This window comes from Papaver somniferum, chromosome 7 (genome assembly GCF_003573695.1).
Source record: "Papaver somniferum cultivar HN1 chromosome 7, ASM357369v1, whole genome shotgun sequence".
Lineage (NCBI taxonomy): Eukaryota > Viridiplantae > Streptophyta > Magnoliopsida > Ranunculales > Papaveraceae > Papaver > Papaver somniferum.
In genome coordinates this window covers 198,381,719-198,453,807 of record NC_039364.1, presented here as the reverse complement: position 1 = coordinate 198,453,807, position 72,089 = coordinate 198,381,719, and the positions used below count along the sequence as shown (strand labels likewise).

Sequence of the window (72,089 nt, the reverse complement as noted above, 5' to 3'; positions counted from 1 at the left end):
GTCGAAGACTTGATAAACCAATCTGTCTCACACAGAAAATTCTATTGAATAGATAAATCTGTCTCCCAGAGATAAACCTATGAGTTTTGTTCCGTCTTTTGATAAATCAAAGTGAACAGAAACCAATTGATATACCGCACTTATATTCTCGAAGAACAACCTAGAAATATTAATCACCCCACAATAATCTTAATCGTATGGTAGCGAAACAAGATATTGTGGAGTCACAAAAGATGAGACGAAGATGTTTGTGACTACTTTTTATCTTGCCTATCGGAGATTAAATCTCGAGCAAATCTTAGAGAAGATAGTACTCAATCACGATAGAAAACAAAAAGATCAGAACACGTAACTACAGAGAAAATAGTTGGGTCTGGCTTCACAATCCCAATGAAGTTTTCAAGTCGTTAACCTACAGGGTTTTGGAAAAACCTAAGGTTAAAGGAGAATCGACTCTAGTCGCAACTAGTATCACACAAGAGGTGTGGGGATTAGGTTTCCCAGTTGTTAGAGTTCTCCTTTATATAGTCTTCAAATCAGGGTTTGTAATCAATGTTACCTTGGTAACAAAGCATTCAATATTCAATGTTAGATGAAAACCTAATTAGACTGAAGCTAATATCTTTCAACCGTTAGATCGAACTTATCTTATTACACACAATTGAAAAGTGACTTCATTTAGATATGGGTAACTGTACCTAAACATGTTCACCTTGTTGGCTCAACAATAGTTAACTGAAGTTAGCCATATGAACATTTTCATATCAACCATATTCATCTTAACCATAAATAGTTCAAATGACTCAAATGAAACTAGTTCTAGAGTTGTTCAATTGTTTATATTCTCATAGAAGTATACAAGACACAATTGAAGCAAAATCGGTTTTGATTCACTCAAATCAAGTCGTGAACATTTATCCACGGTTTGCAAAAGATTGCATTCCTTATTATATAAATGTATTAGTTCATGAACAAACCGATTTTCAAACTTAACTTACTCAAGTATGCATACGGGTACGCATACCTAAGTAGCCGAACTAAGTTTGGGTTCACCAGTATGCGAACGGGTACACATACCTCCAAACTCATGTGAAAATAATTTGAAAATCGGTTTTAACTTCGGTATGCATACCCGTTTGCATACAGGCGAACCCCAAACTAAGTCCGACCACTTAGGTATGCGTACATGTTTGCATACTTGAGTAGGTTATGTTCTAAAATCGGTTTGTTCATGAATTAATATATTTATATAGTAAGGAATGCAATCTTTTGCAAACCGTGGCTATAATGTTCATGAATTGATTCGAGTGAATCAAAATCGATTTTGCATCAATTGTATCTTGTATAATTTTATGAGAATATAAACAATTGAACAACTCTAGAACTAGTCTCATTTGAGTCATTTGAACTAGTTATGGTTAATATGAATAAGGTTGATATGAAATTTTTCATATGGCTAACTTCGGTTAACTATTGTTGAGCCAACAAGGTGTACACATTTAGGTACGGTTACTCATATCTAAATGAAGTCACTTTTCATTTGTGTATAACAAGCTAAGTTCGATCCAACGGTTGAAAGATATTATCTTGAGTCTAATCAAGTTTTCATTTAACGGTGAATATTGAATGCTTTGTTATCAAGTTAACATTGATTGCAAACCCTGATTTGAATACTATATAAGGGAGAACTCTAGCAACTGGGAAACCTAATCCCCACACTGATGGTTTTTCAAATGATGTTGTAGTTGTGGTAAAAACTGGGTTCTTTTCAGACTTGTGAAGGAAATAATTTTTAGACTTAATAAAAAATTAAAGATAAAACAAATTAAATTCAAAGGTGATGTAAATATTATGGAAAGACCAGGGGTTAGGATTTCACCATTCACCAAAATTCATGTGATTCAATAATAATTATTATCATGCAATTCTAGACGTTATAATTCAAATCAAAAACAATTGTGATTCTAATCATTGCCTAAATCAGATTTTCAAAACATCCATTGTTAATCGCAAGCATGAAATATCAAAAGCAATAAACCAAGCATATTTCATCAAGAGAAAACACAATTAATTAATAAAAATCATTTATTCAATTTTCATTCGGTGCAATTAATCATAAAAGGATTGCATAAATAAATTTAAATGAATTTTACCACATAACTTTTGGAAGAATGGCTTCCTCCATCACCCCTGGGATTGGGTTTAGCTCCTCATCCCAAAAACACACTCACAAGATGTATTCATGGCTAAAATAGGTGTTTTTATTGATGTATATAAGATGAAACAGGAATTAGCAACGCTGTAGAAGTGTTACAACGTCACTGTTACAAAGGGGTAAGTGCTTTTGAGACTGCTGTAAACGATAAGCCTTTACTGTTGTATAAGAACAATACTTGTTATGCTTTTAAGACTGTCGAAGAACGACGGACTCTGCGAGTCTGTTCTTCGTCTTCTTCTTCCTCCTCGAGCAGCAGCAGCAACAATACCTCCTGTAACTTCTTCTTCTCGTCTCTCGTGAACTCCCAACTCTCTCCTAAGGGTTTCTAAAACTTTCTCACCCTCTTTATAACTTGAACCAACTCTTATATAGTCCTCTAATCCCGAAAAATCTTTACTGAATCCGCGACTTTTTTTTTTCTTCTCTGCGTTGTTGAGAGAATATCTCTCTTGTGATCTCCCTGTACGCGTTTGTTAGCTATAAACTTGCCACCAAACTCTTATCAAGACTTGAATAGGACCAAGTACAACAATCACTAGCGTGAAACTCTCCCAAATATTCCTCGCAAAATCTTCAAACTCAACAGAAGCGTACGTGTCCTGTTTGGACTTTGATCACTTCTCCCAGCCATTCCAGCCCAATTGGTTGGGTCCAATCGATTGTAACAGACCTGTTGAGTCTTGTAGAGTCCATACGTACCAAATACATCCATTGAATCTCCTAAAATCACGTAGAAATTCGATCTCCAAATCTGCTCCTCGCTGCATGCATTTTCCCGCCAAAACTTGTATTTGAATTATGAAGATGACCTCCCCTTATCCAGTTCCGGTCTCCCTTTAGCAGATGCCTGGAAATGGGTCACCCCTTAGTAAGTAGGTTACCCCTTATCCAAAGTGAGAGTCTGTATAGTAGTTTTCTCCCACGGACGCAAAAACCATTTTTTTAGCCAATTTCGCCGCAAAAGCTTATTTCTCCAAGAATACCTACAGGGACATAAAAAGCCATAATAAATATAAAATCGAGCACTAATAATATATACAATTGAGATTATATAAGACACAAAAATGTGCCTATCAAATACCCCCAAACTTATTATTTGCTAGTCCTCGAGCAAACCAAATAGAAAATAAAATCCTAACTCACTGTCGCAGGCATCGTCGATTGCATTTAGCGTATGAAATAAGCCTTTAAACCCCTAGATGGACCTAGTGGCCGAGTTAAAGTCTCGGGAGGGCTTACCAGAGATATACCCACAAAACCTTTACTCCTAATTGGTCACAAGTATCCAAAGAGCTATGAGGACATACATATTCTCAACTTATCTCCAAGTAACTAGAATGCCAGAGAAATTAAAGGTGTCAGCTCTAAAGCTAACTGAAGAAAAGGGGAGACACATCCACACGACTGCTAGATAAAGAGATATCCGCTATACATCTAGATAAACATTGTAAGATGCGTCCGCTGCTTTACAGCTGGATAAGATTAGGAGAGAGATAAAAATGAGAGGGACATCTGCTATACAGCTGGACTAATTACGTGTGATGAGTTAAAACAGTGCTAGAAAGATCTTGTGCCAGATTGAAAGCAGACTAACAAAGCAACCAAAATGCATCTTTCTTCGACTCTCTCACAGTGCCCAGTAGAAACAACGCCTTCTTCGGTCTTCAACTGTTGATGATAAACTCTCGAACCTCATAGAACCTTGAAAATTAACTCTTCTCTTCGATTTCTTGCTTGACTTATAAATTTCTTCTTCCCTATGGCCTTATTGAACAAAAAGAACGCAATGATGTTTCATCATTATTATTTTTTTTTTCATTTTTTTTTTCATTCTTTTTTTTTCATTCTTTTTTTTTCATGGCTAAAATAAAAAAAATTACAAGACAAAAATTTACATGGCCATGAGAGAAGGACTTTCAAAACTTGGATCTTCGCAACTTGTGATGTCTTGGTATCATGGATTCTAACAACTTATATCATTTGCTCTTATAACTTCAACTTTGATTTTTGAATTATTCTCTTCTATTGTTGCTTCTAAACCTAAAACGTCTTCACTTTCTTCATAGATTTTGATGTCGCTCCGCTTGTTGATGATGATAAGTTTCTACTGAGAGAGAGTCGCAATCCAGTAACTAAGACTACATTGTGAGGTTGCTTTGTCTTTCTGGCATTTCCTGACCTACTTGCCTTTCCATCATGTATGGTTAGGTCCATCACGGTTACCCTCTAAAAAGAACAAGTTCTCTCCTAAATTTCAAGGATCTCAATGTCTTTTTCTCTAATGTCTCAATAAGTTGTTATCTGTAGCATTCCAATTTCTATCTTTTCGGTGAGAAACAATATGTAAACTTAGCTAACCGGATACCATGTGACGCTAGAAGTTTCAAAAGTGCAACTAAAAAGTTTCTCCCATACCCCCAAACTTAAATCTAACATTGTCCTCAATGTTCTAAAGATGAAAAAAAAGCATGAACAAGGAGAAACTGTTACCATTTGAAGCAAAAGAGATAAGGAAAGATATTACCGTGTCGCATGAATATTGGGTTACCTCCCAAGAAGTGCTAAGTTTAAAGTCTTCAGCCAGACTAAGCAAGGATTAGTCAACTCGAACCGTATAACAGTAGCCGGAATAACTGTGGGTCTTTAAAACCAAAAAAAGCTGACAAAAGGAAACTGCAGTGAACCAAGAAAATGTACAAGACTAGCATGCCCTTACCTAGTTTCTGGATAACTATCGCTAATTGCGGTTCAGGTTCAGGTTCTAATGAAGGGGTCTAAATAGACTATTTTCCTCGGATGCATTTCCTCATAGGTAGGATCCAAATTATTAGGTCCTAGAGTCTGGAAAAACTCAGATAAGAACCTGGAATCACAAAATAACCTAAATAATTTAGGATCCTCTAAGTCAATTAGGTATGACTTACATAGTTGACCACAGTCAGAGTAGTGGTCATTCTGAAGCAAATGTGTCGATTCTAATTTCCTAAAGTACTTAGGCTTAGTCTCATAACGTAATAAGTGACACATTGGAAATCTATACGTTCCCACAATTGGAAGAAAACTATTTGGTGGGAAAACAAAGTCAATCTGGGTATCATATCCTGGGCAAACCACATCAACCAGAGGATGGGTTTCTAACGACTGAACTTTTTTCAGGACATCATTAGGTTCGGGAAACCTAGTATGAAGATAATCTTGTAAGATGGTTGAGGCATGGATATCAAGTCCTATGTGAGGGGACTTTCTGAGAGTTAAAGGTAAAGCACTAGGAAAGTGATAATCACCCCCAAACTTAGAGTTTTCAGTGTCTCTAGATAGACCTCTAATTATTTCTTGAATTTTCGTATCTTCAGAGTCCTTAAAATATTCAAGAGATTCTTCTAAGTTATTATCAAGTAGTGCATCTTTACTCATCTCTACGGGTCTATCTTCTTCTTCCAAGACTATTGTTTCTAAGTCGCTAGACTCTAAAACAACATTTTCAGAATAAACCCGTTCCTCTAAACCACTATCGGCTTCGTAATCAAAAGGAAATACTACATCGTCTAAAACGGTGGTATTCCTAATCAAATCCTCGTCCTCTTGAATAGGTGAATAATCATAAAAATTATTTGGATTTGAAGTAGAAATAATATAATCACTATAAAGCTCAATTGGATTACTAGATTCCTGATCACTATGCCTACATATTTCAGATTCTTCATCACTACTATCCTCATCATCATAATAGTACGAAGATGATTGAACCTTATCTAAATAAGTAGTTTTACCAATTATAACCTCGTTATCTTGATTATGTGAAAAACTATCTTCATTCTCAAGGGTATTATTGGATACACTATATTGGCAATTCAAGTTATTTCGAGCAATACTTTCGTTCGTCTCTAACTCAAGTCTACATGTCGACTCAGCTATCCTCTCAAGGGTCTCTTCCAAAGAAAGTTCCCTTAGTGTAGGATCTAAGTTTTGAGTTAATCTATTGAGGATATCTTCTACAGATTCAGTTGTTGTTGCAGTTCTTTCGTCCATAACTACATTATTCACCTCATCTAATTTATACGTCGATTCAGCTAACTGACGTGATGACTCAGCTAAATTCCTGAGAGTCTCTTCTAGAGAAGGAATAGGAACTGAAGGATCATAATAAGGACTACTTTTCAATAGTTTGATTGTATCCTCTAGAAACGAAGAACTAGTACTATAATCTTCTTGCTCGTATGACTGATGCACGTGTGGATAGTAATTGGGCTCACCATGGTATGAACCATAACCTTGAAAAGGTTGGCGTCCCCAGCCACTATTCTCACTATGGTCATAATACTGATGATGTCCATATTCAAATTCAGGTCGATATTCATTGTATTGGCTTCTATCATACCAGTTCGACATTCTTAATTGCAAGGGAATTCTACACAATCACAAACAAGGCTGACTCGGCCAAATCAAACCTATAGAATCTAGCAAACAAAAAGCATGATGGCTCCACTTAGATTGTTTCTAGACTAGCTTCTATCTCTCGAAGGGGAATTCGTTACAGTTTAAGCAAACCCCTCTGGAATAAATCCGAATCAAAGTAAGTTGAATTGAGGCGAGGGAAGCTCAGTGGAGCTTAGATACCCAAGGCCTCACCGCTATCACAAGGCGGCGCAGTCACGCATTCAACTCACAGAAACCATTATGAACTTCGATATTGCTTAAAAGGTAACCAATATCCTTCGAAATTTTTCCTAACAAGCTCGATACCCTATAGGTCTCTTTCTAATCAGATTTTAAAGCTTGGGTTCGCGTTAGGTTTCGTTTTCCTAAGGCGGGCAAGAAGGGAGCGGTGATGAAATCCGAACCCTTATCTTGTATTGGCCAGGCCTTTCCCTTTACTAGGAATTTAAAAACAGTCTGGTTCGTCCTCAAACAATTATCACCTTAAGGAATACAGTAACTCGCTTACAGGAGATTCGCGAGTGTTTCGATTGGACTTACCTCCCGTACCAGACGGGGGATGAACCGTTGTAGTCGACTCGGGCCACGACTCCTATGTCATGTACGAACCCGAGGGGCCGAGACGATATTGTAATCGCCGTCCTTCCCTGCAAACAGTTTGTATTTAAGGATCCCTTCCATAGGGTATAAAAATAAAAATAAAAATGTCCAAAGTTTAAAGTCCACAGTCCACAAAAATAAAGTGCAAAAGAAAAAGTAAATTACAAAATATTTCCTAATACAATTCTAAAAAAATAAATAAATAAATAATAAAACTAAATCCTAAAACAAAAATTGTCTTCTTTTTCTTCTCTTTTAGCTTTAAGCTTTGTTCCAAGTCCTTAGTATCCAACTTCAAACCTGCAAATCAAAGACACACCCAAAGAAACGTAAAGAAGAACAAATAAAAATAATAAAAAAATAAAAAATAAATCAAAAAAAAAAAAATGCTACCTAAACACAAATCCTCGTCGGCGGCGCCAAAAATTTGATGGTTTTTCAAATGATGTTGTAGTTGTGGTAAAAACTGGGTTCTTTTCAGACTTGTGAAGGAAATAATTTTTAGACTTAATAAAAAATTAAAGATAAAACAAATTAAATTCAAAGATGATGTAAATATTATGGAAAGACCAGGGGTTAGGATTTCACCATTCACCAAAATTCATGTGATTCAATAATAATTATTATCATGCAATTCTAGACGTTATAATTCAAATCAAAAACAATTGTGATTCTAATCATTGCCTAAATCAGATTTTCAAAACATCCATTGTTAATCGCAAGCATGAAATATCAAAAGCAATAAACCAAGCATATTTCATCAAGAGAAAACACAATTAATTAATAAAAATCATTTATTCAATTTTCATTCGGTGCAATTAATCATAAAAGGATTGCATAAATAAATTTAAATGAATTTTACCACATAAATTTTGGAAGAATGGATTCCTCCATCACCCCTGGGATTGGGTTTAGCTCCTCATCCCAAAAACACACTCACAAGATGTATTCATGGCTAAAATAGGTGTTTTTATTGATGTATATAAGATGAAACAGGAATTAGCAACGCTGTAGAAGTGTTACAGCGTCACTGTTACAAAGGGGTAAGTGTTTTTGAGACTGCTGTAAACGATAAGCCTTTACTGCTGTATAAGAACGATACTTGTTCTGATTTTAAGACCGTCGAAGAACGACGGACTCTGAGAGTCTGTTCTTCGTCTTCTTCTTCCTCCTCGAGCAGCAGCAGCAGCAACAATAATACCTCATGTAACTTCTTCTTCTCGTCTCTCGTGAACTCCCAACTCTCTCCTAAGGGTTTCTAAAACTTTCTCACCCTCTTTATGACTTGAACCAACTCTTATATAGTCCTCTAATCCCAACTCTTATATTTTCATCCCCGAACTCCTTGTCGTCAACAGCCATTGGGACATATGGTTCATGGAGGAAGGAGTCAATACCAATGAACCTTCTTGGCTGAAGTTGTCGAACCAGGGCCTTCTGAATTTCCAGTGATCTTAAAACACAAGCCTTTATTTGATGAATCTCTTTCTTTGTCTGCTTCAACTCTTCAAGAACATCAGAGAACTTATGAGAGTTTGAAGGAACAACTCTTGGCTTTCTCACATTCCTTCTTTTTCTTTTCAAAGTTGGAGACAATGGAGATATCTGTTTTTCCTTAGTGATTGATGGCTTAACAATCATATTGACATCTTTTCCATCAGAAGACATGATGCTTGGAGTATCCATATACGCACGGTTTTGTGAGAGGAAATCACAATCAAAACTCAACAAGCAGTCTTAAGATATAAAGAGTGTTAGAGAAGGAAAAAGGAATGTAGGGTTTATAAACCTTTAAAAAGGTTTGTGTACGCACAACTCACAACTCTATAAAGAGTGGAATTGTCGATAATAACCCTTTCTTTTTGATTAAACAGGAAAATTCTTTCCAACATGAAAGAATTCCATACTCAAAAACAAAAACTAAGAAAAACAAAACAAATTTTTATTTAAGCCTGAGGTGTGCATAATCTTGTCTCTTTTAATCAGGCACATAAGACGAGATGCACAAGAACAACACAATTAAGTTGTGCTGGGGTGAACAACGATTTGTCCACCATAACCTTTTTGAGAGGAATTCATGATTCCCTGTCTATCAACTGGTTTAGACCAAACCCTTTCCTTTAGTGGTCTATACTTCTCTTTGGAAACTAGCTTCTTTGAAGATGATAAAATCATACATACCTCAGCGGTTTTCTGCGCGAGTTTAAGCTTGTTTGCTAGACGATCCGCTCTTCGTTGAAGCTTGTTGACATATCTCATCTTGTGTTTGTACTTGAAACACTTTGAGAGTTCATTACCCTTGAGAGAACAATAAGACCATGTCAACGCATAAGCTGATTCAGGTGCTTGTGATATGCAAGCTGCTAGGCATATGGTAGATCCTGAAACATTAGACAAAGAGTTTCTAATAGAGGGGTCAATTGATTCTTCCATCTTGATTTGGTTCTCTTCTAAAAGATTATCAAGATTGATGTATGTATTGTTACAATTATCAAAATAAATATTTTCACATAGAAGAGCAACACTTGATTTTTTTGTCTTCATCAGAATCATAATTGTCAGACATCTCATCAAGCGTTGCAGCAAGACCTTTGTTCCCAGTGTATTTTCTGCGATTTGGACACTCGTTTGCAAAATGACCAAAACCCTTACACTTAAAGCACTGAGGCATATCCTCGTCATCAATTTCATCTGTGTCCCTGTTTTTAGGAGGAATACGATTATGGGGTTTTACTGATGTTTTTGGCTTATCTCTGGAGAACCGTTTACTTCTCTTCAAAAGAAGATCTCTAAACTGTCTTGTGATCATCGAGACTGATTTGTCAAGATCTTTATCTGATGAATCAGTCTCAGAGTGATCATCTTCAGAGATATACACATTTTTACTTTTATCAAGTAATTTTGTGTCTTTTTGTGCTTTGAACGCAACATCCTTGCTAGATTTGGATGTATGCTCATGATCAAAGATCTTTAGCTTCCAAACCAAAGTATTTATGGAGAGGGTATCAAGGTTATTTCCCTCAACGATGGCATGCTTCTTAGAATCGTATCTAGACGGCAGCGATCTGAGAATTTTCATCACAATGTCCTTTTCAGGAATAGTTTTACCCAATGCAAATGCATTAACAATTTCAGACACTTTGTGATTAAACTCATCAAATGAATCTTCATCTGCCATACGAAGGTTTTCCAAATCGGAATTTATGTTTTGAATCCTGGCTTCCTTTTCACTGGTATTCCCTTCAAATACGGTTTCTAAGATATCCCAAGCATCTTTAGACCGAGTGCAATTAGACACATGGTGTTGAAGATTCGGGATGATAGCATGTATGATGGCATTCGAACCGTCGGAGTTTTGCTTTGCAGCAAGTATCTCTGTAGCATCGTATTCGCCAATATTCTTTGGAACAATAGCGTTACCTATTGCCACAACGGGAGCATCATAGTCATTAACTACATATACCCATGATTGAAAATCACGCGATTGAAGAAAAGCTCGCATAGAAATTTTCCACCATAAGTAGTTTGAGCCATCGAAGACTGGTGGTACGTTAATTGAGATAAAACTTTTTTCCATAGAGTCAGACCACTACAAACACAGACTTTTGAGGTCTTAAACGTGTTTGCCTGCTCTGATACCAATTGAAAATGCGGGGGTCTAACAACCTCGCCCAATATTTCGAATAGCAATCTGTATGGACTAATTCTAATATACTTTTAAGAGAATCACCTAGACAGTCAGACTCAATCTTAATAAAAAGTATATCAAGAAGTTAATATCTCGATCTCTTGATTTAATCTATACTCAAGCAAATAGAAATCTGCGAGTCTTTATTAAATACAAGAGATATAAACTTGGATGGTACCAAAGACCAATATCCAAGGATCAATCAATTTACAATCAACAACCAAAGGTTGGATTTCACAATTGATCGATACAACGCACAACCTGTGATATTTCAATTATATAACAAAATATAATGCGGAATAGAAATAACACAGACACCAGAAGTTTTGTTAACGAGGAAACCGCAAATGCATAAAAACCCCAGGACCTTGTCCAGATTGAACACCACACTGTATTAAGATGCTACACACACTAGCCTACTACAAACTAACTTCTGTCTGGACTGTAGTTGAACCCCAATTAATCACACGCTGATTCAAGGTACAGTTGCGCTCCTTACGTCTGTGATCCCAACAGGATGCTACGCACTAGATTCCCTTAGCTGATCTCACCCACAACCAAGAGTTGCTACGACCCGAAGTCGAACACTTGAATAAACAAATCTGTATCACACAGAAAAGTCTATGATGATAGATAAATCTGTCTCCCACAGATAAACCTACAAATTTTGTTCCGTCTTTTGATAAAATCAAGGTAAACAAGAACTAATCGATAACCCATACTTATATTCCCGAAAAACATCCTAGAATTATCAGTCACCTCACAATAATCTTAATCGTATGGTGACGAAACAAGATATTGTGGAATCACAAACGATGAGCGAAGATGTTTGTGATTTCTTTTTATCTTTCCCTATCGGAGATATAATCTCAAGTCAATTCTTTCAATGGAACTCGTACGATAGAAAATGGCAAGATCAGATCGCTCAACTACAAGAGAAGTAGTTTCGCCTGGCTTCACAATCCCAATGAATTCTTTAAGTCGTTAACCTACAGGCTCTCGAGAAGAAACCTAAGGTTAAAAGAGAATCGACTCTAGATAAACCAACTAGTATCACACATGTGGTGTGGGGATTAGTTTTTCTAGTTGCTAGAGTTCTCCTTTATAAAGTTTTCAAATCAGGGTTTGCAATCAGTGTTATCTTAGTAACAAAGCATTCAATATTCACCGTTAGATGAAATCCTGATTAGATACAAGCTAATATCTTTCAATCGTTGGATCGAAACTTAGCTTGTCATACACAAATGAAACTTCATTTAGGTTTGAGTAACCGTACCTAAACGTGTACACTTAGTTGGTTCACAAATAGTTAACCAATGGTTATCCATATGAGCACTTTCATATTAACCGTATTCATCTTCTTCATAACTAGTTCAAATGACTTCAAAAGAACTAGTTGAAGAGTTGTTCAATTGCTTAGGTCTTTATACATAGACACAATTGAAACAAAATTGGTTTAATTCATTTGAATCAATTCATGAACAGTATAGCCACGGTTTGCAAAGATTGCCTTCCTTATAATTTATTGTTTAAGTTCATGAACTACCGATTTGAGAAAATAACCAGCTTGGGTACGCGTACGGGTAACGCACCTTAGCAACCGGATTGAGTTGGTTTTGGTTTCCAAACTCAGCATAATTTTTCGGATAGAAAAGTTCCGCCAGTACGTGTACCTAAGGTGAATGGTTTACTAGTTTGTAACTACGAACTCAACAGAATTTTCCGGGAGGAAAAGTTCCGCCAGTACGCGTACGGGTATGCGTACCCAACCTGTCTCCTTTACCAATTCGTATGCACACATATGCACACACTTGGTTTCCGGTACATAGACTTATACACTAATGTGCGAAGACACTATATATGTTTATATCCATAGATGGTTACATAATCTCAAATCTACATTTCAATCATTGAAACATTCTTCTATAATGTTATAATAGTCGTTATTCACAACTATCTTCATCAAAGAAATTTTCAAGAGATTGAAATGTCATCTTGACTTTCGTCGCGGGTAAAGATGAAAATGGTTAAAGCGAAATCTTACCAACATGTATTTTGAGAAATAGATAGGCGAGATAAACTCAGCTCGAAATGACAAATGTGTATGTATGAAAACTATCATACTTATACGACTTTTGTCTCAAGAGTAGGAGATAGAGTAGATAGACTTTTGAGTGATAGATAAGTTCAAGTCTCCACATACTTTTTAGTCGGATGAAGTTCCACTGGTTCCTTGAGTAGTTCTTCATTTTCGTAAGATGATCGCGGTGGAGTCTGGAGCTCATCTACACTTAACTATCCTAGTCCGAGACTTAGCTACAAGTAGACTAGAAATCAAGACATATAGTTTTGACAACTAAATTTGAAAAACAAGCTTTAGATAGCAACGCTTGCGACTTTGACCGAGCAATGCTTTAAAAAATCAGGCTCGCAGATTTCTATCTCTTTGATTTGTTGATTACATTGTGAAACAGAGATATAGCTCTTGGATATATTTCTTGATTGAGCTCGCTTTATTAGTTGGTGCTCTCAGAATTATATTGGATTTAGTCCATATAGATTGCCTAAACGAAATATTGGGTGTGGTTGTTAGACCCCCGCTTTTTCAATTGGTTTCAGAGTACGCAAACACATTTTAAGACCTTATAATCCTGTGTTTGTAGCTATCTGACTTTATGGACAGTAGTGCTATCTTTGATAAACGCATCACCAGAGACAATAGTTCTGTTTTGATGAAATCTATTAAAAAAAGACTTGTCGATCTCACATATAGATGAACATTCTGTTCCGACGAAACAGACAAGTATTGATATGTGTTACCCTGATATTCTTATTGACGAATCTGATTCTGAAGTAAAAAAGGGAAGCAGCCCGATAGAGTGCAACGATTCTAAATCTTGTTGGAATCCAGGTAGTTGAAATCAATAGGCTGAAACACAAGGTTAATACAATGGTTGGTATGGTAATAGATCATGATTCCCAACTAAAGGCTCTTAGTGAGGAAAATGTTGTAGTTTGTTTATCACGAACGTCATTTAAGGCTAAACTCAAAGAAGGTGCCTGTGAAATTGAACGACTATTGAGTAATCTCTCTAATCAAGATAAAAGTCATTCTGGGAATCTGTCATACCAAATACTTCTGACTCTGCTGTGAATACAGCTTCAGAAGCTAAACTGCAAACCCTTCCTATTGATAAAGAAGGGTTTGGTTCTTCCACTAATCATGGATTTACCACTTCTTACAGAAGGAAGAAATCCTCTAACGATTTTTCTAATACTACATACTCTAATCACTTCGATGATCATAAAGTATGTTTTTTTTTGTGATTCAAAAGGACATGTTCAACAGAAGAGAAAACTGAAGCCAAATGACAATTACTTTTGTCAACTTCAGCACACCTTAGATTTAATACTCAAAGGTGTAACTGACATTCGGATGTCTAAACCTATTGGTGTTAGTACTCTCCCTGTGAATTCTTCCAGGAAAGTCAGTTCAATTTGCTCATCGAACGTTCGAACCAATTTTAGCATCAATACAAATCGTTCAAGGAGATGTTAGAAAGGTTGTTCTCAACCTATTGTGAAGAATGTTGTTCAAGATGTGAAAAAAGCTCCTATAAATGGAAGCAATAGTGGAGATAGGAATGACAACCTTAATCTGATAATTAAAGGATACAAGGATCTTATCAACAGGCTTTCAAAATCCTCCATACAAATGTCTTCTGGTAAGGAATCTAACTTAGTCTTATATTCTGATGACAACAAGTTTTACGATAATTTTTCACATCAAAAAGGATTCTCTCCTAGATTTGGAAGAAAGAAAAGACTCAACCGTGAACACCATTCATTTAATGAGCTTAGGGCTCATACTTGTGCTAATTAATCACAAAGTTGAAATCTCACTCACAAACAAATCCTGGTTGAGTGAGATATGGTCAGTTATTCTTATTGGTAAAATGATTTCTAATTAGTCGAGCTACTTTCTTGTTGTCCATAGCTAAACTATTGTGAATTGACATCTTTGCCTAAGTATTGTTTGTGTCTCATGAATCTCTTGGTTGTTTGAAAAGTCTTTTTTTTTTTTGCAACCAAGTTGCCTGCTACTCTTGTGCTCTGAATTTTCCTATTTGTGGAAATATAAAATTTATTGAGCCAGATATTGTGAAAGAAAATCTTCACGTAGCAAAATTATACTCTTTTGTTTTACCTTGTAAAAAGGGTACATTACGGGTTTAGTTTTGTTTTTCGTTTGGGTTCGGGTTGTGTTCGTACGGGTATCCATAACTTACTTGTCACGAATTGTCTTTAGAAACCCTAAATGTTACCGTCCCTAAGAAACCATTTAAATACTCAACCTATCAAGTCACACTAGGTTATTTTCTTTTTGTCAATAAAGTCTTCACCTTCTCGCTCGTGTGATTTTGCAAGAGGTTTTCTTGATAAAGGTATTGGTTTCGAGTCCAAAGGGAGGAAGAAAAGAATCTTAGTAGATGTTGATGGTCAAAATCCTAATGCCTATTGCTACTATGCCTATTCTCATCAAGATGTTGAGAATGAGGAGATGGTTTGGGCCGAAGTGGTTCATGATTTTCTTAAATACATTGAGGAAGCAAAACTACAACTCGTTGATACTATGAAGGGTCTCGATGTGTTAAGAACTGAGTTGAAAAAGGTTAATTCTGACTTTGTTCTCATGAAAACACATGTTAAAGACCTTTTCAATGAGGATATCTTCTCTGAAGAAGTAGCGGATATTGTCAATCATAAGCTCAAAGGTCTCAAGACTCGTGAGGGTTCCGGAAAAGCTCTTTGATTTATGTTCATGATTGGTTTTGTTGGCTTAAGTTTTTGTTGTCTTTAGCTTGTTGATTTTTATTTTGTCTAGGAAACTTCCTATGAGAATTTATTCTTGTGTTTTAAGAAGGATAACTAGGGTTTGGTTCTAAAGTTTATTTGGTAGATGATTTTGCAGATGATAGATAAATCTGTCTCCCATAAATAAGCCTACAAATTTTGTTCCGTCTTTTGATAAAATCAAGGTGACCAAGAACTAATCGATAACCCAGACATATATTCCCGAAGAACAGCCTAGAATTATCAGTCACCTCACAATAATCTTAATCGTATGGCAGCGAAACAAGATATTGTGGAATCACAAACGATGAGACGAAGATGTTTGTGATTTCTTTTTATCTTGCCCTATCGGAGATATAATCTCAAGTCAATTCTTTCAATTGAACTCGTACGATAGAAAATGGCAAGATCAGATCGATCAACTACAAGAGAAGTAGTTTCGTCTGGCTTCACAATCTCAATGAAGTCTTTAAGTCGTTAACCTACAGGGTCTCGAGAAGAAACCTAAGGTTAAAGGAGAATCGACTCTAGCTAAACCAACTAGTACCGCACAGGTGGTGTGGGGATTAGTTTTTCCAGCTGCTAGAGTTCTCCTTTATAAAGTTTTCAAATCAGGGTTTGCAATCAGTGTTAGCTTAGTAACAAAGCATTCAATATTCACCGTTAGATGAAAACCTGATTAGATACAAGCTAATATCTTTCAACCGTTGGATCGAAACTTAGCTTGTCATACACAAATGAAATGTATTTCATTTAGGTTTGAGTAATCATACCTAAACGTGTACACTTAGTTGGTTTACAAATAGTTAACCAATGGTTGGCCATATGAGCACTTTCATATTAACCGTATTCATCTTCTTCATAACTAGTTCAAATGACTTCAAAAGAACTAGTTGAAGAGTTGTTCAATTGCTTAGGTCTTTATACATAGACACAATTGAAACAAAATCGGTTTGATTCATTTGAATCAATTCATGAACAATATAGCCACGGTTTGCAAAGATTGCATTCCTTATAATTTATTGTTTAAGTTCATGAACTACCGATTTGAGAAAATAACCAGCTTGGGTACGCGTACGGGTAGCGCACCTTAGCAACCGGATTGAGTTGGTTTTGGTTTCCAAACTCAGCATAATTTTTCGGGTAGAAAAGTTCCGCCAGTACGTGTACCTAAGGTGACCGGTTTACTAGTTTGTAACTACAAACTCAACAGAATTTTCCGGGAGGAAAAGTTCCGCCAGTACGCGTACGGGTATGCGTACCCAACCTGTCTCCTTTACCAATTCGTATGCACACATATGCACACACTTGGTTTCCGGTACATGGACTTATACACTAATGTGCAAACACACTATATATGCTTATATCCATAGATGGTTACATAATCTCAACTCTACATTTCAATCATTGAAATATTCTTCTATAATGTTATAATAGTCGTTATTCACAACTATCGTCATCAAAGCAATTTTCAAGATATTGAAACGTCATCTTGACTTTCGTCGCGGGTAAAGATGAAAATGGTTAAAGCGAAAGCTTACCAACACGTATTTCGAGAAATAGATAGGCGAGATAAACTCAGCTCGAAATACCAAATGTGTATGTATGAAAACTATCATACTTATACGATTTTTGTTTCAAGAGTAGGAGATAGAGTAGATAGAATTTTGAGTGATAGATAAGTTCAAGTCTCCACGTACTTTTTAGTCGGATGAAGTTCCACTGGTTCCTTGAGTAGTTCTTCATTTTCGTAAGATGATCGCGGTGGAGTCTGGAGCTCAGCTACACTTAACTATCCTAGTCCGAGACTTAGCTATAAGTAGACTAGAAATCAAGACATATAGTTTTGACAACTAAATTTGACAAACAAGATTGATATAGCAACGCTTGCGAGTTCGACCGAGCAATAATCTAAAAAATCAGGCTCGCAGATTTCTATCTGTTTGATTTGTTGATTACGTTGTGAAACAGAGATATAACTCTTGGATATATTTCTTGATTGAGCTCGCTTTATTAGTTGGTTCTCTTAGAATTATATTGGAGTTAGTCCATATAGATTTCCTAAATGAAATATTGGGTGTGGTTGTTAGACCCCCGCTTTTTCAATTGGTTTCAGAGCACGCAAACACGTTTTAAGACCTTATAATTCTGTGTGTGTAGCGATCTGACTTTATGGACAGTAGTGCTATCTTTGATAAGCGCATCACCAGAGACAAAAGTTCTGTTTCGATGAAATCTATTAAGAAAAAGACCCGTCGATCTCACATACAGATGAACATTCTGTTCCGACGAAACAGACAAGTATTGATATGTGTTACCCTGATATTCTTACTGAAGAATCTGATTCTGAAGTAAAAAAGGTAAGCAGCCCGATAGAGTGCAATGATTCTAAATCTTGTTGGAATCTAGGTAGTTGAAATCAATAGGCTGAAACACAAGGTTAATACAATGGTTGGTATGGTAAAATATCATGATTCCCAACTAAAGGCTCTTAGTGAGGAAAATGGTGTAGTTTGTTTATCACGAACCTTACTCGAGGCTAAACTCAAAGAAGATTCCTGTGAAATTGAACGACTATTGAGTAATCTCTCTAATCAAGATAAAAGTCATTCCGGGGAATCTGTCATACCAAATACTTCTGACTCTGCTGTGAATACAGCTTCAGAATCTAAACTGCAAACCCTTCCTATTGATAAAGAAGGGTTTGGTTCTTCCACTAATCATGGATTTACCACGTCTTACGGAAGGAAGAAATCCTCTAACGATTTTTCTAATGCTACATACTCTAATCACTCTGATGATCAGAAAGTATGTCTTTTTTGTGATTCAAAAGGACATGTTCAACAGAAGAGCAAACTGAAGCCAAATGACAATTACTTTTGTCAACTTCAGCACACCTTAGATTTAATACTCAAAGGTGTAATTGACATTCGGATGTATAAACCTATTGGTGTTAGTACTCTCCCTGTGAATTCTTCCAGGAAAGTCAGTTCAATTTGCTCATCGAACGTTCGAACCAATTTTAGCATCAATACAAATCGTTCAAGGAGATGTTAGAAAGGTTGTTCTCAACCTATTGTGAAGAATGTTGTTCAAGATGTGAAAAAAGCTCCTATAAATGGAAGCAATAGTGGAGATAGGAATGACAACCTTAATCTGATAATTAAAGGATACAAGGATCTTATCAACAGGCTTTCAAAATCCTCCATACAAATGTCTTCTGGTAAGGAATCTAACTTAGTCTTATATTCTGATGACAACAAGTTTTACGATAATTTTTCACATCAAAAAGGATTCTCTCCTAGATTTGGAAGAAAGAAAAGACTCAACCGTGAACACCATTCATTTAATGAGCTTAGGGCTCATACTTGTGCTAATTAATCACAAAGTTGAAATCTCACTCACAAACAAATCCTAGTTGAGTGAGATATGGTCAGTTATTCTTATTGGTAAAATGCTTTCTAATTAGTCGAGTTATTTTCTTGTTGTCCATAGCTAAACTATTGTCTACTGACATCTTTTGCCTAAGTATTGTTTGTGTCTCATGAATCTCTTGGTTATTTGAAAAGTCTTTTTTTTTTGCAACCAAGTTGCCTGCTACTCTTGTGCTCTGAATTTTCCTCTTTGTGGAAATATAAAATTTATTGAGCCAGATATTGTGAAAGAAAATCTTCACGTAGAAAAATTATATTGTTTTGTTTTACCTTGTAAAAAGGGTACATTACGGGTTTAGTTTTGTTTTTCGTTTGGGTTCGGGTTGTGTTCGTACGGATATCCATAACTTACTTGTCACGAATTGTCTTTAGAAACCCTAAATGTTACCGTCCCTAAGAAACCATTTAAATACTCAACCTATCAAGTCACGCTAGGTTATTTTCTTTTTGTCAATAAAGTATTCACCTTCTCGCTCGTGTGATTTTGCAAGAGGTTTTCTTGATAAAGGTATTGGTTTCGAGTCCAAAGGGAGGAAAAGAAGAACCTTAGTAGATGTTGATGATCAAAATCCTTATGCCTATTGCTACTATGCCTATTCTCATCTAGATGTTGAGAATGAGGAGATGGTTTGGGCCGAAGTGGTTCATGATTTTCTTAAATACATTGAGGAAGCAAAACTACAACTCGTTGATACTATGAAGGGTCTCGATGTGTTAAGAACTGAGTTGAAAAAGGTTAATTCTGACCTTGTTCTCATGAAAACACATGTTAAAGACCTTTTCAATGAGGATATCTTCTCTGAATAAGTAGCGGATACGGTCAATCATAAGCTCAAAGGTCTCAAGACTCGTGAGTGTTCCGGAAAAGCTCTTTGATTTCAGTTCATGATTGGTTTTGTTGGCTTAAGTTTTTGTTGTCTTTAGCTTGTTGATTTTTATTTTGTCTAGGAAACTTCCTATGAGAATTTATTCTTGTGTTTTAAGAAGGATAACTAGGGTTTAGTTCTAAAGTTTATTTGGAAGATGATTTTGCAGTATTAATTTTTATTGGTTTCATATATTGCAAAAATTGTTATGGGATATGTGTGTGTGCGTCCGTGAACTATGATTGTCCCATATATGTCAAAAGTTAAGCCTATTGTGTTATTATGCGAATATTGATGAAAATAGGATGAACTTTTGATTACAAAGATTAAGTCTATGATATCATTATGCAAATATTGATAAAAATAGAATGAATCTTTGAATGTTCCGCAGTATTGATCTTTCCTTGAGCCACTTCTATGTGAAAGTATTGTGCGGCTCCGTAAGTTCTCTTATGTTGAGCATTTTCGATTAAATTAATCATGGGTTCTCTTGTGATTAATTTAATTGGGTTTTCTGGATACAAATTCATGTTTCATGTAATTTGTTAATGTCCAAAGAAATCATTCTTTTCTTGCAAAAGTAAGGTCGCTCTTGTTGTTTTTTCGGGAATGACATTATATTGGGGACAGTTCTTATTTGAACTTGTGCTTAATTGCCAAATCTTTGTGGGGAGTGCGGTTGTGGAATATTGTAGGAGTTTTCTTGTATCTTTATAAGCTCCTTGATGAATACACTAAGTTTCGACTATGTGAAATCATCGAAACAAAGTTGATATGTTTTCTTTTAGTCATGAAGACTCTCTATGAGAATTTAATTATGATCCCACTAGTTTTCGTACCTTTGTCAATCTATATTGACAAAAAGGGGGAGAATTAATGTGTAGTTCACACTACAAATACATATGGTTTTCGGATCATTATGTAAGGGGGAGTGGTTTTCATGTTGAGATGAAAGTATTGACTAAGAGGGAGTGATACATATCACCATAGTATTGTTGTTAAAATTGTGATACAATTGGACTTTGATGTTGTGTAATAATACTATGACACTGTATAACAATACGAAAACATCTTGTTTTCATATATTGTTATAACTATGGATCTTCAACAACTATGATGCTGAGTTGAACACGTTCAGAAGCACTGGAGTACTTGGCAGTGACGAAGATTTTGAGTAATGTTGAAGAACCAAGGAAATCAAGCATTTGGATGAGAAGCTACAAAGTTTATTTATTTTCTAATCCATATGTATTGATATTTTTGTCACTAAAATTGACAAAGGGGGAGATTGTTAGAGCACTGCTCGGTCGAACTCGCAAGGTTGCTATCTCAAGCTTGTTGTCAAGTTTAGTTGCCAAAACTATAAGTCTTGATTTCTAGTCTACTAATAGCTAAGTCCCGAATTAAGATAGTAAGTAGTTGAGCATTAGACTTCACAACGTTCATCGATTGAAGACGAAGAACTACTAAGGGGAGCTTGTGGAACTTCATCAACAAAAGGTATGTGAAGACTTGAACTCATCTATCACTCAAAAGTCTACCTAATCTATCTCATATTTTGAGACAAAAATCGTATAGCTATATAGACTTCGATTATACACATTTGATATTTCGAGCTGAGTTTAACTCGCTTACATATTTATCGAAATATGTGTTGGCAAGCTTTCACTTTAACCAAGTTCATCTTATATTCTTGACGAAAGTCAAAAGATGATCATGTGAAAATCTCCTGGTAACATCTTACATGATTTGTGTGAGACAGTCATTTGATGTAGACTCGGAATGTTTCGTATTGATCATTCGATCACTTGAAAATTGCTTTGAAGCTAATAGTTTGTGTGAGACAACTATTGTCGTCTTCTAAGAATGTTTCAATGATTGAAATGGGAGTTTAGAACAATTAACTATGATTGGATATAGCACAGTATGCGTACTTGTATGCTAACTGTTGCAAGTTATTCAAAGTACGGGAACCATAGTATGCATACCCGTATGCGTACTGGTTGGTTTAATGAAAGTCCGGTAACTTAGAATGCATACCCGTATGCGTACTGGCATAAAGTTCATGTCCGGAAATTCAACTGAGTTTGGAGGTATGCTTACCCGTTCGCATATTGGCGAACCCAAACTAAGTCCGGCCACTTAGGTATTGGTACCCGTTTGCATACCTGAGTAGGTTATGTTATAAAACCGGTTTGTTCATGAACTAATACATTTATATATTAAGGAATGCAATATTTTGCGAACCGTGGATATAATGTTCATGAATTGATTCGAGTGAATCAAAATTGATTTTGCTTCAATTGTGTCTTGTATACTTCTATGAGAATATAAACAATTGAACAACTTTATAACTAGTTTCATTTGAGTCATTTGAACTAGTTATGGTTAAGATGAATAAGGTTGATATGAAAGTGTTCATATGGCTAACTTCGGTTAACTATTGTTAAGCCAACAAGGTGTACATGTTTAGGTACGGTTACTCATATCTAAATGAAGTCACTTTTCATTTGTGTATAACAAGCTAAGTTCGATCAAACGGTTGAAAGATATTAGCTTGAGTCTAATCAGGTTTTCATCTAACGGTGAATATTGAATGCTTTGTTACAAAGGTAACATTGATTGCAAACCCTGATTTCAAGACTATATAAGGGAGAACTCTAGAAACTGGGAAACCTAATCCCCACACCTCTTGTGAGATATTAGTCGCGACTAGGGTCGATACTCCTTTAACCTTAGGTTTTTTTCCAAAACCCTGTAGGTTAATGACTTTAAGACTTCATTGGGATTGTGAAGCCAGACCCAACTATTTTCTCTATAGTTCTTTGTTCTAATCTTGCTGTATTTTATCGTATTGAGTACTATCTTCTCTAAGATTTGCTCGAGACTTAATCTCCGATTGGCAAGATAAAAAGTAGTCACAAACATCTTCGTCTCATCGTTTGTGATTCCACAATATCTTGTTTCGCTACCATACGATTAAGATTATTGTGAGGTGATTGATATTACTAGGTTGTTCTTCGGGAATATAAGTCTGGTGTATCAATTGGTTCCTGTTCACCTTGATTTATCAAAAACGGAACAAAACTTGTGGGTATTTCTGTGGGAGATAAATTTATCTATTCAATAGACTTTTCTGTGTGAGACAGATTGGTTTATCAAGTCTTCGACTTTGGGTCGTAACAACTCTTAGTTGTGGGTGAGATCAGCTAAGGGAATCAAGTGCGCAGAGTCCTGCTAGGATTCAGAGGCGTAAGGAACGCGACTGTACCTTGATCAGTGTGAGACTGGTTAGGGCTGAACTACATCCCAGTCCGAAGTTAACTTGGAGTAGGCTAGCGTCTGTAGCGGCTTAATACAGTGTGGTGTTCAAATCTGGACTAGGTCCCGGGGGTTTTCTGCATTTGCGGTTTTCTCGTTAACGAAATTTCTGGTGTTTGTGTTATTTTTTTTCCGCATTATATTTTCTATAATATTGGATATCACAGGTTGTGCGTAGTTCAATCAATTATATAATCCAATCTTTGGTTGTTGATATAAATTGATTGACACTTGAACATTGGTCTTTGGTACCGTTCAAGTTGTTTCACATGATAATCAGGCTCGCAGATTTCTATCTGTTTTATTTGCTGATTACATTGTGAAACAGAGATATAACTCTTGGATATATTTCTTGATTGAGCTCGCTTTATTAGTTGGTGCTCTCAGAATTATATTGGATTTAGTCCATACAGATTGTCTAAACGAAATATTGGGTGTGGTTGTTAGACCCCCGCTTTTTCAATATGGACATTGTTATAAGCCAATTATTGGAATTTATTTCAAAATAACTAGCCATTGAGTCTTCATCTATATAAGGACAAAATTTTCCCAAGCACATTTTGCTCTGAACTTGCAACTTTTAGCCAGTACTGCTTGATCCACTTCTCAAATAGATCTCGAAAAATGTCATGAGAATTGAAAGACGATATACAACTCGTGAAGTCCTGCATTCACGTCTTCCATGTACATCCGGATGAAATTTATTATATGTTTTGGATGAGAGTTAGAGATTTATATTATGAGCGCACCAGGAATTCCAAAAACCACAAATGGAAAGGTGTAGTATTTCGATTAAACCACATCAAAAATGCAATTTGAGAATCCTATAAAGTTAGAAGAATGGTGAACGACCATCATCTCCAAGCTACTCATACCGGAAAAGTGAGTAACTCGATATGTTTATATATATATATATATCTTATTTTAATGTTTGCACCATAACGTGTAGTTCATTTAATTTCAGCTCGAACGATTCAATAGCCTATGACATGTACGAAATGGGATAAAAATGTTCATGCACGCAAAGGAATATGGGGTGTTCTACAAACGTGCTCGGAGATTCACTGACGATGTATTAATGTACGAGATTCAAGAACACGCATACTAAACTATCCCATATGACGCAATATGTACTGTGTTAATTTCTTAAATTATGTAATGTGATGATTTTTCATAAAACTATGAATGGGTTTTTTTATTTATGAAAGTATAACACAATCTGTCTATATGTACATCCCGAACCAGCGATTCTAAGAAACGTTCTGTTTAATAAGTAATATCCACCGCTTCCTGGTGTTCTTCTAGAATGAAGAACATCAACCCAGAATCAGCCTACGAGGGCATGAATATCCAACGATTCCTGGCTGATGTTCTTACAAAAAAAATCAAACTTTTTCCATGTTCTGGTGATCAATTAATATTTGTTGATTTCTCAGTTAACAAAATTAAACATCCAGCGAATTAACACTAATCAGAAATAAATTACTCATTAACAAAAATATAATTGGTCAAGGGATTTTTGGGATCCTAAATTAGAACTTAATTATTTTATATTTTATGTTTAATCCTTTGTACTTTAGATTACTGGCTGGATTAGGGTATACCCAAATTAATTGGGGTATACTTATTCTGTTCCCAACCAAGACAGTGGGCTAAGGGGTGTCTAATGTATGTAAAGTTACTCAACTACCCTTCCCCTAATAATAACTAAACCTACCCTTTTTTGGTTTTATATCAAAACCTTATTTTTTTTTCCTTCTCCTTCATCATCAACCTAATGATCAATTCCTTTCTCATTCTCTATATTTCATTGTTTTCAAATGAAAATTTTCGTCGATTATACTTTTTTTTTATTGTCAGATTAATTCTTTCAAACTCTATCTGGTAATTTGTTTTGTTATTTGAATGACAAATTAGATCAGTGAATTGAAATTGTTGAATTGCAGTTATACGGTAGTCATGGTATTTTATGGTCGAGCATGACGAATTTTGATATTTATTTTCAGTCTTCAAAATTATATGATGAATAGCTTGACGACTTTTCAAAGAGTTCAATTTCTGAAAGTAACATTCACAGGGTCATCATGGTTTTCATCCATAAACCTTAACGACTAATGATGTAGTGTGAATAGTAGTCAGGTTTTGGAAAGCTAAACCTTGACGATTAATAACTCCCAGAAAAAAACATGTTTTCCTGTGAACAATTTTGTTATTGATCGTCATGGTTTTGTAAAAATAAGATGACGACTAATAGATAGTCGTCAGTATGATGCACTTTCGACCATGACGACTGTAAATGCGAGAAGCCAATGCTTGATCGGAATGTTTTGATTCGGTCGAGCATGCCGGCATTTGGTCGGCGTGCTCTGTTTTAGTGGAGTATGCCGACTTTTCATGCATTGAATTCTGAAAGTGCTTAGTCGGCGTGCTTTTTTTTTTCAGTCGAGAATGCCGACTTTTCCTAGATTGAATTCTGAGAATTTGAATTCCTGCGATCATTTGACGAATCAAACCGACAAAACCTTATTCTATTCCACCTTGAGAAGTGTTTGATTAGAGTAATTCATTTTCGTTATAAAATTCTTAAAAACCAAACTTTTTTAACAAGATTCATAAGTTAAATCTAACAAATTGTTTTGTTAGATTTAAATTTTTTTCTTATAATATTCATAAGTTTGAATTAGTATTAATCACCTAGGAGTAAGTTTATCCATTTTTAAAAGTATTTGGTTAAAGGGTTTTCAATTTTACTGCATGATGATCCTATTTTGTTTTATTTGATATATCCCAATTAATCAGGGAGTCTGGCGAGTTTTAAATTTTAGTCCCTTCATTTCTTAAAATTATAAAATTTAATTCGCCGAATTTATAAAAAATACTACATCGTTTATGAAAAAGCGGTACTTTCATTTTATTTTTATTTTCAATTTAGCCTATTATCTTTTAATTCCCTTGAATGTAAACCCGGCTCCGGCACTAGTCAAAAATGCCACATTTCTTTTGCTCTCTAGTCGTGTCTGTCATAAAACTATTAAATCAGATGACGCTCATTCAAACGAATTGTCTACAAAATCGGATTTCTGCTCATGATCTTATGATCTTAATTTGCTGTCCAACAATTTATAGTTCAAACCACGTGTTAAAAAATTGGTTGACCTATGTAATAGTAACATATATTTTATTAAGGGAGACGGACTTTGTGTTGGATTATCCCTTTGGACAACAGAAAGATGGCAACGAGATGAAAAACCACCTTGAGGGGCGACGAACACGATTTAGCTGTTAGCTGTTAAGGGCTCTCTAGTGCCATCTGGCACCATTTTCACCAATTCTTTTTTTATGGGAAGTCGTGTTGGCTCCACAAGATTTGCTTGTCTCCAAATCTAAGTAGACTGCAGAGTGTGAAAAGCCATTGTCCAAAGGATTTGTATCCAACAATAGGTCAACCATCATCCACTGTTACCAACCAACCGTAAATGCGTGATGAGGCAGAAATATCTTACTTGACGGGCGATTGCGTGCTACTCCGCGTGTTTCAAGCGGCATCGAAACCGGACTCTAGAGATACAGAAATAATGTAGAAAATAAGTTGGAAGTACTGTCAAGTGTCAAGCTGAAAGAATCATAAAGTACACTCAGCTGCAGCTGGGTATCTCTGGAGTGACGTAACAGTAATTCTTACATGGATGAATCATGAATGAAAAACCTAAAATGTTATCACGTGTGAGGAAAGCACATTGGGGTTTTCACTTCGGTACACGTACGTATTGAAAGTGGGACCAACGGTGGAAATATTCTCTTTTGTTCTTCAATCATAGGGTCCTCAAAGTAAAGTCCCTAGGAGCAGATGGGAGGTTGGTGGGAGAATAAGTTTAGATTTAGACCTAAATTCAGCAAAAGTCAAGTTCTTAAGGTGAAGTTTGGTAAAAAAGAAAAACTATCGAAATCTCGAGCGGAAATCTGAGTCATAAACTCGTAATAAACAATAAATGATCAAGAAAAAATTGTTGGACCTTTCGTTTGTTCTTAGTACACGGCCAAAATTCAGAGGCAATTGGCAACTTACACGAGCTGCTACTGGCCTAATGTAAATATAGAGGTCCTTCTAGGTTAGTCCACTGTCCATACAAGGGCCATTCCTAAAGTGAAATAGGCCACTGTCCTTACAAGGGCCATTCCTAGAGTGAAAAAAAGTCTCCATTTAAAAATTATTCTTCAACTGTGGATGTTTAAACAGTCAGGCCGTAGGAGTTGTTTTTGGGATAAGAAAAGTTTCTATGGACTCATTAAACTTATAGTTTGTTCATTTTGCAACCAGCATGAACTCAACAAATATAAAAAATGGATGGGCAAATCAACATATTTGAGGATTTGCTAAGTGAGGCAGAAGATTTTATCCACGCTTGGTGGAAAACCGGGTGTTGGAAGAAAAAATGCGGGTGTTGGAAGGAAAAACGCCGGCGTGTGATGTTTGACCCCTTGGTTTTCTCTCTACAAAACTCGGTTATTATATTTAGGTTTTATTTTTATTTTTTGTTTTATTAGTTAAATAATCAGTGGGACCCAACCCTTAGTATTAATAAAAATCACTAGTGGGATCCTAAAATATCAGAGTTGTTCATTTTGCCTTGATTTCCCATAGTGCAAAAACGTGTTTATTCATCTACGTGGCTAAACAACATTTTTTTTTGTTGATTGCCTTAGGAACTGCCCCAAATGATATGATTTGATATCTGAGAGTTGGCATGTAAAAATTGTTGAGTGGAACCAATTGTTTTCTTGGCTAATTTTAGGCCTGTATCTTTTATTTTGGGGCTCCCATTTTTTTTTTTTTTTCCAATTAGAAGGGGATAGGAGGTGTGTAAATTGGATGAAATTATTTAATCATCCTCCATTAAATTCTAATAATAAAACCTAAAACTCTAAAATCTTTTTATTTCCATTTCATTTTCACTCCTTCACTAACCAATTCTTCTTCTCTTGTTCTTCCTATTTTTTTACATTTTCAGACCAAAACATCGATGATTATCTACGATCCAAAAAACGATTCTATATAATGACGAATCATCCACGAATGAAGCAAGCCACTTGAATTACTTATCCTAGTTCGGATCATCTAGGATTTGGGAGAGCGGTTTGAAATAACAATCGACGTCGCAAACGGTTACAAAAGACGAATAAACTCTTGATGGAATACAAGCAAAAATGGATCCAAATAGGTACTCATCCCAATTAAAAGGAGATGTACACCACCAACTTTTTCGTTCAACAACCTGTATAGAAAAACCTGTACAATTGCAAGAAGTTCTAAATTAAAGATCCTTGATCAATATGTATATAGAGTTTTCTCTTATCTCTTCCACAATCAATATGTATAGACAACATAGTCTATGAACCTGATTGTGTAGAAGAGTTCACGGAAGATCTCACAAATCAATATCCAAGATCAATCTAGTAGTATCCAAATCAAGAGGATCCGAAGTCTTCTAAATATGAAACTTGTTACCTATCTTTCAAGATACGAATTCTACAATAACAAGTCTCGTAATTGGTCACAACTAATAAGTTTTTAAACCACAGAGATGTATCAGTTTCTCACTGAAAGTGATTTACCAGCAATTGGGGGCTCTAATGATACCAAAATTTGGACTGCAGACTTAACTGGTAATTTTACCGTGGCAAATGATGTGGAGCAAATAAGGAAGAAATTTCCAATACTGGATTGGGCTAAATATGTGTGGAGTCCATGTATCCACCCTTGTACATCTTGTAATCTGTGGAAGGTGTTAAGAGTCGCTTGTGTAACTGAGGAGAGTGTTAGGAAAAAAGGATTCAACACTGTTTCTAAATGCTATCTTTGTGGGAATGGACAAGACAATATGCAACACATTTTATGGGAATGCAGCTTCAGTACTGAAATTTGGAGATGGATTGGAGGTATGTTTCACATTTCTAATCCTACAAAATCTTATGATGTTATTAAATGTGTAAAACACCACAGTTCAGCAATAAGACAAATCTGGTACATAGTTACTTTCAAAATAATTGTTGAACTGTGGCTGACAAGAAATTTGAAGATGCATGAAGATATCATTCCCAAGACAGACACTTTCAAGCACAAAATAATGAGTTTCACAAAAAAGTGTGAAATGAGAATAAAAAGAACTATGAAGAACCGTGTATCAGATTTAAATATAATAATGAGCTTTGGCATTAGAGGTATCAAGTGCAAAAATTCTGCAATAAATGAAGTTTTCTTCAAGTTGCCTGCTCTAAACCAAATATTAATAAGTTATGATGGGGCTTCAAAAGGCAACCCTGGGATAGCAGGTTTTGGTTTTATGGGGAGAAATAGTGATGGTAGTTGCTTGGGTGCAGTTTGTGGGGGTTTGGATATAGCCACCAATTACATTGCAGAGGTGATGGCCCTGGTGACTGCAGGGCAATGGGCAGTAAGGAAACAATTCATGGATGTATATTTCAGCTTAGACTCCAGAGCAGTTTTGGTACCTTTTTCCAGTGGAAAAGTTCCTTGGATTGTTCTAAATAGATGGAAGAAGGTTACAGAAAACTTGAGAAGCATATCTTTTAGGCATTCATATAGGGAAATTAATTTTTCTGCAGATAAGTTAGCAAAACATGGTGTTAATCTCAACAGGGGTGAAATCAGATTTTATTACAGGACAACCAATTTTTTTAGGAATAATGGAATGTGAAGATGCACATTATTCTAGATTCTTATAAAAATCTGAACAACAAGTGTAAAAACTTTGTTTTTATTTTTTTTTTATTTAATTTTCTTTATTGTTAGTCTTGGCCTGTCAAGCTAACCATACCTTTTTGTAATTATTTTGGTAATAAATTACATATGATTTAGAAAAAAATAAAATAAAAATTGAAACATTCTTAGAAGAGGACAATAGCTGTCTCACACAAACTATTAGCTTCAAAGCAATTTTCAAGTGATCGAATGATCAATACAATTTTTTGACTTTCGTCAAGTATATAAGATGAACTTGGTTAAAGCGAAAGCTTACCAACACATATTTCGAGAAATATGTAAGTGAGTTAAACTCAGCTGGAAATATCAAATATATATAATCGAAGTCTATATAGCTATACGACTTTTGTCTCAAATAGGAGATAAAGTAGATAGACTTTTGAGTGATAGATGAGTTCAAGTCTCCACATACCTTTGTTGATGAAGTTCCACAAGCTCCCCTTAGTAGTTCTTCGTCTTCAATCGATGAACGTCGTGAAGTCTAATGCTCAACTACAATTACTGTCCTAATCCGAGACTTAGCTATAAGTAGACTAGAAATCAAGACTTATAGTTTTGGCAACTAAACTTGACAAACAATCTTGAGATAGCAACGCTTGCGATTTCGACCGAGAAGTGCTCTAACAATCCCCCCTTTATCAATTTTAGTGACAAAACTATCAATACATATGAATTACAAAATAAATAAACTTTGTAGCTTCTCATCCAAATGCTTGATTTCCTTGGTTCTTCAACATTACTCGAAATCTTTGTCACTTCCAAGTACTCCAGTGATTCTGAACGTGTTCAACTCAGCATCATAGTTGTTGAAGATCCGAAGCTATAACAATGAGAAAACAGTAGCTCTCAATCATTGTTATAGTCATAGTATTATTACACAACATCAAAGTCCAATTGTATCACAACTTTGACAACAATACTATGGTGATATGTATCACTCCCTCTTAGTCAATACTTCATCTCATATGAAAACCACTCCTCCTTACATAATGATCCATAAACCATATGTATTTGTATTGTGAACTACACATTAATTCTCCCCTTTTTGTCAATATAAATTGGAAAAGGTATGAAAACTAGTGGGATCATAATGAAATTCTCATAGAGATACTTCATGACTAAAAGAGAACATATCAACTTTGTTTCGATGATTTCACATAGTCGAAATTTAGTGTATTCATCAAGGAGTTTATAAAGATACAAGAAAACTCCTACAATATTCCACAACCGCACTCCCCACAAAGATTTGGAAATTAAGCACAAGTTAAATTAAGAACTCTCCCCCATAAAATGTCATTCCCGAAAGAACAACAAGAGCGACCTTACTTTTGCAAGAAAAAAAGAATTTAAATGTATACTTTGATTCCTAACAGAACTGTTATCTAAGGAGAAACAAATACGAAATTGAAACAACACTACACTGATGTTTTAAGCCTTGATTTCCCAAAAGATATGAATGGGTCCAGGGGCAAAAGGCTAGAGAACTAATGAAACAAAACAACACCAATAGACTACCGCAAGTGTTGAAACGTAGCAGTATCTAAAGGTTTGGTGAGAATATCAGCCAATTGTTGTTCGGAAGGTACAAATTCCATATTGATGATACCATTTTCACAGAATCTCTAATAAAATGATACCTTATGTCAATGTTCTTAGTTCTTGAGTGCTCAACAGGATTCTCAGTAATGCGAATCTCACTTGAGTTATCACAAAATATCTTCATTACGCCAGTGTCAATTCCATAATCAGCAAGCATTTGTTTTATCCATAGAATTTGAGTACAACATGAACCTGCAGAAATGTATTCTGCTTCGCATGTAGACAGGGATTGTGAGTTTTGTTTCTTGTTATGCCATGCCACAAGATTCAACGCAACATAGTAAAATCCCCCCGAAGTACTCTTTCTGTCTTGTACACATCCTGCCCAATCTGCATCTGAATAGGTTGTAATATCAGTGTTAGTATCAAAAGTATATGATATACCATAACCGATAGTGTGTTGGATATATCGCATGATGCTCTTCGCAGCTGCAAGATGAGATTCCTTTGGATTAGCCTGAATCTAGCACAACAACCAACACTTAAAGTAATATCAAGTCTAGTAGCTGTAAGATATAAGAGGCTTCCAATGATAGATCGATAAATCTTTTGATCTGCATTTACTCCTTTCTCATCTCGATGTAGTTTACCAGTAATGGGCATAGGTGTCAGTTTTGGAGTTGACTTATCAAGACCGAACCTTGTCACAAGATCCTTAGCATATTTTTCTTGAGATAAGTAAATTCCATCCTAATGTTGTTGAATCTGTAATCCTAAAAAGAATTTTAATTCACCAACATTGCTCATTTCGAACTCCCTACCAAGAGAGACTTGAAAATCTTTTGCAAGTTTCTCAGAAGTCGATCCATAGATGATATCATCTACATAAACTTGAGCAATGACCACATCTTTCCCACTCCACTTGGTAAACAAGGTTTTATCAGCTCTACCTCTCGAAAAACCTTTCCTGAGAAGAGAAGTAGTTATTTTTTCAAACCAGGCACGAGGTGCTTGTTTCAACCCATATAATGCCTTTTTGAGCTTAAGGACATGATCTGGGAAGTCAGGATTTTGAAATCCCTTTAGTTGAGCAACATAGACATCTTCCTTTAAATTTCCGTGTAGGAACGCGATTTTATGTCCATTTGAAACAACTTAACCTTAAGAAAACAAGCATGAGATAATAGCAACCGAATGGACTCAAGGCGTGCAACAGGAGCAAAGGTTTTGTCAAAGTCAATACCTTCAATCTGTGAATATCCTTGAGCGACAAGTATGGCTTTGTTTCTGAAAATGGTGCCAAATTCATCAGACTTGTTCTTGAATATCCATTTGGTACCAACAATATTGATATTGGATGGACGATGTACGAACTCCCATACATCTTGTCTTTGAAATTGATTTAACTTTTCATGCATTCATTCACCCAAAAGGGAGCGCTAAGAGCTTCATCAATATTTCTGGGTTCTACTTGCGAAAGATAACAACTAAAATTGCAAATATTTTGAAGTTGTCCTCTTGTCTTAGCTGTAGAATCTTTTCCTCCAATAATACTGTTAGTATCATGATTCATTTGAACCCATAGGTGTCATGGAGGAACACGTTCTTGTTCAACAGGAATAGCCTGATCAGTGCTCTTCTCCTCGTCACTGGAAATATCAGGATCAGTGACTGTAGGAACGACTTCAACTGATTATGGGATTTCCTTGACTTTCTCAATTGTCTCAGTTGAGGCAATTCAGCAGGAGGGTTATCATGAAGAAAACTGCTCAGATCATCAATGATGACATTTGCAGATCCATCATAACTTGGGTTCTGAGATTAAATACTCGAAAACCACGACTATCAGAAGCATAGCTAAGAAAGATACCTTCATCGCTTTTAGAATCAAATTTCCCTTTCTGTTCTCGATCTTTCAGAATGTAGCACTTACTTCCAAACACTATGAGACAATGTAAGTTGGGCTTCCTACTGTACCACAGCTCATAAGGAGTGTTTAGGTTTTCGGCCGTAGGTATACACGGTTGATCAAATAACATGCTGTGAAAAAACTTCTCCTCAAAACCTTATCGGTAAGTTTTTGTGATGGAGCATTACACTGGCCATTTCCTGAATGTTCCTATTCTTCCTTTCTGCAACTCCATTAGCTTGAGGAGTAATGGATGGTGAGTATTGTCGAATAATCCCCAGTTTGTCACAAAATTCAAACACCTTAATGTCCTTGAATTCAGTTCCACGGTCGCTTCTAATTTTCTTTAGTTTGCGACCTTGTTCATTCTGGATTCTATTAAAAATAATCTTGAATTCACCAAGGGTTTCATTCTTATGAGCTAAAAAAGCCACCCAAGTGAACCTGGTGTAATAATCTACCATAACTAAAACATACTTCTTCCCAGCAACCGTAGGTTCTTGAATAAGACCAAAGATATCCATATGAATTAAATCAAGTGGAGCTTTAGTGAGAATATCTCGAGATGATTTATGTGGAACTTTCGTTTGTTTTCCCTTTTGACAGGCACCACAGACACCATTAATCTTTGCATTGATTTTTGGAACGCCTCTAACAAGTTCTTTGTTAATGATCATAGTTAGAAGGCGATAATTGATGTGACCAAAACACTCATGCAAACGATGTGTAGATTTCACCTTAGTCAAATTGCAACAATTACTAAACTGAGTATCAACAAGATAACAATTATTTTTATCACGAGTTCCCTGAAAAATTACTTTTTCAGCTTTGTCTACAATGTCACATCCATTCGCATTGAAGACAACTTTATGGCCTTTGTCACAAATTTGACTAACAGAAAGAAGGTTTGCAGTCATACCTTTAACGTATACTACATCAACGCCAGGAAGTTTGATCGTCTCCTTCTTGCTTATGTAACAATAACTCCCATCTCCGAATGTTACAAGACCTCCTTCAAAGTCGCTTAATTTCACAAACCACGAAAGATCTCCAGTCATATGTTGACTACATCCACTATCAAGAAACCATTGAAAGGGTGATGTTTATTTTAGAGCAAAAGCTCCCATACTAACACTACTATCCCGTTTGGGATTTCTTGTTAGACTTGTACACCTTTTTAGAGAAGTAAAAAGTTGTTCAGCTTTCTTATGAAGATTATCCGTAACCTTTAAACTTTTCCTGAGTAATCTGTACATGTATGTTGAAAATGATTGTGAGAATCACAGAACATACATGGACCAACATCTTTAATCTCATCTGAGTAGTTCTGATTCCCATCAGGTTTCACAAAGCCTAAACCTCGCTTATCCCCTGACTTGCCACAATTCTTCAGAGAATAATTAAAGGAGTTATTCAAATCCATTGAAGGAACTTTGACAGGCTTCAAATCTTTATACTTTGCAATTTCTGTAATAAGATCTGAATTGATCCGCTTGTTCATCCAACTTCTTTTGGAGAATAACCATTTCTTCAGAACTTTCTCTAAGATCAGAGTTCAATCCTGGTGAAGCGTTTATCGATACTTTACTATCCATAGAGTCAGATCGCTACAAACACAGACTTATAAGGTCTTAAACGTGTTTGCCTGCTCTGATACCAATTGAAAAAGCGGGGGTCTAACAACCACACCCAATATTTCCCTTAGAAATTTGTATGGACTAACTCCAATATACTTTCAAGAGAATCAACTACAAAGTCAGACTCAATCTTAAGAAAAGTATATCCGAGAGTTATATCTCAATTTCTTAATTCAATATGCAATCAAACAAATAGGAATTTGCGAGCCCGATTGAATATAAGAAATAACTTGGATGGTATCAAAAACCAATATACAAATGTCAATCAATACAATCAACAACCAAAGGTTGGATTCACAATCGATTGAACTAACGCACAACCTGTGATATTTCAATTATATAAACAAATATAATGCGGAAAAGAAATATTAAAGACACCAGAAATTTTGTTAACGAGGAAACCGCAAATGAAAAAAAACTCCGAAAGCTAGTCCATATTTGAACACCACATTGTATTAAGCCGCTACAGACACTAGCCTACTCCAAGTTAACTTCAGACTGGAATGTAGTTCGTCCCTAACCAATCCCACACAGATCAAGGTACAGTCGCGTTCCTTATTCCTCTAGAACCACGCCGGATTCTGCGCACTTGATTCCCTTAGCTGATCTCACCCACAACTAAGAGTTGCTACGAACCAAAGTCGAAGACTTGATAAACCAATCTGTCTCACACAGAAAAGTCTATTGAATAGATAAATCTGTCTGCCACATAAATACCTATGAGTTTTGTTCCGTCTTTTGATAAATCAAGGTGAACAGAAACCAATTGATAAACCTGGCTTATATTCCCGAAGAACAACCTAGTAATATCAATCACCTCACAATAATCTTAATCGTATGGTAACGAAACAAGATATTATGGAATCACAAACGATGAGACGAAGATGTTTGTGATTACTTTTTATCTTGCCTATCGGAGATTAAACACGATATAATACTCAACACGTTAGAAAACAGCAAGGTCAGAACACGCAACTGCAGAGAAAATAGTTGGGTCTGGCTTCACAATCCCAATGAAGTCTTTAAGTCGTTAACCTAGTGGGTTTCGAAAAAAACTAAGTTTAAAGGAGAATCGACTCTAGTTGCAACTAATATCACACATGAGGTGTGGGGATTAGGTTTCCCAGTTGCTAGAGTTCTCCCATATATAATCTTCAAATCATGGTTTGCAATTAATGCTACCTTGGTAACAAAGAATTTAATATTCACCGTTCGATGAAAACCTGATTAAACTCAAGCTAATATCTTTCAACAATTAGATCGAATTTAGCTTGTTACACAGAAATGAAAAATGACTTCATTTAGATATGAGTAACCGTACCTAAACGTGTACACCTTTGTTGGCTCAACAATAGTTAACCGAAGTTAGCCATATGAACACTTTCCTATCAACCATATTCATCTTAAACATAACTAGTTCAAATGACTCAAATGAAACTAGTTCTAGAGTTGTTCAATTGTTTATATTCTCATAGAAGTATACAAGACACAATTGAAGCAAAATCGATTTTGATTCACTCAAATCAATTCATGAACATGATAGCCTCGGTTTGCAAAAGATTGCATTCCTTATTATATAAATAAATGTATTATTTCATGAAAAAACCGATTTTAGAACATAACCTACTCAAGTATGCGAACGAGTACGCATACCTAAGTGGTCGTACTAAGTTTGGGTTTGCCAGTATGCGAACGGGTACGCATACCTTCCAAACTCAGTTGAATTTCCGGAACTTGAAACTCACGCCACTATGCATACTAAGTTCCCGGACTTTCATTAACCAACCAGTACGCATACGGGTATGCACACTATGGTTCCCGGTCTTGGAATAACTTGCAACAGTTAGCATACAAGTACGCATACTATGTTATATCCAATCATGGTTATTTGTTCTCTCAATCTTCTCTTACTGGTCATCATTTTGGGACAGGGTAGATTCGACCAATTCATACACCTTTCACTAGGCACAAAACCATTTAGATTATTATAAAACCAGCATAATACAATGAGATTCCTATAGTCCAGCACCTTTTCAAAGTACCACTATCACCAATGACTATGAAACAAAATATGCCAACTATCCCCAACCAAATCCAAATGAACTAAAAGTAAGCAAATTAAACAAATTTAAGATGTTTTCCAACTGCTAAGAAGTGCATATCATACTTACAAGGGAAGAAAAGGTTTTAGTTTAAACCCATAAAGATTACGAGGTCCTTGCTATTTTATTTTCCAACCAACCACTGGCTACCAGGGCATACTGCACTAATTAGCATAGCTACTAAGTATAATCTAATTTACTAGTGTCCAATAGTAATTAAAGCTCACTATATCACACATGATGTGGTCCTATAATTCTATACTGCAACCTCAGACACCACAACATCATTACAAACATTTACATTTTTGCAAGTCTAGTGAGGTAGAGAACAACCAAATATTCATTGAAGTTGCAAGTCTTAAAGAGAAATCATCTTAATATCACTGAAACCAGCGTAACCCTATTGGATTTCTAGTGCATAGAAAGTTAGCCGATAAGGATTAGCACTGAATCAGGTTTACGGCTTATTTGCAGGTCGAGAGTTCAGGACATCAAACATAGAAATTTAAAAAGCCATGGTGGTTAAGTTCAACTCTAAACCAACAAAATTATTAAAACCCCAAATTTAATGGAAATACTGTAAACCCATTCAGGAAATATTCACGAATCATTCATTATAAACAAGTTTGGAGAAAAACCCCAAATCGAACGTGTAGAACCTAGCTTATCAGTTTACACAATTAAAGTTGATATCCTTTAAGTTGATATGATTTAAAGAAACTATGGGTTAATAATACCTGAATTTGAAGTTTAATCATTCAATTATGCAATAGAACCAATATTGGGAGAAACCCTAGTTTCACTGTATTGGCAACTTCAATTAAAGAATAAGATTATAACAGAAAAACCGGATCAAATATTGCGTCGGGCAAGGTAATCAGACCCATTCAGATATGAATCCCCATGATCAGTTAGGTAAGAAAATTATTACCTCCTCAACTTCAAAATTTGAAAACAACAAGGATAGAATTTTTCTGCCACATCTCATAAAATCGCAAATGCTAACAGCTTTAGAAACTCAAGGTAATCCTTATATCGACAAAGTTCACTCAAGCATTATTTCAATTAGTTTCTTTTCAAAAACAAATTTCAGTTGTCGAGAAAGGGGAGAGAAAAAAAAAAAGGAAAATTACCCCAAAAATATTGAACTCCCCCTTTTAAAGTTGGCGTTCTCTGTTAATAAACCAAAACACCACACGTATAAAACACAAGAAAAAAAAGTGTACAATATGTAGACACGTGTATTTACATGCATAGCTATTTAGACACCCAGCGGTTTAGACTAAGGCAGACTTCACTATTTAGGCATTATCATTTATTATTTGGGCAACTGAATATGTCAAAGGCTATTTAGCATTAGAGATTTTGGCACTCTAAGTGCAAAATTGAGTTGACGGGTTTGGTCAAACCCGAGAAAAGGTTCGTACTGTTACACCATTAACACCTTGAAAAGAATTTTGTCCCCAAAGTTCAAAATAAAGCTTAGAAGTAAGGAGGAATACCTGTAGTCGCATTACAACAAAACGATGACGAGTCCAAAACACACAATCCCGAATGGACCGGAACCACTCTGATACCAACTGTGACGAACCAGAGAATCTGGACTTCCAAGGAACCGGGTTTCGGCCCGCTTGACAAGCTCCGACTCCCTGATACGCCACTCAAGAAACCGGACTTTCAAAATTTTGGAACGAATTCGTATTTAACCTGCAAAATGTTCATTGAATTATCCCAAGAACAACAAACTTGAGATCCTGCTAAACAAAAATCTTATTGGTCTCAAAGTTGGAATTCTATGAGCATATGTCTCATACCATAATACTCATAAAATTCCACGAGGGATCCAATTTCCAAAAAATTAAATATAAGAGTCGGCCAATTGCCTAAAATAAAATTTGGCCAGTTGCCAACCCACTAACTTATACGGCCAGTTGCCAAACTTAACACGAGCCAATTGCCCAAAAATAACAGACGACCAGTTGCCACATTAACACGGGCCAATTGCCCAAAAATGACGGATGGCCAGTTGGCAAATTAACACGGGCCAATTTCCAAAAATAACAGACGGCCAGTTGCCAAATTAACACGAGCCAATTGCCCAAAATAACAAACGCCCAGTTATCAAATTAACACGGGCCAATTTCCCAAAATAACAGACGGTCAGTTGCCAAATTAAGGTTGTTCTGGTTACCAACCTTCATAGGCCAGTTGCCCATGATATATACTTGCCAAGATTGCAATCATGTCTGAATAGATGGTATGAACTGCAAAGCAGTAACCAGGACTTTCAGATGATATGAACAACCTTGCATAATTATGCTGAACCACATAGCGGCTGCCTACGTATCCTCTATGTAGCTCGAAGGGATCAAGCACGACCGTAGTTCGTCACCTTTGTTTAGATAATATGAACTAACTTCAACGGCAGCAACTACCTCTCACAATGGATGGTATGAATTGCATAGCAACAACTATCCCTAGCTCCCCGCATCACCAATGGTATGATAATAATTACTACGGGGATGATTACCAACACTGACTAAACACATGGAGTACTGCATTTACATGGTCACAAAGATTGTAATATTTTTACACATTTAATTAAATAAAAGAACATATATTCTAGCAAGTTTAAGTGTATCTATGCATTAAGAAAGGTCCCACCGCTGAACTTCATCCATGAGTCCCGAGATTAGAGTACTGCCAGCAAATTCAAGACTAAAGACTACCTAAAAGACTTCATGCATTCAAATGGAAGGAGTGTACGTTCATTAGTATTTACTTAAACAAATCATCTGGCAGTTGGCAATATAAGAAAAAGATTACGAACGACTACACTAGCTTAGAGATTCATTTTAATACTTAAATAGCCATCATCTCATTTAGCTATCATTCTACCAAGGATCTCTAGGAGACTAACAAAGATTGATGGCTCAATGAGATTTAATTTCTGAAATTTTTAACCTTCCAACACATCTGCCATAGAACACATAAAAATTATCTAAGTAATAAATGGATGGAACGCACGGTACCTGAATAAGAAGTTAAATTCCATACAATTAGAGCAGATGCACAACCAATACGAAGGACCAATAATGGTAGTGATGGAGGGTCCGCTACAGAAAAACATGGCCATATATATACTTACAAGAACAACATCAACAAATTACTAATTATGTTTTCCAAAAAACCCAACCATTTCACATGTCAATCTAACAAAATTCGGCCAGTATATATAAGCCGATTTCCAAAACATTTTAGAAATCCCGAAGTAGTATATTGCTACTAAATTTTCCTTTGTACAATGATTCTTGTATACCAACAAATTGAATCTTCTCAATCCATTATCAGTTGGATATGGATCCAATATTTTATACGATTGAACCATTAAGAAGTTTAATCTTCCCATGCCATACAGAATAGACCAAATGACTCACACCACTTCATTCAAGATTAGTAATTAAATAACCATTGAATCATGCATAAATCTATCTAAGTTTACCACACGCTGGCCATAACCACAACATAAGTTTAGTTTATAATATATTCTATTAACACCATTAGTCACGACGTGCAAATATATCTAAATTAAAACTGGTCTATCCGATGAAACCAACAAAATAGAACAGAATTCACGGTCACGGATGCATTTATTTTCTACAATAATAAATTAAGAGGTCAACGCACACTATTAGTTGACGTAGCTGCTAGCCAACGATCCAATCCGATACCAATGACGGCTAAGCATTTCACAGTTAAATTGTTATAACATTTTTTTAAAACTCTCACATATCTAGCAGACAGTGATAATATTAATCATGGGAATAAGTTCCTCACCTGCTTCCTCAACTTGCTTGTCTTCCAGACTCAAGTTTCCCGTGGCCGCAGAGTAAAATTGTGTCCATACGGCAATGGTACTCGAACGAATTCAGCTTCCGGTGATGCTGATGTTAGTGGTAGCCTAGGATAGGTGCAGCCGGTCATGCTTTTCATCAAACACTTGGAATGCATCTGGAAACTGGTGACCAAGAATATGTCATGCTGTGTTATTCTTCTCATTTATATAACATTTTTGGTTCTGCAAACTCAAGTTTGACAATGACCTATACTTCATAAACCATTCATAACTATGAATCGACCATTTACTCTCGTCATTCTGCCAAGATATACATTTAAAAATGTAGCTAGATAGCAGATAGACTTACAAAATAGTAATCAAAAAATGCGGGCACCATTTACAAGGATTGATATAGAGAAATAGCAAATGGGAAAAAGAGAACAAGCCAAATCAACCTTCTACACTTTCAATTTAGAAGTCTCAATTCTCCATTCACTTATACACCGTATGTAGAACAATAATTTGATTTCAAAATAAAGCATATGGGATTTCAAAAGCAATTCTAAACTCATTATTGTTAGATATCAAAGACCCCAATGTCCTTTGCTATAGTCGTGGTAGGAAAAAAAAATGTAAATTAGTTTTGATCTCTCAATCTCCTCTTACTGGTCATCATTTTGGGACAAGGTAGATTCGACCAATTCATACACCTTTCACTAGGCTCAAAACCATTTAGATTATTATAAAACCAGCATAATACAATGAGATTCCTATAGTCCAGCACCTTTTCAAAGTACTACTATCACCAATGACTATGAAACAAAATATGCCAACTATCCCCGACCAAATCCAAATGAACTAAAAGTAAGCAAATTAAACAAATTCAAGATGTTTTCCAACTGCTAGGAAGTGCATATCATACTTACAAGGGAAGAAAAGGTTTTAGTTTAAACCCATATACGAGGTCCTTGCTATTTCATTTTCCAACCAACCATTGGTTACCAGGGCATAACGCACTAATTAGTACAGCTACTAACTATAATCTAATTTACTAGTGTCCGATAGTAATTTAAGCTCACTATATCACACATGATGTGGTCCTAGAATTCTATACTGTAGCCTCAGACACCACAACATCATTACAAACATTTACATTTTTGCAAGTCTACTGAGGTAGAGAACCAAATATTAAGTGAAGTTGCAAGTCTTAAAGAGAAATCATTTGAACATCACTGAAATCAGTGTGACCCTATTAGATTTCTAGTGCATATAAAGTTGGCCGATAAAGATTAGCAGTGAATCAGGTTTATGGCTTATTTGCAGGTCGAGAGTTCAGGACATTAGAAATTTAAAAAGCCATGGCGGCTAAGTTCAACTCTAAACCAACAAAATTATTAAAACCCAAAATTTAATGGAATTACTGTTGTTTGAGGGTAAAAACTGATTCTGCTATTTTTGGTAAATTTGGGTGTGTTGAGAAACGAATTCAAACCCTAAACAAATGCACTGCACGAGAGTACTTTAGATTCGAGAGATCAATCTGTAAGACTCTGGCCTAAACCAAGAAATGGTCATTCCAAATTCGATTCGGTCACAAGGTGAAGGAGAAGGGTTGATCTTAGGGAGGGAAGCGAAGAAGGTATTTGAGATCAGAGTGTTGAATTATGAAGGTGTGGTTGTGTATCAGGAAAATGGTTTCTGGCTACTTGTGTTGATAATACTTGTGTTGTTGAAATAGGTTGAAATCCTATTTATACAAGTCATTGAGCGCACACCCTGATCTCGTAGGAAGTGGAGGTGATTAAGCAGTGGAGAAGTGGGGTTGTGTAAAGAGTGGTGATCACCACGTTTCCATTATGAGGGAGAACTGATCACACTTTCACCCACTATTCCCATTATTGTTAACCGTCCGTCTTTCCTGACACTTTCTCGTAATGGGCGCGTTGCACGCGCATGCTGTAAACCGCCAGACCAATACCCTAGTGAGTATCCCCCCAGTTTGTGACATGTTTGATATCTCGAGTAAATGGGTCAATTCATGGGACTTGCCGCTGAAAGCAGCACGCAGTGCTTTAGGTTAAATAACTAAGTTATTTGTGAAGCCGATATTCATGAAAAATCGTATGTAGTCGATGCACGTAAAACATCTCTTTTAAATAAGCAGCTCCAAACAATCTATGTGCATAGATCATCGTTGTTTTATAGATCAATCGAATCAGTCAAGGATCGAGCGTCTGAAAAGGAGTACGACCGCCCTTTTTCAGGGAGTTGGTGGGTGCTACGCACACATCCTAAGGAGTGGCCAATCAGTTCCTATAGGAGAGTGGCGACTGGTAGCCATTCTAAAATCCTATCGGTCGATCCAAGTTAGATCTGGGCCGCTTAAATAGACTAGCCAAGTTGAGTGGCTGAGGCGATTTGCGGCAGTTAATGACTGCTGTTGAATTACATGCAAGCAGCACAAATAGTTACCTTTGGGCGATCGTTTGGGATCCCTATGAGCTAGTTGTTGCTTGGCCGATTTTCCCTCATGAAATAAGAGTGGATGGTGATCAAAACGACATCTTGTTGGTCACCTGAAATCAAATCTAGGCCGGTAAATTTGTCTGGCGAAGTTTGATGGTGGAGATGATTTGCGGAAGTTGCATACTGCCGTTGATATAATTTTAGGGTTTAGGGGACGCGTAGCCAACCCTATTTTGGCTAGTCGAATCAAAGCGCTGGGCGCTGACTCGAACATGCCGATTGGCCATGTACAAAGACGAGGCGTTGGTGAATATGCTAACATCTCCTGGGCCATCTAAAATTAAATCCAAACCACTTGATTAGGCTGGCGAAGATGGATGGTCATGATCGATTTGCTCCAGTATGTTACTGCCGCAAACACCAATTAGGGTTTCAAAGCAGCGCGTTCACCCTACTTTTGGTGAACGATTATATACGCTCTTGGCTTGCCATAAGCAAGTTGATCGACCAAGGGTGGAGCTGGGTCGACGGTGAACGCGACGAAACCTCATTGGCCATCTAAAACTGAATCTAGGTCGTCCGACCAGGCTGGCGAAGATGGACGGACACAGTCAACTTGCGGCAGTTGTATGATGTTGCAACCTATACTAGGGTTTTGGAATAGCGCGTTCGCTCTAGTTTGGGCAAACGTTTTAACACCCTGGGACTTGCCGTGGGCAGGTCGATACTAAGGGAGAAATTAAGCCGCCAGTGAACACGCCAATACTTCTTTGATCGTTCGAGATGCAATCTACGTCGTCCAACTAGGCTGGCTAAGTTGGACGGATGTGATGGATTTTGAGACCGTTTTTGCCGGTCCTAGTTCGTTTGCGTATATTTTGCCAACAACGCGATCACCCACATTAGGGTTAATCGTTCGAAGCGCTGTGGATGTTCTAGATGGGATTCGCTCGGTCGGAATGCTAATGGGCCCACCCGTGGTCATTGTGATGATCGCCTAATTCTGCCAGGAGTAGGCTAGGTTTGTTGAATTACGCGGCCAAATTGTGTGGTCGTGATCGTTTCTTAAGACTGATATTAACAGTCTAGATTTTCCCTAAGGAATTTAAGCGTGTTCGATCGAGCTAACTTAAAAGTGCATCGATACAAAATTCTCTTTGTCAGAGAGTGATGCAGCCTGTGTGAGTACGTCCATGAAGATCTCTGATGGTATTTATCAATGAAGTTGTAGTAAGATGATTCGTTCACTCAGACTTGTTGAGAATTTGTTTTAAAACTTCATAACAAAAATATATACAAATATCGTGACGGGATGAAGAGATGATTGGGACTCGGGATTCCACCAATTCTCACATTCATGCGGTTCAACTATTAATTCCGGACAATTAAAGCTCATAAAATAACAAACATCGACTCTAAATCTTTGCCAAGGTAGATTTTATAAAGAATTATATGTAAATCACAAGCATGACGCATCAAAAGTACCTAAGACTAAGCATGCGACATCAAACGAAATCACAAATAATCAAGAAAAATCATAAATCAATTATAATAGTGCAAACAGTCATAAAGGAATTAAATAGAATTACCACATGGGTGAAAAACAGCTTCCTCCGTCGTCCCAGTGATGGGTTCTAGCTCCACATGGTGAAAACACGCTCAGAATAGTTTTTCATTGCTCAAGGGGTGTTTACAATGGCAAATATGGAGAAACTAATAAAATAACCGAGTTTGCAACTGTATAAGGGCGTTACAACTCGCTGTTACAAATCTGTGTTACAAGTAAACTATAGCTCAGAACTGTTGCAGTGCAACAGTCGTAAGTAGTGAGAATAGATCACACTTTATAAACGACAGACTACTAGTGTAGCTTGTTCTTCTTTTTCACTTCTCTGCTAAAAATGAACACGACTCTGCAACATGATTTTTACACTCAGTTTCTCACCCTAACTCTCCATCCCCCTTCTAAGACATCCCAACACCTCTTTTATACCCAACAGCCCCTCCATATCCCCATTCTAAGACATCCCAGAACATGCAGAATATTTTCCCTTTACTCTCACAGGAATTGCCGAGATTTCCTTCCTTTTTTTTCTCTTCACGCTTCTGCTGATGTCGACACTCTCTCAGGGAATTGGTTTCACGTTCTAGCCTAAGTAAAACTGTTTCTATCCACGCGCGAACTACCAAACATAGCCATCTGACTAGGGACAAAATAAGAATATCTGAGATACTCTCGTGGTTGGTTGTGTGCTGGAATTCACTATTTATTCGAATCCAACTAACTTACCAGTCCTGTTTGGTAATAACAAGGTGGTAGCAAACCAAAACAGGCAACAAATCCGGCCAACTCATCATGCAGAATCCGACCAAATATCCCGTGAATATCAACTTCTCTGTCTTGCTCTCAATGAATTATCCAACCACTTTTAACTGATTCCAAATCCCATACCAACCCTGTCTAGCTGAATCGAGCCCATCCAACAAAAATCAGCCATTGAATCTCAAGATATCACGTCCAAATGGTGAACCCTAATTCTGCCAGTTCACTACTCCATTTTCCCGCCAAAACTAGAATTTGAAATGATGAAGAAGGGTTCCCCTTATCCAACAGCTGGGGGTGGAAATATCAGGTGGGTGTTAATGACACATTTGGGCTACACATAGCCGTGGGTGCCCCTTAGCCAATTCTGGGGTACGTATAGCAAATGTCCTCCGTGGGTGATCCAAGAAACTTTTCGAGCCGAATTTTCCAACAATATTTATTTTCAAAAAATACCTACAAACACACAAAATACCATAATAAGTACGAAATCGAGTACTAACAATACGAAACATTGAGGAAAAATTAGACACATAAATGCTTCCATCAATCTCAACACTGACACTTCGGGAGATTCGTGCTACTCTGCTGAGAGTGAACATTTAATCGTCATGTCATGCGAATATTGAGAGTTCGGCTGGGAACATAGCTTAGGAAAATACTAGGCAAGTCATGCATTAGTGAATAATGCTAGTGGAAGATAAAATTCACAGAACATTTTGGGATTGCTATTGCACGCACCATTCTGAGTAAATTTTATATATACAGATATATTGAATTGCTCAATACATATGTGAGCGAAGAGACTTAATTACTCATTCCTTTTAAATGGATTATGTTCCTTTGCAGGATGACAACGCATTAAATACAGGGTTTACGATTTTATCCCTTGAACTAAAAACCACCATCAACAACTGTAAACCCATTCAGGAAATATTCACGAATCATTCATTATAAACAAGTTTGGAGAAAAACCCCAAATCGAACGTGTAGAACCTAGCTTATCAGTTTACATAATTAAAGTTGATATCCTTTAAATTGATATGACTTAAAGCAACTATGGGATAATATTACCTGAATTTGAAGTTTAATCATTCAATTCTGCAATAGAACCAAAATTGGGAGAAACCCTAGTTTCACTGTATTGGCAACTTCAATTAAATAATAATATTATAACAGAAAAACCTGATCAAATATTGCATCGAGCAAGGTAATCAGACCCATTCGGATATGAATCTCCATGATCAGTTAGGTAAGAAAATGATTACCTCCTCAGCTTCAAAATTTGAAAACAACAAGAATAGAATTTCTCTGCCACATCTCATAAAATAGCAAATGCTAACAGCTTCAGAAACTCAAGGTAATCCTTATATCGACAGAGTTCACTCGAGCATAATTTTAATTAGTTTCTTTTCAAAAACAAATTTCAGTTGCCGAGAAAGGGGAGAGGGAAAAAAAAAGGAAAACTCCCCCAAAAATATTGAACTCCCCCTTTTTAAAGTTGGTGTTCTCTGTTAATAAACCAAAACATCACGCGTATAAAAACATGAAAAAAAAGTGTACAATATGTAGACACGTGTATTTACATGCATAGCTATTCAGACACCCAGCGGTTTAGACTAAGGCAGACTTCACTATTTAGGCATTAACATTTATTATTTGGGCAACCTGAATATGTCAAAGGATATTTAGCATTAGAGATTTTGGCACTCCAAGTGCAGAATTGAGTTGACGGGTTTGGTCAAACCCAAGAAAAGGTTCGTACTGTTACAATGTTACAAAGAGATTTTCACATGATCATCTTTTGACTTTCATCAAGAATATAAGATGAACTTGGTTAAAGCGAAAGCTTACCAACACATATTTCGAGAAATATGTAAGCGAGTTAAACTCAGCTCGAAATATCAAATGTGTATAATCGAAGTCTATATAGATACACGACTTTTGTCTCAAATAGGAGATAAAGTAGATAAACTTTTGAGTGATAAATGAGTTCAAGTCTCCACATACCTTTATTGATGAAGTTCCACAAGATCCCCTTAGTAGTTCTTCGTCTTCAATCGATGAATGCCGTGAAGTCTAATGCTCAACTGCACTTACTATCCTAATCCGAGACTTAGCTATAAGTAGACTAAAAATCAAGACTTATAGTTTTGGCAGCTAAATTTGACAAACAAGCCTGAGATAGCAACGCTTGCGAGTTCGACCGAGAAACGCTCTAACATACACTATGGTCTAGGGTTTTGGAACTATGGATAATGATATTTCATGGAAAATACCTGTTATTGAACTTATAAGCATGAGACTAAAACCATGGTTCACAAAAACAAAGTGATTTAGTGAATAAAGTCCACTAAATAAGACATTTAATTAATGAATATTTTTCCACTTAATTAACAAGTAATATAGTGAAGTCAAGTTCGTTCCTACAGAGAGCAAGAGGTTTTAATTGTCTTATAATGTCACAAAGAGGGGTTTTGTTTTAGATTTTAAAAAGCAAAAGAAATAAACAAAGCAATTGAAAATATAAAGTTGAAATCAATAATAGAAACAAGATCAATGAGTCATTATTCGTTACAAAATAATGATTCAAGTTATGTTTTCATCCACTTGTTATTAATCGTAAATTATCACCAATCGTGGGAAAGCAGCTAGATAAGTGCCAACTCCTAAATCCTTAGTGTCACCAGATAGGGAAGTTCTCGCCTACTGGATTCTATTAGTCAAAACCACCTAGTAGTAGATCAGTCAAGATGTAATTTAGTTTAACACATTAATATTTATGAATTTATTAGATTGATACTAGTAATTAGACTCTTAGATCAAGGTCTACTTGCTAGCACTGTTTACACAAACAATTTCTCCGCAAAATCCTTTTGCAAGGACTCGTGTTTTCTACTTGAGGGCCACACCTGAAGTGGATGCCATGTTTCTCTTTGATAAGTGGATGTCATGAGTAATTTCCTGAGTGCCTTCAATGATTTTTTATAAACACAAAACTGGTTACTCCTTTATCTCAGTTGAGCTCCCATTAGTGTTTGCCTGTAAAATAATGATTATGCCCTTCTTGTTAAACCTGGATTATTTTTATTATTTTCCTCCACATGACTGCAAAGTACCTATCACTCAAAAACAAATGTAAACTACATAATTTACGAGAAAAATAACAACGAAAGCATAATTCATAGATAGTTAATTAGGGTGTTTTCACACCTATTAGGAACTCATGTACGCTTATGAGAAGTTCGCCTTAAAATTACACAGAAGAATATACACCATGTTCCAGGATACTGGAACCACGTACAATGATAGTTCTTGGAAAATATGTCTTATGAACTTTCAAGCATAAACCGCGCTCATTAACACTCAATGCTTAAACCATGATTCACAAACATAAAGTGATTTAGTAAACAAAGTTGTCTTAGAAGTGTTTATGAGAGTTGTAGCAATGCCAAACATATTTGTGAAAATAGTTTATGAGCATTTGCTTAGTTCGATACTGGGTAGGTATGTTTAGGGGTATGAATACCTATAGACTAGTCCATGAACTCAGGTTGTTGGGGTACACATACTGGGTATGTGTACCCTTATTCATTCACGAAAACATACCCTTGGGGTACATGTACTGGGTATGGGTACCTCCCCCATTCACAAACTCAGAACCTTAGTATGCGTACCCTTACCCAATCAAGACCTCAGACTACTAGGGTATGCATACCTACCCTGTGTCCAGAATTTCAGTAAGTTCCGAAACTCTCTTTAAAAAATTGAAATTATTTCCAATCATCATAGATAATAAATATCATTGCTTGAGAAATTTCCAAATGATCAATTTGAAACAAAAATAGTTCATGAAAATAAAATTGTTCTTAACCAAGATTGTTAAGGATCCATAACATCCATTGCTTGAATCATATTTTGAGAGATTTATAAATATAAGCTTGACTCGAAATTTCTTTTAGTATATACTAAAATCATACGACATAGTCTCATAAGATAGAATCGTAAATGCCGTGAGTAAACAGAGTGGTTCGGTCTTGACATACCTCTTTTTCGTTGAAGCTCTTCAAATGTCTTCGTTTAATTTCCAGTCTTCAATATTCGAGGGCCATACTGTAATTAATCCTAGTCCAAGAATTGAATTTGGTATACTAGAAAACAAGATATAGTTGTGTGCATCCAAAATTGACAACAAACTTGAGATAGCAAAACTTGCGAGTTCGACCAAGCAGTGCTCTAATAATATAGTTATAATAATGGTGGCAATCAAGTTGCTTTCATCGATTGGCTGAATTCCTGGATAAGGAAACATAAATATCAAGCTGCCACCTAAGGTACTGCTTGTTGGTTCATTTGGAAAGCTAGATGTGCGTTTATTTTTGAATCAGTCAATTTAACTGCTAAGCAAACGGTTAAAAGCATCATCAGCCACCTGAGTGATCATAACAAAGTGCACAATCATCCCAACCACATACCGAACTCACTTTTATAGGAGATCTGACACTATTCGACCAACTGGCTATCACTCAACTAACTTGGGGCAATATGTGGTCAACATAAAGATCTGCAATCTTCAACTAATTGACACTCAGATTGTTTACATTGGCAACTAACTGTGTTTGATTATGCAGGAAAATTCATCGAGGTAGAGGGTATCCAGGATACCATGGAAATGATGGATCAAGCAGAGGAACTTAATTAGCCTTTTACTGGACCAAGAAAATGCAGAGAATAAATGTAACAGTAGAAGCTGAAGATGAAACTACTCTACAAATTTTCAAACATATATATCAAGACGCACTCCAAGTATAGGTGGATGCTCTAAATTTGCTTTACTTTGTAAAAACTCAAACTTTCAGGAGATTATTACTTGTATAGAGCATATAATTTTTTTTTTTTTTGCTTTAGACAATATCCACCAGCCTAGTAACGGTGCATCGCACTATGGGTGCCTTAGTCATGTAACGTGGATGCTCTAAATTTGCTTTACTTTGTAAAAACTCAAACTTTCAGGAGATTATTACTTGTATAGAGCATATAATTTTTTTTTTTTTGCTTTAGACAATATCCACCAGCCTAGTAACGGTGCATCGCACTATGGGTGCCTTAGTCATGTAATTCCGTCTTTATTGTCTTTTTTTATTAAAAAAAAGTACTCTTAGATTAATTTTTAATGAGGTTCCAAATTTTGTTTTTGATATCCCAAATAAAAATAAGAATAATGATATAATTGCGCATTAAACTATCTTTTTTTTATTGATAGAAATATATCGTAAAAAAAAGAACTTTCGATGCGTAGTTGAAAACTAACATTGGTAATGGGGATGTCAGATTATTGGAGAAGATACCAGTATCGATATAAAACAGAAAATTTCCTAGTTTGTTTTGTATGAACTTTGGTACCCTCCCGATAAACCACATTAGCCCATTAACAGCCATGGTTAAAAACAGTGTCCCATATAGAACAGTGAAGTAATTCAAATTCAAAAGTTTTTGGCGCCCATGATGATGTTTCTCTTTTTCCTTTCCAATCTGAGCTTTCTCATTCTCAATGCTTCTTTTCTTTTAAGTGAAGTGAAAATGTGCAATCCGGTCTCTCTTTTCGTTTCACACAAGTGATAGAGGCCATCTGTCCCAAAATTGAGGTTATTTTAAGATTATGTTGAATTCAATGTCACTAGTATTCGTATTAACATTCAAACTCTAGCAGTTAGTGCAACATAATAATATCATGGGAATAGAAAAATAATAAGTGCATTTGGTTTTTGATGAAAATTTCTTCTTCTTGACTGATGATAACGATGTGGGTTGAAAATGCAGCTAGCTATAATGGAGAGTAACCTTTTTCATATGCATCACTACATGTACATCATATACTCCAAGCAGTAACCTTTTTCATATGCATAACCTTTTCATCATCACATGATATAAGCAGTAATGAAGCAGGTTCATAAGATGAGGTTCTTATTCACCATCTTTGCTACTCTTGTTTTCCTGTCAGTGAATTTTTTATTGTGTGCATCCCAATCTGTCATCGCCTCTGGAAATGAAACGGATCGATTTGCTTTGCTTGCATTCAAAGATAGAATAACAAGTGATCCCTTTGGAGTACTAACCTCATGGAACGATTCTTCTCATTACTGCACTTGGATAGGAGTTCTATGCATCCGTCGCCATCCAAGCAGAGTCACCGTCTTGAATCTACGCGCAATGAGTCTGACAGGTTCGATATATCCACATATAGGAAATCTTACATTCTTACAAAATCTCAGGCTAAGTAACAATAGCTTCAATGGTGAAATCCCTCAAGAAGTTGGTCGTTTGTTCCGACTTCAGTTTCTGTATTTGACAAATAATTCGCTGCAAGGAGAAATTCCAAACAATCTAACCGGGAAAATAGTTTGCACTAAGCTTATATATTTATTTTTAACCGGGAACCAGCTAACAGGGAAACTTCCTACACAGCTTGGTTCCCTATATAAGCTTGTTGTGTTAGAACTGTCACTGAATTACTTTGATGGAGCCATCCCAGTTTCACTTTCAAATATGTCGGCTCTCACTGTATTATCTTTGTCATCAGTAACATTCCGCCAGAGATAGGCAAGTTATCAAGATTAGAGTTTTTTCAGGTGTCAGGAAATAATTTATCAGGAACTATTCCAGCTCAACTTTTTAACATTTCGTCGATATATCTTTTTGCTGTGACCGGCAATCAACTTCATATATCCGTTCCACCCAACGTTGGAAATGCTCTCCCTAATCTTCGATCGCTTGCTGTAGGTGGGAATCTGTTTTCTGGCTCACTACCAACTTCCATATCTAATGTTTCTGGATTGTCTCAGCTTGAGTTCTCTCGCAATCAATTCACGGGACACGTACCTCCTAATTTGGGATCATTGCAAGATCTTGTTAGACTAATTTTAGGTGAGAATCAGCTTGGAACTGGTGAAGCAGATGACTTGAATTTTTTGTCTTCATTATCAAACTGTAGTCACTTAGAAGTACTTGCACTGACTGGTAACAATTTAAGTGGGCAACTGCCTGATTCAATAGCCAACCTCTCAACCAAGCTTACCAAATTATACATGGGAGGAAACCGTATATTCATATTCGGAAAAATAGTGTAATACCCCGATTTCGGCAGTAGTTCGCCGAATGAAATATAAATACATTCCCTAACACCGAGGCCTTTTCAGCAGAATTGGATCCAGAGTTTGTAGAAAACTTTGCAGTTAAGCATATTCGGGCGGGAGTAATCCAGGGATGGCTGACCATCCGGAAAGTTTCTGCTGAATTACCGCAGCGATGCCCGTTGAAAACCCCACACTGTCGGATAACCGCAGTGGCTAAGTGGGGACAGTATCGGTGGCTAATTGGCTAAGCTTCCAAATCTTGTGCTTGTAGTGTTGGGCCTATCCCTCCTTATGGGTCCAGCAAGGTTTCCCCTTATCCAGTGGGGAGAGCTAAGTAGCAGATGTCCAAGTTAGGTTATAACTTTAAAACATCCAGGAGAAGTCTTCTTCTCAGTTCGTGAAGAAAAGAAAAAGAGGTAGAGAGAGAGTGAGTGGAAGAGAAAGAGTAGCCACCATCAGCAAGGTTGCCCCTTATCCAGTGGGGAGAGCTAAGTAGCAGATGTCCAAGTTAGGTTATAACTTTAAAACATCCAGGAGAAGTCTTCTTGTCGGTTCGTGAAGCAAAGTAAAGGAGGTAGAGAGAGAGTGAGTGGGACAGAAAGAGTAGCCACCATTAGAGATCATTTCTTGGTGAGATTTGGGTTAATCTTTGAAGAAGAAGAAAGGGTTCTTGTTAAGGATCCATTTGGTTGATTGTGGTGAAGTTTGTTCCATCAATTTCACATCTCTTCAAAAGGGGGAAAAACCTGGGGTTTGATCAAATCCTAGAAGTAAGTATCTCAATCACTTTCTATTGTTCTTATCTTTGTGAATCTCATCTAGTATTTCTATTATTAGGTGAAAGAATTGTTGATCCATCCTTTGGGATGAGTGTAATTTAGGCAAATTGTTATCCAAGTGCTATATGCACCTTGAAGAAGAGTGTATCCCCAAATTTGGAGAATTGTGTGTAACCCATTGTTTGATTATAGTGGAACATTTTCCGTGGTTTTTTACCCTTCACCTTGGAGGGGCTTTTCCACGTAATTTCCGGTGTTGTGTGATTGCTTCTTATATCGTTATAGTTGTATTATTTCCGCATTGTGTTTCATTGCTTGTGTGGTTTTCGTATTGCACATAGCGGTTCGGATTTTGCAAGTCTCCCCCAACAAGAGGTATCAGAGCTTTTGGGTTGAGCTAATCCTGTGCAATGACGGAAACTAGCACTAGTAATAGAATGGTTATTTTAACCGATGAGAACTATGTGATATGGAAGGCGAAGATGGAAGATTGGTTATATTGTGAAGATCTCTATGGTCCAATAGAGAGCAAGGGAGTAAAGCCTAAGAAGATAGAAGATGAAGTGTGGAGTGTTGCTAATCGTAAAGTTGTTAGTTTCATTCTACGATGGGTTGATGATTATATTATTCATCATGTGTCTAGTGAGAAACTAGCTTATTCTTTGTGGACGAAGTTAGAGGAGTTATATGATCAGAAATCACCTTGTGCCTAAGCTTTTGACCGTGACAAGTCAAGAAGTAAATCAAAGTGTAGAGAAGACGTGGATTGTTGTAAGAATGATTATTATCAAATGAATGCAAGAAGCAAGAGCAAGACACAAGGAAAGGGTATGTAAATGTCAGACAAGTCAATGATGTTATAGTTGTGGTAACAGTAGTGATATTACTTCGTTCTCTGATTGTAATGATGTGTGTATGAGTTCTGCAGTTTCCGACTCAGAATGGATAGTAGATTCAGGTGCATACTATCATGCTACTCCTCGAGAAGACGTGTTTATCTCCTACAAGGCTGGTAATTTTGGTTCATTCAGAATGGGAAACAATGGTGTTTCCAAGATTGTAGGAATGGGTGATGTGAAGGTCGAGACCAGTGTTGGCTGCACATTGCTTCTCAGAAATGTGGGATATGTAACTGATCTTTGTTTGAATATAATGTCACCGGGAGTGTTAGATGATGAAGGGTATAACAATCACTTAGGTGATGGAAAATGGAAGCTAACTAAGGGCTCCATGGTTATTGCAAGAGGCAATAAGTGTGGCACATTGTATAAGACACAAGTGAAGGTATTGAAAGGTGAGTTGAATGTTGCTGACAAAGATTCAACCTCCGAGCTGTGGAATAGAAGACTTGGTCATTTTAGTGAGAAGGGAATTCAAATCCTCACCAAAAGGCAAGTCTTTACAAAGGCGAAAGGTATGCAATTGGGTAAGTGCACTCATTGTTTAGTTAGTAAACAAACTAGAATTTCTTTTCATAAAGCTTTACCCAAGCACAATTCTGGTATTCTTGATCTTGTTCATTCTGACGTATGTGGACCTTTAAGGATCAAAACACTTGGTGGTGCTTTTTACTTTGTTACTTTCATAGATGTTGCTTCAAGGAAGGTTTGGTCATATGCAGTCAAGACCAAAGATGATGTTGTTCCTGTATGCAAGATGTTTCACAGCATGGTGGAAAGAGAAATAGGTCGAACCTTGAAGTGCCTTCGTTCTGGCAACGGGGGAGAGTACATTGGGCCACTTGAAGAGTATTGCAAGAGCATGGGTATACGTCATGAACAATCGGTACCGAAGACTCCACAACATAATGGTGTTGCAGAGCGGATGAACCATACTATTCTTGAGAGAATTAGGTGCATGTTATATCATTCCAAGTTGCAGAAGCACTTTTGGGGTGAAGTAATGAATACTGTTGTGCACTTGATTAATCGATCACCTTCACGACCGCAAGATGGAGAAGTAGCAGAGAAGGTTTGGAGAGACAAAGAGCCTATTTATGATCACTTGAGAGTGTTTGGTTGCATTCATATCCCAAAATATCATAGGTCAAAGCTTGATGAAAAAACGAAGCAGTGTGTGTTCCTGGGCTATGGAACAGAGAAGTTTGGTTACAGATTTTGGGATCCTATTGACAAGAAGGTTATCAGAAGTAGGGATGCGGTCTTCCTTGAAGACCAAACTATTGAAGACTTTGAGAAGATCGAAATGCCAAAGCTTTAAGAAGACATGTTCTTGGATCCAAATCCTGTTGTTCCTTCTCTTGAACAACGTGATGATGATGTTAATGGTAATGGTAATGAAGAACAAGAACACAATCATGAAGTGTTCCAGTGGGTGATGTTGAGCAAGATGTGAAAAAAGCGGGGGTCTAACAACCACACCCAATATTTCGATTAACAATCTATATGGACAAACTCCAATATACTTTCTAGAGAATCAACTAGACAGTCAGACTCAATCTAGATAAAAGTGTATCAAAGAGTTTATATCTCTCTCACTTGATTTGATCTTTACTCAAGAAAATAGAAATCTGCGAGTCTTTATCAAATACAAGGAGATAACTTGGATGGTACTAAAGACCAATCTCCAAGTGTTAATCAATTTAAATCAACAACCAAAAGGACGGATATTCTAATTGATTGAACAACGCACAATCTGTGATATTTCAATTATATAACAAAATATAATGCGGAAAAGAAATAACACAAACATCAAAATTTTGTTAACGAGGAAACCGAAAATGCAGAAAAACCCCGGGACATAGTCCAGATTGAACAAACACTGTATTAAGCCGCTACAGACACTAGCCTACTCCAAACTAACTTCGGTATGGACTATCGTTGAACCAATCAATCTCACACTGATCCAAGGTACAATTGCGCTCCTTACGTCTCTGATCCCAGCAGGATACTACGCACTTGATTCCCTTAGCTGATCTCACCCACAACTAAGAGTTGCTATGACCCAAAGTCGAATACTTTAATAAACAAATCTGTATCACACAGAAAAGTCTACAGAATAGAGAAATCCGTCTCCCACTGAAATACCTACGAGTTTTGTTCCGTATTTTGATAAATCAAGGTGAACAGGAACCAATTGATAACCCGGACTTATATTCCCGAAGAACAACCTAGAATTATCAATCACCTCACAATAATATTAATCGATGCGGCGAAAGAAGATATTGTGGAATCACAAACGATGAGACGAAGATGTTTGTGATTACTTTTTTATCTTGCCTATCGGAGATAGAAATCTCAAGCCAATTATTACCCTTGTACTTGTACGATAGAAACATCAACTACAAGAAAAGTAGTATCGGTTTGGCTTCACAATCCCAATGAAGTCTTTAAGTTGTTAACCTGGTTTAGAAGAAGAAACCAAAGGTTAAAGGAGAATCGACTCTAGCTATGCAACTAGTATCACACGTTAGGTGTGGGGATTAGGTTTTCCAGTTTCTAGAGTTCTCCCTCATACAGTCTTTCAAATCAGGGTTTGCAATCAATGTTAGCTTGGTAACAAAGCATTCAATATTCACCGTTGGATGAAAACCTGATTAGATTCAAGCTAATATTTCTCAACCGTTAGATCGAAAAATTAGCTTGTTACACACAAATGAAATGTTCCATTTTGGGTTTATGTAACCGTTCCCAAACATTAACATTTGTTGGTTCAATAATAGTTAACGAAATGGTTAGCCATATGAGCAATTTCATATCAACCATATTCTTCTTCACCATAACTAGTTCAAATGACTCAATTGAACTAGTTAAAGAGTTGTTCAATTGCTTAGATCTTATGTAACTAAACAAGACACAATCGAAGCAAAAACGGCTTGATTCACTCGAATCGGTTCATGAACTTTATAGCCATGGTTTGCAAAAGCATTCCTTAGTTTATTAAACATGAGTTCAAGAACAACCGTATTTAGACATAACCAACTCAAGTTCGCGGACTGCGTTCGCGGACTTAAGCTCACAGAAGGAGTTCACAAATTCCAGCAGAAATTCTCAAATCGAGAACTTCTGCCAGTTCGCGGACTGAGTTAGCGGACTTGGCTCACGCCACATTCCGTTTCTCTTGATCAACAAAGTTCGCAAACTTTGGTTCAAGGAATAAGGACTTGTACGTATATGTTTTTCCACAACAACGCTTATATCGACCAATGGTTATATAGTCTAAACTCTCATTTCAATCATTGAAACATTCTCAGAGGACGTTATATAACCGTTATTCACAGAACATTTTTCGTCAGAGCAATTTTCAAATTGATTGAAACATAACATGACATTCATCACTAGGTAAAGATGCATTTGGCTAAAGCAAAAGCTTACCAACACATATTTCGAGAAATAGATAGGCGAGATAAACTCGGCTCGAAATAACAAATGTGTATAAACAAAGTCTATATATCAAAACGACTTTTGTCTCAAGAATATGAGATAAAGTAAATAGACTTTTGAGTGATAGATAAGTTCAAGTCTCCACATACCTTTTAGTCGATGAAGTTCCACCAGTTCCTTGAGTAGTCCTTCGTCTTGTATGATGATTGCCGTGGAGTTCTTGAGCTCAACTACACTTTCTATCCTAGTCCGAGACCTTTAGCTATAATAGGCTAGAAATCAAGACTTATAGTTTTGATAACTAACATTGACAAACATGCTTGAGATAGCAACGCATGCGAGCTCGACCGAGCAATGCTCTAACAATCTCCCCCTTTGTCAAATTTAGTGACAAAACTATTAATACATATGGAATACAAAAAATAAATAAATAAACTTTTGTAGCTCCTATTCCACATATCTAATCTTCAACATTACTTGAAATCTTCGTCACTTCCAAGTACTCAAATGATCCCAAAGGTTGTAAGTTTAGCATCACCGTTGTTGAAAATCCGTAGTTATAACAACGAGAAAACAAGAGTTCTCAATCGTTGTTATACAGTGTCATAGTATCATTATAAAGAGTCAAAGTTCAATTGTATCACAACTTCAACAACAATACTATGGTGATATGTATCACTCCCCCTTGGTCAATACTCCATCTCTCATGGAAACCACTCCCCTTTACATAATGATCCGAAAACCATATGTATTTGTAGTGTGAACTACATATTAATTCTCCCCATTTTTGTCAATGAAATTGGCAAAGGTACAAGAACGGGATTCTAATGAAATTTCCTAAAGAGACATTTCTTGACCAAAAGAAAGCAAATTATCAACTTATTTAGATGCAATCATAAAGCCGAAGCTAAATGCATTCATTAAGGAGTTTAAAGATACAAGATAAACCCTATAATATTCCACAGCCGCACTCCCCATAAAGATTTGGAAATTAAGCACAAGTTCAATTAAGAACTCTCCCCCGTAATATGTCATTCCCGAAGGAACAACAAGAACGACCTTAAATTCTCGGATCGAGAACATCCGCCAGTTCGCGGACTGATTTCGCAGAATTGGCTCACGCCATTGATCAACAAAGTTCGCAAACTTTGGTTCAAGGAATAAGGACTTGTTTTAAATATGTGTTTCCACAACAGTGCTTATATCCACCAATGGTTGTATAGTCTAAACTTTCATTTCAATGATTGAAACATTATCAGAGGACGTTATATAGCCGTTATTCACAGACCATTTTTCGTCAGAGCAATTTTTAAAGTGATTGAAACATAACATGACATTCGTCACTAGGTAGAGATGAATCTGGCTAAAGTAAAAGCTTACCAACACATATTTCGAGAAATAGATAGGCGAGATAAACTCGGATCGAAATAACAAATATATATAAACAAAGTCTATATATCAAAACGACTTTTGTCTCAAGAATAGGAGACAAAGTAAATAGACTTTTGAGTGATAGATAAGTTCAAGTCTCCACATACCTTTTAGTCGATGAAGTTCCACCAGTTCCTTGAGTAGTCCTTCGTCTTGTATGATGATTTCCATGGAGTTCTTGAACTCAACTACACTTTCTATTCTAGTCCGAGACCTTTAGCTATAATAGGCTAGAAATCAAGACTTATAGTTTTGATCACTAATATTGACAAACATGCTTGAGACGCATGCGAGTTCGACCGAGCAATACTCTAACAAGAAGTGCAACAACAAAAACAACCAGAAGCTGGGTTGAGAAGATCCAGCAGGACCAGATTACCTTCAACGAAGTATACACCACATGAGTATATGATGCTCACCGATGTAGGGGAACCAGAGTCTTATGAAGAAGCTCTTAGTGTTCCTGAAAGTCAGAAGTGGTTAAAATCCATGAAAGAAGAGGTTGGCTCTTTGAATGAGAATGACACTTTTGATTTGGTTGAAAAGCAAAGAACCAGAAAATTCTGAAGAACAAGTGGGTGTATAGAATCAAGACTGAAGATGGTAACTCGCAACCAAGGTACAAAACACGTTTAGTTGTGAAGGGTTATGAGCAGAGAAAGGGTGTTGACTTTGACGATATTTTCTCACTAGTGGTGAGATTTCCTTCTATTTGGGTTGTCTTGGCATTAGCAGCTAGTTTGGATCTTGAGATAGAACAACTAGAGGTCAAGAAAGCATTTATTCACGGTGAGTTGGAGGAAGATGTGTATATGGCACAACCCGAGGGCTTTGAAGTCAAAGGAAAAGAACATATAGTGTGCAAGCTAAAGAAGAGTCTATATGGTTTGAAGCAAACTCCTAGAAGATGGTACAAAAAGTTTGAATCGTTCATGAAAGAACATGGGTACAAGAGGAAATCTTCAGATCATTGTGTATTCATTAAGAAATTTGCTGATGGTGACTTTCTTATTCTTTTTCTATATGTTGATGACATGTTGATTGTTGGCAAAGATAAGAAGATGATCGATAGGTTGAAGTCATATCTGAGCAAGTATTTTGCTATGAAAGACTTGGGTACAGCAAAGCGTATTCTTGGCATGCAAATCTCTCGTGATAGGAAAGAAAGGAAATTGTGTCTATCACAAGAAAGCTATATTGAGAAGGTGTTGAAAAGATTCAACATGGACAAGGATGAGCCGGTAAGTTGTCCACTTGCAAACCATTTTAAGTTAACTCGTGATCAATGTCCTGTGAATGATGTTGAGAAACAAAAGATGGAGAAAATTTCTTATGCGTCCGCAGTTGGTAGTTTGATGTGTGCAATGGTGTGTACAAGGCCGGATATAGCTTATGCAGTTGGAGTGGTAAGCAGATTTCTAGCCAATCCTAGTATGGAGCATTGGGAAGCAGTAAAATGGATACTGCGGTATCTAAGGGGTACTTCTAATATGTGTTTGTGCTACGATGGTGATAGACCAGAGTTAGTGGGTTACACAGATTCATATTGGACAGGTTCTCAAGACAGTCTCAAGTCGACATCAGGTTACTTATTTACCTATGGAGGGGGAGCTGTGTCTTGGAAGTACAAGTTACAAAGATGCGTGGCATTATCAACTACAGAGTCATAGTACATTGCATCTACAGGGAGTTGCAAGGAGATTATATGGATGAATAGGTTTGTTCGGGAACTCAGTGTGAAGCAAAAAAGGTTCCTAGTTTACTGTGACAACCAGAGTGCCATTCATCTCTGTTAGAACTCGAGTTTTCACTTAAGGAACAAGCACATCAATATTAGGTATCAGTGGATACAAGAAGTTCTCGATGAGAAGGGCTTGCATATTGAGAAGATCCATACAGATGACAATGGTTCTGATACGATGACATAGTCGCTACCAAAATACAAGCATGTGTATTTCTGCAACAGGGCAGGTTGGTGGTGACGGGTGCCACACCATAAGTCGTGAAGGGGAGATTGTTGGGTCTATCCCTCCTTATGGGTCCAGCAAGGTTTCCCCTTATCCAGTGGGGGGAGCTAAGTAGCAAATGTCAAAGTTAGGTTATAACTTTAAAACATCCAAGAGAAGTCTTCTTCTCAGTTCGTGAAGAAAAAAAAAAGAAAAAGCAGGTAGAGAGAGAGTGAGTGGGAGATAAAGAGTAGTCACCATTAGAGATCATTTCTTGGTGAGATTTGGGTTAATCTTTGAAGAAGAAGAAAGGGTTCTTGAAGGATCCATTTGGTTGATTGTGGTGAAGTTTGTTCCATCAATTTCACATCTCTTCAAAAGTGGGAAAAACCTAGGGTTTGATCAAATCCTAGAAGTAAGTATCTCAATCACTTTCCATTGTTCTTATCTTTGTGAATCTCATCTAGTATTTCTAGTATTAGGTGAAAGAATTGTTGATCCATCCTTTGGTATGAGTTTAATTTAGGCAAATTGTTATCCAAGTGCTATATGCACCTTGAAGAAGAGTGTATCCCCAAATTGGGAGAATTGTGTGTAACCCATTGTTTGATTATAGTGGAAGATTTCCCGTGGGTTTTTACCCTTCACCTTGGAGGGGTTTTTCCACGTAATTTCCGGTGTTGTGTAATTGCTTCTTATATCGTTATAGTTGTATTATTTCCGCATTATGTTTCATTGCTTGTGTGGTTTTCGTATTGCACATAGCGGCTCGGATTTTGCAAGTCTCCCCCAACAAGAGGTATCAGAGCTTTTGGGTTGAGCTAATCCTGTGCAATTACGAAAACTAGCACGAGTAATAGAATGGTTATTTTAACCGGTGAGAACTATGTGATATGGAAGGCGAAGATGGAAGATTGGTTATATTGTGAAGATCTCTATGGTCCAATAGAGAGCAACGGAGTAAAGCCTAAAAAGATAGAAGATGAAGTGTGGAGTGTTTCTAATCGAAAAATTGTTAGTTTCCTTCTACAATGGGTTGATTATTATATTATTCATCATGTGTCTAATGAGAAACTAGCTTATTCTTTGTGGACGAAGTTAGAGGAGTTATATGATCAGAAATCACCTTGTGGCAAAGCTTTTGACCATGACAAGTCAAGAAGTAAATCAAAGTGCAGAGAAGACGTGGATTGTTGTAAGAATGATTATTATCCAAATGAATGCAAGAAGCAAGAGCAAGACACATGGAAAGGGAATGTAAATGTCAGACAAGTCAATGATGTTATAGTTGTGGTAACAAGTAGTGATATTACTTCGTTCTCTGATTGTAATGATGTGTGTATGAGTTCTGCAGTTTCGACTCAGAATGGATAGTAGATTTAGGTGCATCCTATCATGATACTCCTCGAGAAGACGTGTTTATCTTCTACAAGGCTGGTGATTTTGGTTCAGTCAGAATGGGAAACAGTGGTGTTTCCAAGATTGTAGGAATGGGTGATGTGAAGGTCGAGACCAGTGTTGGCTGCACATTGGTTCTCAGAAATGTGCGACATGTACCTGATCTTCGTTTGAATCTAATGTCACCGGGAGTGTTAGATGATGAATGGTATAACAATCACTTAGGTGATGGAAAATGGAAGCTAACCAAGGGCTCCATGGTTATTGCAAGAGGAAAGAAGTGTGGCACATTGTATAAGACACAAGTGAAGTTGTTGAAAGGTGAGTTGAATGTTGCTGACAAAGATTCAACCTCCGAGCTGTGGCATAAAAGACTTTGTCATCTTAGTGAGAAGGGAATTCAAATCCTCACCAAAAGGCAAGTCTTTCCAAAGGAGAAAGTTACGCAATTGTGTAAGTGCACTCATTATTTAGTTGGTAAAAAAACTAGAGTTTCTTTTCATAAAGCTTTACCCAAGCACAATTCTAGTATTCTTGATCTTGTTCATTCTGACGTATGTGGACCTTTAAGGGTCAAGATACTTGGTGGTGCTTTTTACTTTGTTACTTTCATAGATGATGCTTCAAGGAAGGTTTGGTCATATGCAATCAAGACTAAAGATGATGTTGTTCCTGTGTGCAAGATGTTTCACAGTAAGGTGGAAACATAAACAGGTAGAACCTTGAAGTGCCTTCGTTCTGACAACGGGGGAGAGTACATTGGGCCACTTAAAGAGTATTGCAAGAGCATGGGTATACGTCATGAACAATCGGTATCGAAGACTCCACAACATAATGGTGTTGCAGAGCGGATGAACCACAATATTCTTGAGAGAATTAGGTGCATGTTATCTCATTCCAAGTTGCAGAAGCACTTTTGGGGTGAAGCAATGAATATTGCTGTGTACCTGATTAATCGATCACCTTCAAGACCGCTAGATGAAGAAGTAGCAGAGAAGGTTTGGAGAGACAAAGAGCCTACTTATGATCACTTGAGAGTGTTTGGTTGCAGGGCATTTGTTCATATCCCAAAAGATCAGAGGTCAAAGATTGATGACAAAGCGAAGCAGTGTGTGTTCCTAGGCTATGGAACAGATAAGTTTGGTTACATATTTTGGGATCCTGTTGACAAGAAGGTTATCAGAAGTAGGGATGCGGTATTCCTTGAAGACCAAACTATTGAAGACTTTGAGAAGATCTAAATGCTAAAGCTTCACGAAGATATGTCCTTGGATCCAAATCCTGTTGTTCCTTCTCTTGAAAAACGTGATGATGATGTTAATGGTAATGGTAATGAAGAACAAGAAAACAATCATGAAGATGTTCCAGTGGGTGATGTTGAGAAAGAAGTGAAAAAGGCGAGGGTCTAACAACCACACCCAATATTTCGATTAACAATCTATATGGACAAACTCCAATATACTTTCTAGAGAATCAACTAGACAGTGAGACTCAATCTAGATAAAAAGTATATCAAAGAGTTTATATCTCTCTCACTTGATTTGATCTTTACTCAAGAAAATAGAAATCTACGAGTCTTTATCAAATACAAGGAGATAACTTGGATGGTACAAAAAACCAATCTCCAAGTGTCAATCAATTTAAATCCATAACCAAAAAAAATATATATTGACAAAAATAGATTGCAAAATCAAATTCCGCCAAATCTTGGCAAATGGCGTAAACTACCGGTACTCAACCTTGCACAAAACCAACTTAGTGATACTGTACCAAAACAACTCATTGGTCTTTCTTCGCTGTCTATTAAGCTAGATTTATCTTGGAATCTCCTAACTGGTAATCTACCTTCAGAAGTTGGTAACATGGCAAAAATAATCACTATTGACTTATCAAATAATCAATTATCTGGTAATATTCCAAGTTCATTAGGGAAGTGCATTGGATTAGAAAGTGTTTATCTACGCGGTAACTTCTTCGAAGGGATCATTCCTTCATCCTTAGAAAGCTTAACTGGACTCAAGAATATAGACCTATCAAGCAACCGTTTATCTGGTCACATTCCAAAGTACCTGGAGTACTTATCTCTCAACTATCTTAATCTGTCTTTTAATGACTTTGAAGGTGAAGTTCCAAAACAAGGCATATTCGAGAATATAAGTGCATTCTCAATCCTCGCAAACGACAAGCTTTGCGGAGGGATATCTTTACTTCATTTTCCGAGTGTCCCAAAACCTGCCTCTAAGAAACAAAGCAAACAATTTCCTTTAAAGAGACTGCTTCTGATAATATTTGGAGTAGTCATCTTTGTTATCATATTAAGTGTCCGATCCATTTTCATCTGGAGAACACAAGCGAGAAAGAAACCTTCTTCTGATGTGTCTCCTTTCAGTGATATGTTTCAAAAGATCTCATACAAAGAGCTTCTTAAAGCAACAAACGAATTTTCTGTAGAGAATTTAGTTGGAGATGGAAGTTATGGTTTTGTATATAAAGGTTTATTAGTACTAAGCCAGGAAACAGCTACAACAGTTGCACTGAAAGTACTAGATCTTCAGCAGCGAGGAGCTTCAAAAAGTTTTACTGCTGAATGTGAAGCATTGAGATGCATTCCGCATTGCAATCTCGTGAAGATACTGACGTCCTGTCCTATATTGATTTTAAGGGAAATGAATTCAAACCTCTAGAGTTCATGTCTAACGGGAGCTTGAAAACTGGTTGCACCCAATAGAAAATGATGAGCAACGTCAGAGGTCGACAAGGAAATCATTGAGCTTTATGGAAAGACTAAATATAGCCATTGATGTTGCATCTGCGCTAGATTATCTTCATCACCATTTCCAAAGACCAATAGTACATTGTGATCTTAAGCCAAGAAACATTTTGCTTGACGATAACATGAACGGTCATGTTAGCGACTTTGGACTAGCAAAGTTTCTTGGTGGAGTCACTATCAATGCTGAACCTGAATATCACACGACTAGTACTTTAGTTGGGATAAGGGGTGCGGTCGGGTATGCTGCACCGGGTAGAAAAAAATTCTTTCACTACGCTAGAGTCATTGAATGGTAACATTCCAAATTGTCAGCGCAATATACATTAATCTTTTTGCATTATTGAATTGCAGAGTATGGAATGGGAAGGGAGGTTTCAACAAGTGAAGATGTCTACAACTAAGGTGTTAGGGTCCTTGACCAAACACTAGCTCGAACACAAGAAAAAAAGACAAGAACCCTAAATAAAACCCTTTGAGTTGGGAGTTAACCACCTCTGCTTGGAAGAATAAGAGGATAAATCAGTTAAACTGAGTTGCATTAATTAAAACTTGTGTTTTCATACAAACTCAAGCTAAGTATTTATAGCTAACGAAGTTGCTTGATAAGTAAGCAAAACTTAATTAAAAGATCGAAGTTTAACTAAACTAGGAAAGCATGCAACTAAATATAATAAATCTAATTAAGAAAATGATAGACAACATGTTTGGTATCGCAACATTCCACCCCGCTTGAAAAATGGATTGTCCTTAAACCTCAATATCTGGAAAATGCAAGAGAATATCATATGCATATTACCATGTAGCTTCTTCTGGTGAATGATCCTTCCATTGTACAAGCCATTTGGTTCCAACACGATTGTACTTCTTGAACATTTTGCGTTCTAGTATAGCTTCAGGTTCCCACTTCTCATAGTCAACCACATTAGGTAAAACTGCTTCAGTAAAAACAGAAGATCCAAGTTTTAGTTTCAGATGCGAAAAATGAAAAACTGGGTGAATACGGCTCTCAGCAGGTAATTCCAACTTATATGCAACTTCTCCTATCTTGGAAATGACTTTAAAAGGTCCATAAAATCGAGGAGAAAGCTTATAATAGGTCTGATTCGCCACTGAGGATTGTCTATAAGGTTGCAGACGAAGAAATACACAATCATTAACTGCAAAACTTCTCTCAGTACGGTGATTATCAACATAAGACTTCATTCGAGCTTGAGCATCTTGAAGATGAAATTTAAGTAGCTTAAGTGTGTGATATCGTTCTCTTAAGTTAAGATCAACGGAATTGACAGATGTGCTTCCAGGTAAGTAGCTTGAAATTGTTGGAGGAGATCGACTATACGCAGCTTCATAAGGTGACATATGAGTGGCTGAGTGATGGATGGTGTTATACCACCATTCAGCCCAAGGCAACCATTTGCTCCATTCTGAAGGTTTAACACTAGCAAAGCAGCGTAAATAGCATTCAAGAGTGCGATTTGTTACCTCAGTTTGTGTTAGAGCATTGTTCGGTCGAACTCGCATGCGTTGCTATCTCAAGCATGTTTGTCAATGTTAGTGATCAAAACTATAAGTCTTGATTTCTAGCCTATTATAGCTAAAGGTCTCGGACTAGGATAGAAAGTGTAGTTGAGCTCAAGACTCCATGGAAATCATCATACAAGATGAAGAGCTACTCAAGGAACTGGTGGATCTTCATCGACTAAAAGGTATGTGGAGACTTAAACTTATCTGTCACTCAAAAGTCTATTTACTCTATCTCCTATTCTTGAGACAAAAGTCGTTTTGATATATAGACTTTCATTATACACATTTTCTATTTCGAGCCGAGTTTAACTCGCCTATATATTTCTCGAAGTATGTGTTGGTAAGCTTTCTCTTTAGCCGAATTCATCTTTACCAAGTGACTAAAGTCATGTTATGTTTCAATCACTTTGAAAATTGCTCTGACGAAAAATGGTCTGTGAATAACGGCTATATAACGTTCTCTGAGAATGTTTCAATGATTGAAATGAGAGTTTAGACTATATAACCATTTGGAGGATATAAGCATTGTTGTGGAAACACATATGTGTGTAAGTCCTTATTGCTTGAACCAAAGTTTGCGAACTTTGTTGATCAAGTGAAATCGGAGTAGTGCGTGAGCTAAGTCCGCGAACTGGCGAAGTTCTCAAACCCGAGAATTTCTGCCGAAGTTGGTGAACTCCATCCGGGAACTTAAGTCCGCGAACTTGAGTAGGTTATGTCTAAAAATGATATTTGTGAACTTATCTTTATAAACTAAGGAATGCAATTGCAAACCGTGGATTTATAGTTCATGAACCGATTCGAGTGAATCATATCGTTTTTGATTCAATTGTGTATAGTGAAGATACATAAGATCTAAGAAATCGAACAACTCTCTAACTAGTTCATTTGAGTCATTTGACCTAGTTATGGTGAAGAAGAATATGGTTGATATGAAGGTAATCATATGGCTAACCATTTGGTTAACTTGTTGAACCAACAAATATTAATATTTGGGAACGACTACATAAACCCAAAATGTAACATTTCATTTATGTGTAACAAGCTAAGTTTTCGATCTAACGGTTGAGAAATATTATCTTGAATCTAATCAGGTTTTCATCTAATGGTGAATATTGAATGCTTTGTTACCAAGCTAACATTGATTGCAAACCCTGATTTGAAAGTGTATATAAGGGAGAATTATAGCAATTGGGAAACCTAATCCCCACACATTATGTGTGATACTAGTTGTGCTAAGCTAGAGTCGATTCTCCTTTAACCTTTGGTTTCTTCTTCTAAACCAGGTTAACGACTTAAGGACTTCATTGGGATTGTGAAGCCAGACCGATACTACTTTTATCGTAGTTGTGTGATCTGATCTTGCTGTTTCTATCGTACGTCTACAATTGTAATAATTGGCTTGAGATTTCTATCTCCGATAGGAAAGATAAAAAGTAATCACAAACAAACTTCGTCTCATCGTTTGTGATTCCACAATATATTTTTTCGTTGCGTCGATTAAGATTATTGTGAGGTGATTGATAATACTGAGCTGTTCTTCGGGAATATAAGTCTGGTATTATTGATTGGTTCATGTTCACCTTGATTTATCAAAAGAAGGAACAAAACTCGTAGGTATATTCGTGGAAGACGGATTTATCTATTACTGTAGACTTTTCTGTGTGATACAAATTTTTTTATTAAAGTCTTCGACTTTGGGTCGTAGCAATTCTTAGTTGTGGGTGATATCAACTAAGGGAATCAAGTGCGTAGTATCCTGCTGGAATCAGAGACATAGGGAGCGAAATTGTACCTTGGATCAGTGTGAGACTGATTTGGGTTCGACTACAGTCCAGAATGAAGTTAGTTTGGAGTAGGCTAGTGTCTGTAGCAGCTTAATACAGTGTGTTCAATCTAGATTAAGTCCCGAGATTTTTCTGCATTTGCGGTTTCCTCGTTAACAAAATTCTGGTGTCTATGTTATTTCTATTCCGCATTATATTTGTTTATATAATTGAAATAATACAGGTTATGCTTGTTCAATCAATTATAATATCCGACCTTTTGGTTGTTGATTTAAATTGATTGACACTTGGATATTGGTCTTTTGTACCATCCAAGTTATCTCTCTTTGATAAAGACTTGTAGATTTCATTTGCTTGAGTAAAGATCAAATCGAGAGATTGAGATATACACTCTTTGATATACTTTTCTATTAATTGAGTCTAACTGTCTAGTTGATTCTCATAAAAGTATATTGGAGTTTGTCCATACAGATTGCTAATCTAAATATTGGGTGTGGTTGTTAGACCCCCGCTTTTTCAATTGGTATCAGAGCAGGCAAACATGTTTAACACCTTACAAGTCTGTGTTTGTGGCAATCTGAGTCTGAGGACAGAATCTCTTATACGCATACCAAGATGCCTTCTAAAGCTTTTAACTATGCCAAATGTCTTGGAGATACCTCAAAGGATAACTCCTTAGCAGATTCTTCTGAATCCCGAGGTAAGAAGGTTGTCCCACCTGATGCTGACATCTCTCTCTCTGATGAGACATTGGGCACTATGGCAAAAGCTGAAAAGGAGCTCACCAGAATCTCAAAAAACACTGTTGATATTATTGATTTTCAGGATCATGATCAGCTTATTGATGAATTTGAAAAGTCTCTTGATCGAGAAGATGAACTTTACAACATCATTGAGTCTTTCTCTAAGAATATTAAAAAACTTCTCCAAGAAACTACTCAACAACGTGAAAAGATTAGTGTTCTTGAAGATATTTTTAAGGAAGACTCAATTAGAGAGAAACGTTTGATCGAGACTCATTCATCACATCTTAACAGACTTCGTGTTGAAAAAGAGAAACTAGAAGCATCTCTTACTCTAGCTCATGAATAGTGTAAATCCTTAGAAAAGGGAAAGTCTGTCTTAAGGAGAAATTGTTATTTACATACTAACTCTCATGAGTTACAGTACATGACGAAATATTCCCAGAATAAGATTGTGTCAAGAAAAGTTTACATAACTTACAATCTTCTCATATGGCTATGAAGTTAAAACAGGTGTCAATTGTTGCTTCTCCTCCACGAACCTGTGCTTTCTGTGGGAAAAAGAATCACTATGATATCCAGTGTTTTTCCAGAAGGAAACAAATTTCTAAACTTCATAATTTGCTTCTTTACACTGTCAATGGAATAAATAGTCCGTCGACTACTGCAGTGAATCGCATCCCCACAGAAAATCAGAAACCTTATAAAAACGATCTCTATTCTAGAAATCATCACAGGGTTCAAGTGCACTCTGGCATTAATTCGGGTGTTGCTAATGAGAGCATTCCCTGTACTTATAAAAATGTTTCTGGTAAATATAAGTCTAGAAAATGAATTCCTATCTATTCTGATCCTCTTGAACCAATTGCAAGAGGTCCTAGATTTAGTCCTCAGAGAAAGCCTTTTGACGGATATGTTAAACACGCCATGTCTTATCCCTACGGGATAAATGTCAACCGAAGAAAGGAAAAGAAAACAAAGATCAAACTGTCAGATGGTATATACAACTCTTTTCCCGATGATCATAGTGGGATTGATTTCCACTCGACCACCTGACTCCAGGTATGAAATAAATTGGGAAATACTCAAGTATGTTGTATATTATTTCTGTTTTGGTTTTTCTCTATCTCTGTATTTGAAAAAGAGGGGGTCTAACAACACCACCCAATATTTCGCTTAGCAATCTGTATGGACAAACTCGAATATACTTTTAAGAGAATCAACAAGACTCAATCAATTAAAAGTATATCAACGAGTTTATATCTTTCTCTTGATTTGATTTCCTCAAACAGAAACTGCGAGTACTAATAAAATGCAAGGAATAACTTGGATGGTACCAAAGACCAATATCCAAGTGTCAATAAATATCAACCAACAACCGTTAGGTCGGATTCTCCAATTGATTGATCTAACACACAACCTGTATTATTTCAATTATAAAGATAAAACAATATAATGCGGAAATTGAAATAACATAGACACAAGAAATTTTGTTAACGAGGAAACCGCAAATGTAGAAAAACCCAGGGACCTAGTCCAGATTGAACACACACTGTATTAAGCCGCTACAGACACTAGCCTACTCCAAGCTGACTTCGGACTGGACTGTAGTTGAACTCCAATCAGTCTCCCACTGATCCAAGGTACAGTTTTACTCCCTACGCCTCTGATCCCAGCAGGATACTGCGCACTTGATTCCCTTAGATGATTTCGCCCACAACTAAGAGTTGCTACGACCTAAAATCACAGGCTTTGACAATAAACAAATCTATCTCACATAGACAAGTCTATCAAAGGATCAATCTGTCTCCCATAGAAAAACCCTAAAGTTTTGTTACGTCTTTTGATAATAATCAAGGTGAACAGGAACCAGTTGATAATCCGGTCTTATATTCTCGAAGAACAGCCTAGATTAATCAATCACCTCACAACAATCTTAATCGTATGGTAGCGAAACAAGATGTTGTGGAATCACAAACAATGAGACGAAGATGTTTATGATATCTTTTTATATCTTGCCTATCAGAGATATCAAATCTCAAGCCAATCAATCTGATTGTACTCGTACGATAGAAGATGCGAGATCAGATCACACAACTACGATAAAAGTAGTATCGGCCTGGCTTCACAATCCCAATGAAGTCTTTAAGTCGTTAACCTGGTTTTAGAAGAAGAAAACCTAAGTTTAAAGGAGAACCGGTCTAGTACGCAAACTAGTA

The 72,089-nt window shown here is 36.6% G+C and overlaps 2 protein-coding genes and 1 pseudogene across 2 annotated transcripts; all 3 read left to right on the top strand.

The window, feature by feature from the left end:
- Positions 1-29,000: 29,000 nt before the first annotated feature.
- On the top strand, positions 29,001-30,134 carry LOC113295785. The gene has a single exon (XM_026544107.1). The coding sequence runs from the start codon at positions 29,001-29,003 to the stop codon at positions 30,132-30,134; it is 1,134 nt and encodes a 377-aa protein (XP_026399892.1).
- Positions 30,135-51,950: 21,816 nt separating this feature from the next.
- LOC113295784 (putative receptor-like protein kinase At3g47110) lies at positions 51,951-53,140 on the top strand. Its single transcript, XM_026544105.1, has 2 exons — positions 51,951-52,504; positions 52,594-53,140. The coding sequence occupies exons 1-2, from the start codon at positions 51,951-51,953 to the stop codon at positions 53,138-53,140; spliced, it is 1,101 nt and encodes a 366-aa protein (XP_026399890.1).
- Positions 53,141-64,905: 11,765 nt separating this feature from the next.
- LOC113295783 lies at positions 64,906-66,217 on the top strand (annotated as a pseudogene).
- Positions 66,218-72,089: the final 5,872 nt, after the last annotated feature.

Bases quoted from the DNA above. Each gene is read 5' to 3' on its own strand.
- LOC113295785 (XM_026544107.1), top strand. From the start codon at position 29,001: ATGTATCAGTTTCTCACTGAAAGTGATTTACCAGCAATTGGGGGCTCT.
- LOC113295784 (XM_026544105.1), top strand. From the start codon at position 51,951: ATGAAGCAGGTTCATAAGATGAGGTTCTTATTCACCATCTTTGCTACT. The intron at 52,505-52,593 runs GTTAGAACTGTC...CTTTGTCATCAG, and splicing joins TCCCTATATAAGCTTGTTGT to TAACATTCCGCCAGAGATAG.